Source organism: Chenopodium quinoa, unplaced genomic scaffold (genome assembly GCF_001683475.1).
Source record: "Chenopodium quinoa cultivar QQ74 unplaced genomic scaffold, ASM168347v1, whole genome shotgun sequence".
In the NCBI taxonomy this organism is placed as follows: Eukaryota; Viridiplantae; Streptophyta; class Magnoliopsida; order Caryophyllales; family Amaranthaceae; genus Chenopodium; species Chenopodium quinoa.
The window spans coordinates 8,957,328-9,023,061 of record NW_018743292.1 but is presented as its reverse complement, the minus strand read 5'-3'; the positions used below and the strand labels follow the sequence as shown (position 1 = coordinate 9,023,061).

Here is a 65,734-nt window from a genome sequence, read left to right as displayed (position 1 = left end):
ACTCTTTAAAGTAGAGACCAGGGTTGACTCTACTACAGGGGTACGAGAGCAAGTACCCCTGCACTGCGTCCCGAGCTACAAATGGCTCTATGACGAGTACTTCCTGGCCGCTTGTGGCCTCAGCAGTCAGTGCTCTAGAGGTAGCCGACCTGTCGAATACGTACTTTTGTGGAAATTATTTATGAGCTTTCCTAACTTTCGCATTCATTTATGCAGCGGAAGCCATGAGCAAAATCACCGCCTCCAAAACAGCGGCTACTAAGTTTGCAAGCATCCATCATGCAGCAACACTCACCAGCTTAATCTCCCATCAAGGAGACGCCCTTAGTGAGTTCCCAGCTTTCGCCTCTCCCTTTTTGCTAAAAGGTTGGGTTTATACACATTAACCATTTTTTTTAGACGGGCACACTAAGAACTTCCTCCTCCCAACAGCCGGACTCCAAAGCCCGGAAGACGACTGTTGCGAGTTCGCCTGGTTCTTCCAGGAAACCAGCGGCTGTAGACAAGCAGCCAGCCACTCCATCCAGCAGGCCGCTTAGAAGTATGAGAGTGCTCTTCTAGACTTTGACCTACTTTTCTTTCGCATTGTTTAAAATTTCTGTTCACTCTTGGTACAGCCGGCCCTCAAGAACCGGACGTGGTCGCAGTGGCCAAGTCCATGATAAAAGTCGTCCCTCCAGCAGAGAGAGACGCAGTCAGGGGTGTCGGCACCCTTGACCTAGATGGAATTGAAGGGCTCCTTGCTGAGGTATACGTAGCGTATTTTTGTTGTTTAATTCCAGGACGCCTGCTTTTCATTTGAAATCTGACGCCTGTTTTCTTTTATTCAGTCCCTGCTTCGAGTAAACGGCCTTCGCAAACCCATTGGTGCGAATAACAAAGAGGTAAAGGCTGCTAAAGCCATGGCCGCCTCTGACTGTGATAAGGCAATGTTTCAAATTGCCCAAAATGAAATTTTGACAACTGATATTCTTTATTATCAGGCGCAGGCCACTTCTGCTATTAGGACTCAGTTGGAGGCGGCCCAGAAGAGAAATAATGAGTTGGAGGCGACCATCCAGAACCTCAAAGTCGAGCTGAGGCCTATTCGTCAAAAGATGTCCTCATACGACACCTTGGAGAAATCCTTGGAACGTGTCAAGGAACGCCTGGTAACCCAGGAGAAGAGCCTCACTGAAGAGCTCACGGCCAAAGCTGAGCAAGAGAAGAAGGATTTGGTTCGAGAAATGATGGAGGACTTGGCCCATATCCAGCGCATGACCTAGAGTCGCCTCTTTCCAAATGCCGACTTTGCTTCTTGGGAAAAACAATTTCGCCAATGCTCTGAAACGTATAACCAAGAAGTCCTAGCGGCTGCTAAGAATGAGGCGCTAGAGGAGGAGCGGAGGAGCCGATAGTGGCCTTGGTGCCGATTGGGGCAGATGCATCTAAAAAGAGTGCAGCCGATGCCGAGTCAAGCAAGAAGAATGCTGATCAGGCGGCTGTTGTTGTTGAAGATTTGCCCCCATTTTAAAGCTTATGTCTTCTTTTTTCTTCGGCCTACGTGCCGTTTGTTTCTGTTTCTTTTTACCCGGCCAAGGGGTCGGGGTCTGAATATTTTGCCGGTCTTTATGGCCGGCTTATTTTTGTATCTTTACCCGGCCAAGGGGCCAGGGTCTTGAATATTTATGCCGGTCTTTATGGCCGGCTGTTAATAGAATTTCTGCGACCATGTTTTTAGGTCGCCCTAGCTGCCAAATTTCGAATTGTGCTCTTATTTTTGTTAAGTGTCGAAACTCTGATATTCACTTGCATGCCATACCGACTGTTTTGTATGGCCGATAGTTGTAGACAGGTACAATGTAGGAGCTGCCTATGCCCCTGGACGACTAATTGTCTATTTCCCGACTAGGCGATCAGTCGACCATTTATCCAACTGGTCTCTAACGTAACTTGATGACTGGTTCCCCTTTAGGCAGGCGGTTCCATCATGTTTTCTGAAATCTGCTAAGTAGGAGAGTGATAATTCGCTTGCCATGGTTATTGTTTAAGTAGTAGAGGCACTAAGCGGCATGGGCCGGCTAGTCCCCTATGTGATAACTTAGTAAGAATTGGCGATATATGAAAACCTTTTTCAATTTCAAACCAAGTTTAAGGAGTAGCTATAAGTAAACGTGAACATCACTTAGTTGTCGCCACTATTGTTTGAGTAGTAGAGGTACCAGGCGGCGAAAGCCGATTGGACCCCTGTATTCGCCAATGTTTGTTGGCTATTAACTCAAAGGGTACCGGCTGTACTTATCCCAAGTAGTACAGTCGGTTATTTGACGCGGATGCTAACTGCAAACACTTGTTGGACCGGTGAGAGTTATCCTTGTCTCAGAAACGGCTACGTGGTTGTCTTAGTAGACAATCGTATAGGTGCTGTGTAATTAATTTATAGAACAATGTTCCACCCAAAAGGGAGCTGCTCTCTCCAACGAATTTCATCCGGAAGGATGCCGCCGGACGCCTACTATGATATTGGGACAGGTCGGATTGGTTTTTAAAGTTAGATCAGCTGGCCTAGCGCCTGGACTGATCATTTCGGCCATAAGCCTTAGATAGTTCTTGGTGAACTATGTATGGGAGAGTAGCCGGTTGTTTAGAACAAGCGGCATGCCCCTCTTAATAAAACTCATAAATATAAAGCTTGGAGGGTAGTCGACTGTTTTATCAGTAGACATGCCCCCTCTTAGTACAAAACAAATGAAGTGAAATAGCGAACTTTTATTAGGCAGCTCTTGGCTATTTACATTATTCAAAAATAATACTTTTTGAGATTATCTACATTCCAGGTTCGAGGCAAGGGTTGGCCGTCTAGTGTTTCCAGACGGTAGGTGTCGTCCCGGTCTTCTTCATAGATTCGGTAGGGTCCTTCCCAGTTAGGAGTTAATTTGCCGGACTCATTAGCCCTACCGACTGATTCCATCTTCCTTAGTACAAAGTCCCCCACTTTGAGTGGACGCCTGTGTACTTTTTTGTTATAAGATCTGGTCATTCTCAGGCGGTAAATTTCATGGCGCAAGGCTGCATTGCCCCTCCTTTCTGGAAGTGAGTCCAAAGCCAGGCGCATGGACTCCCAGTTCGCCTCTTCGTCGTATAACATTACTCGAAGAGTCGGCTCGTAGTGTTCAATTGGGAGAACAGCTTCCGCACCATAGGTTAGGAGAAATGGAGTCTCTCCCGTTGACCCTTTTTCAGTCGTCCTAATGGTCCAGAGAACATGTGGTAGTTCATCTGCCCACAGGCGTCTCAAATTGGGGACCATTGTCAAAAACCATAGACATGGGCACCCCAAACCGAGTGATGGTGTTCTTCTAGATGAATGAAATCACATCCTTCGTTTTGATTCCTTTGACAGCCTCTGCCTCTACTCATTTAGTAAAGTAGTCGACTGCAACAAGTATGTACTTTCTGCCGCCTGTAGCAGGTGTATAGGGACCCAGAATATCCATGCCCCACTTAGCAAACGGTAGTGGGCTATGGATAGCAGTGAGATTAGTAGCCGGACGGTGAATTAGCTTGCCAAACTTTTGACACTTGTCACATTTTTTCACCATCTCCATTGCATCTGCTTCTAAAGTAGGCCAAAAGTAACCCTGTCGCCTTGCCTGTTGGGCAAGCGACCTGCCGCCTATATGGGAAGCGCAGTAACCAGAGTGAAGATCTTCTAGGATCTCTCGTCCTTTTTCTGGAGTAACACACTTCAAGAAGGGTTGGAGGTACCCTCTCTAGTGAAGTTCTCCCTTTATCATTTCAAAACTGGACGCTCGTTTTTTCAGTGTGGCCGCCTGGTGATGGTCATCCGGCAAAATGCCGTCTGTTAGATAGGCCCTGATTGGATCCATCCAGGTGGAACTTCTATCTAAAATTCCAATAGGGTCTTCCTCAATGCTTCTTTTCTCCATAACCTCCCAGAAAACGGTTCGTGGAGTATCACAGGAGGCCGAGGATGCTAACTTTGAAAGAGCATCCGCCTGGTTGTTTTCAGATCTTGGTACTTGAGTCAGATGAAAATCTTCAAGGGATCCGACTGCTTGTCGTACAGCCTGTAAATACTTGATCATTGCCGGATGGGTTGCTTTGTATTCGCCATTGTACTGACTCACTATCAATTGTGAATTAGAACAGGCGTCTATTTTTCTTGCTCTAGCCGCCTAGCACATGCGGATTCCGGCTAGTAAAGCTTCATATTCTGCCTCGTTGTTCGAGGCTTGAAAATTGAAACGTAGAGCATACTCATACCTGTCGCCCTCTGGCGACTGACATATGACGCCTGCTCCGCAACCATTTGAGGTGGAGCTCCCGTTCACATATACCTTCCAGACTTGGTCTGAAACTTGAGAATCAGGGGGCCGAGTCATTTCTACAATAAAGTCAGCAAAGGTTTGCCCCTTTACTGCTTTTCTGGGCTCGAATGTGACTTCGAGACTCTGAATTTCTACTGCCCATTTGATCATCCAGCCTGACAACTCCATGGTTGTCAGTGGCCGCTTGATCGATTGATCTGTATACACAACGACTGCATGTGCCAAGAAATAGGGCTTCAATTTTTTGACGGCCATGAAGAGAGCGAGGCCGAACTTTTCCACTAAAGGATATCTCAACTCTGCATTTTTCAGCACGTGGCTGACAAAGTAGACCGGGAGCTGGCAACCGTATCTTTCAGCAAGGAGAACAACGCTTAGAGCATGGTCAGAAACGGCCAGGTACATGTAAAGCACCTCTTTGGGCAAAGGACTGACCAGCCTCGGCAAGGAATGTAAGTGAACTTTCAATTTTTAGAAAGCCGCCTCAGCATCCGACCCCCATTCAAACCTTGCCTTCTTTTTTATAGCCTGGAAAAAGTAAAGGCACTTGTCGCCTGATCGGCCGAGAAACCTTCCCAAAGCCGCCAGACAACCTGTTAGCTTCTGAACCTCTCTAACGGTGCGAGGCGACTGTATGTCGATGATCGCCTGCACTTTCTCAGGGTTCGCCTCTATTCCTCTCTGATTGATGAGAAATCCGAGAAATTTACCAGACTCAACCCCAAATACACATTTCTTGGGATTGAGCATGACATGGTGCCGCCTGAGTGTGGTGAATGTTTCTCGGAGGTCCGACAGATGGTCTATCTGAAGCTTGGACTTAACAATCATATCATCAATGTATGCCTCGACGTTCCTCCCAAGCTGGTCAAAGAAGACAATATTGATCATTCTTTGGAAGGTGGCCGGGGCATTCTTCAGACCAAACGGCATGACCGTGTAGCAATATAGTCCCTGATCAGTGACGAAGGCCGTCTTCTCCTGATCTTTCTTCCACAAAGGAATTTGATGGAAGCCAGAGTAGGCGTCCATAAAGCTCATCAAAGCATGGCCGGCTGTTGAGTCGACCAGACTGTCAATTTTTGGCAAAGGGTAACTGTCCTTGGGGCACGCCTTGTTTAGGTCCGTGTAGTCCACACACATTCGCCAGGTACCATTTTGCTTTTTAACAAGCACAACATTTGCAACCTAGTCTGGGAAGTAACATTGCCTAATGAACCCTGCGTCAAACAACTTTTTAACTTCGGCGGTTGCCGCCTGACTCCTCTCTTCGCCATGGTTCCGCTTCTTCTGCCTTACCGGCTTCTTTTTCGGGTCCACGGCCAGTTTATGTACCGCCAGGTCAGGACTGATACCTGGCATCTCATGAACTTCGAATGCAAAGATGTCTTTGTATTCTTTCAAAAGTTGGTGAAAATCTTCACCCAGAACTCTAAGAGCAGTCGTCCCAACCTTGATTGTTCGGTCAGGACGCGAGTCGTCCAGAACCAGGTCCGTATGCTCACCATCCGGCTGAGGGCGGAATTCGTCTGACCGCTCCTCTGCCAGTGATTGTTATCTTTTTTCTTTTCTTGCGGCCCCCATCTGGGCAACCTTTCTTTTCTTGCCGCCTGCTTCTTGAGTAGGCGTATCCTCCTTGACAACGTCAATATCTGCTTTTTCACCACTTGACCCAGTGGCCACCACAGTGGGTTTGATATCCGAGAGGTAGCACTCCCGGGCCATCTTCTGATCTCCCCTCAGGGAGCCGACTGTTCCATCATCCTTCTCAAATTTGAGCAACATAAGAGATGGGATAATGACAGCTTTTGAATTATTTAGGGTAGGTCGTCCCAGAATCATGTTGTAGGCCAAGAGTTCCTCAACTACCAGGAACCGGACCACCATGTGACGACCCTCCCCTTTCTCACCCAGGCGGAGGGGTAAATCCACTCGGCTTACAGGGTAGACGACTCCTCCGTCAAACCCTACTAGAGGGTGGGATACCGGATGTATGCAATCGGTCTTGTATTTGAGCTTTGACAGACACTTGCTACTGATAAGGTCGGAGGAACTACCGGTATCTATGAGGATTCGGCCAACTCTTTGGTTGCCCCTTTGCATTCAATAACAATGGGGTCATCATACGCCCCCTTAACCCCTCCTAGATCTTCTTCCGTGATGACAATTTCTGGGATGAATTTTTGGAGGGCCGTTCTTGGTGAACGGAATTGACATCTAGCCGCCTGATATTGTCTTTGTTGCCCCTGATAGTGGGGCTGCCTCCTGAGAAGCCGCCTGCAATGGTGTAGACGACCGCATCATCTGTATCAAAACTATCGGCCTGTTGATTCTTTTGGCCGACTGCTTATTCTTTGAGGAAGTATTCCCCTTAGACTTTTTGACATAGGAGTCAAGGTCGCCTTATTCTGCCAAGCGGTCTAGGTAGCGCATGAGACTGATGCATTCGTTGGTTTCATGACCAACGTCTTCATGATAATGGCAGAATTTATCTTGGTTCCGATTGCTCGTAGAACCCCTCATGGGGGCCGGCTTCTCGATTGAGATCCGGCCCTTGATTTCTTTGAGGATAGCTTGGCTATCCTTGCTGAACACATACTTAGGAGAGTATGGTTTGAACTCTTTCTTCTTTTTCTAGGCCGGCTGTTTAGAGGAATCGGCCGCCCAGACCTCTTTTCTCTTTCTTTCATCTTTATTGGCCGACTGCTTGGGTCGGCCTTCTTTTTTGTCAGGCCTCCTTCCGTCCGACTGCTTTCCAGTACTACAGAGATCAGTCGCCTGTATATAGGCTTCTGCTTTAACCAAAGATTCTTGAAGAGTCGCAATCCTCTTTCGAACCAGGTCAAACTTGAAGGTCGACCCGTCCTTGAGACCTCTGAAAAAGTCAGTATATGCCACCTCATCCGGTAGCCCTTGAATCTGTATCCTCATCAAGTTGAACCGCCTGATGTAAGAACGGAGCCCCTCCTTCTCGCCCTGCTGAATCGTTCCTAAATCAAGAGTCGTCTTCTTTGTAGGTATGTTCATGGAAAAGTTGGAGGTGAAGAAGTAAGCAAGCGTCCTGAATTTGTTCACACAACCAGTCGGCAGGTTGCCGAACCATTGCTGTGCGATTCCTTTGAGAGTCGCTGGAGAATACTTGCACCAAGTGGGATCATCCAACCCTTAGAGATACATTAGGTTGGTGAACGCCATCAAATGGTCTTCAGGATTAGTAGTGCCGTCATAGGCGCCTACTAGCACATTTTTAACTTTGGCCGGCTGAGCGGCTTCAGTAATTTTATTGGAGAAAGCAGACGGTTGTTCTCCAAGTCTTAGCAACCGTAGCTGCCAGTCCAAAGGCTAGACATTTTTTGCCGCCTGTCCTCCAAACAGAGGTGGCTGCAGAAAATATTGTTGTTGCGGTACAAATGGTAAGTTTGGTACCGCCTGGTCGTTATGAAATTCAGACCGATGGGAGGTGCCGCCTGTCTGACTCTCATGATTGGACTGAGTATACCTCATAGAGGGGTTGCGCAGACTATCTTGAAAATCAGAAGTGGAGGCCGACTCTGACAGTCGGTCGCTCTTCTTCTGCTCTAGCAATAGCCGAGCGTCTGAGTATGTTTTCTTTGACCCCTCCGCCTGTATATGACGAACGGGCTTCCTCTTCCCTGGTGTGGGAAAACGGTATTTTGTGAAATCAAGTACAGGCGGCTCCCACTTCCTAGAGTTAGGATGAGGGGTCGCCTCTCGTCCTTGAACAGGCTTCCTTCTTCCTGAATGGGAAGGTTTTTTAGCCGACTGCTCCTTGGACAGAGCAGGCGTCTTTTTGTTGATCAGTTCTTGGATCTCCCCCTTGAAGCCCCTCATGAAGGTCATAAGTTCGCTTCTGGTAATGGGAGCAGACCCTTCAGCCGCCTGCTGCTGATCAGGCGGTGCGTCGACTGGATTACTGAGTCCAGTTTGGTGATCTACCCGTTCTCTCCTTTCGGTGTGACGGGTACGCCGGGCCCTTAGGGTCCCGTCTGAGGCTGTGTGCGCTTCAACTTCAACCTCATCTTCGGTATCATGATCTGAGTGAACTTGAGGGTCGTCCAGGGGACGCCTCTCTTCTGGAGTCGGTACAGACGTTGATGCCATCTCAAAAGTACCCTCCCCACAGACGGCGCCAAAATGTTTCGGGGTTTTTTGATGTCCTGCAGGAGAGTTACAATTCCGAGACTAGAACTGGACGCCTGTACCTGCAAAACAAACGGAGACTCCGGGTGATTGGAGTTTCGCCTCCAACGGTCAAGTTAGTACTTGTTTAGGGAGTAATTAATGCGGAAAAAGGTAGATGTGTTTCTCTAGGTGAGAGTATTTAATGTGCGTAATCCCCCTAGATGAGGATTAATGAACATATTTATATGCCTTGGGATGCGTGCCAAATCCTAGGTTTAGGTTAAACCTAAGGCTGACTGGGCTTTTTCCAAGGATTGGGCCTAGGTGGCCGGATATCCCATGTGTCATGGGGAGGACACGTGTCGTGTCGTAATTGGTCCATGGTGGACAGATCACTGCTTGACACGTGGCAGGCTCCTATTGGCCCATGTGAAGGACACATGGCGGAACCTAATTGGTCCACTTGTCAGATGGTGATTGGTGGGAAAAATCCCCTAATCAATAGTGTTAAAACAATTATATCTCTACCTCATTAAAAAAATATGAAAATACTTTTATAAATAGTGTTAGGACAATTATATCCCTACCTTATTAAAAGTATGAGAATACTCTTGTAAATAGTGTTAAGACAATTATATCCCTACCTTATTAAAAAGTATGAAAATATTTTTATAAATAGGTTTTTCAATAAAAACAACTTGAAGATACTTGAGGACTGCCTCAAATAACTCAAAGTTCTGATCCGAATGAACCCCATATATTCCTAGCCAATCTGCGGCTCAGTTAACCTCCTTATAGCAATGATTAATTGTAATATTCCATTCCTTTTGTGTAATAAGAGCCTTACATTTTCAGATGAGATGCATTCAAGGGGGGTTGGTTGGAGTTGTCTCAACTAACACACAAACAACCAGTGCACCTAGGAATTCACCTTGTGATGTCCTCCATCCCAAGCCACGCAACACGGCACATAATTCAGCTTTATTACAGATGCGCCTCTGTGGCCACTTATTTCAGGATCTCCTCACCTCCTTTATCAGCTCCATCAGTATTCAATCTCACCGGCTTTAAGCTCAATGTTTGGCCCTAGTAAAAAATACAAGATGAGATCACATGATCAGAAGCTCCACTATCCAGTATCCGTTTAGAGCGTAAAGTAGAAAGCAAGCACTATGTACCTGCAAGCATAGAACTAGCTGCCAAACCATGTCTATTTGTATCAGGTTGATCTGCTGGCAGCTGCTGCTTCATTAGGTCTAGCAAATGCATATATTGATCAACTGTGGATTCGGCACTTATCATATCAGTATCTGCATTATATTGATGTCACTATGTCAGTAGATTGTTCATTCAAGTCAGCTACTACAGCAACTCTTCTCCCTTTGTTCTTGTCAGATGGATATCCATGGAGTTTCCAGCACTTTTCTATTGTGTGATTTTTCATATTACAATGCTTTTTTGACACAAATTCCTATCGTAAGTGAAATTACTCTGAGTGCTATTATTATAGTCTCCAATAGACTTCGATGCAGAATTATTATAGAGAGCCTTGTAGCTTTCTTGCATGTTGCCACTTCCTTCTAGCCATGAAAGCAATATTCTTAGCTAAATCCTCTCCTCTAATGTTATTGACTACTGAGTTCTTGATGCTTCTCTTCTTGCAGCAGTGTTGGGATTCATCATTTGATATATTTGGCAAGGGATTCCTCATTAGGATCGGGCTCTTAGTATGAGCATATATATCATCCACTTTCATAAAAAATGTATCAACCTCTAATTCTGCTGTGATTTCAACAATTGTTGAGTCAGATTACAATTGCAACCTGTAGTAACACAAGAAGGAAAAGGATCCAAACCATCAAGTTGATCCCAAAGAAGCTTGATCCTAGTATAGAACTCTGAAATTCCTTCATCACTGTTCTGCAGAATCTCAGTTATTTGTTGCAAATAATTGAGGTCCTTGCTGTCTTCAATTGAAGGTGGAAAAGACAGCAAAAACCATGGACATTTTCAATAAGTAGCCGAATCTGACACTTAGACATGTACCCCTGTCGAACATGGGTACGTGTGTCTGACTAACACAACGAAATTACCAGATCATTGTACCTATTCCATATTCTGAAATTTGCAGAATTTGGTGCTGGTTGAGCCAAATTGCCATCGATAAAAACACAATTTGTTTCTTGTTGATAGAGCTATCACCATTAATTGTTTTAAGTCACTGTAAGCTGAACCATTTAAGACCTTATTCACCAATTTTAGTGAAGTAACATCATAATTGTGCAGTTAATACACAGAATTTGTTATGTGAAGAATCTAAATCTGTTTGATCATTTCTAGGAGCCATGTTTGAACGAATTTATTTGACTAGAAAATATATGAACCAATTTTTTTTAACGAGAAATCTATTGCAATTTTCAAATAATTGTATGTTTGATCTATGAAAAATTAACTAGCCTGCTTTAATACCACATTGAAGTTTATCAATGGATAGAATTCTGTGTTTTCATGGAGAAACATAGAGAAAAGAAGAAGATAAAATTGACAAGAAAAATGAGAGAGATTTTATTATCATTGAATGAATTATTATGAACTTCAACTTGTTTGAACGAATATCCCAAAAACATGCTTATCATCATATACATCAGAATCAAAACTCACAATCTTTTGGATGAGGCAGAAGCTTTATTTCTACAACCAGAATCGGCAACATGCCTTGATTTCCACTGGAAGGTCCTTAACTGAATCAAAATCCATATCATCATCCCCCGAATCAGATACAGATCCTGGTTGATTTAAAGGCTGCTAAATACTGGAATTTCATCATCACCTTCAGCATCGGAATAGCCTTCATATTCCTGGTTCCGATTTCTATTTTGATTATCTACTTGATAGTTATCAATGTCATCGTCAAAATCATCAAAGCCAATACAATGTTTTGCTTGCACGGGCATTGGAGGCTCTTGGGGTTATGATGATGAATCCAAATTGGTTGTCCCGACTCCAGAGGCCAACTCAAGTTACCAATTTCTTGCGGATTGTCCAGATGATGATCTTCATTCATTTCATGAGCATCTTCTTGCTCAAATGCTGCAACATTTACCCCATCTGATTCATCAACATCAAAATCAAAGTTCCAGGTTGTTCCTTTTTTAGAGCTTTTTCCAGTCTTGTAACTGGTCTCTGCTGCCTGTTTTGCATCTGATTCCCCATGTATTCATCAGGTGGTCGCTTATGCTCGCAGTTGAAACAAGTCATATTTCTTCTGTAGTTCAGAAAGTTGCATCTACCAACAGATAGTTGTATTTTAAACAATAGTGTTAGGGAACTAATAAACATACATTCAAAGGGATTCAGCCTGAAACTCGATCTATACCCAATCCAAAATGACCGAACCCAAAATGACTCGTACTAAAACCATATTAAGTTTATACAAATCAGATGTTGTACCAGAAAGTAGTTTATAATAACTCTACAACTTATGGGTATGTAATATTGTAAGATTGTAACTCAGATAATTTCTTATTACGACAACATTGTGAATCTATGCCCATATTTTGGGATTGCTTCCTCTTAAATCTAATCCTGTTTATCTTCCATGAGAGTCCGGTGTATCTAAGCAATAGTTTCATTTTGATATATAAGAGATCGATTGGACTCTACTCAATTGATGTATTCTGTAATTTTAGTTTTTTACACTCCATTTTAATTAGTACTCAATATATAGGTGAAATGATATTCGAGGTCAAACATTATCAAAAAATCAATATAAAAGTATATACAATACCCTTTTTTAAGAATATTTCCTTCTAATACTAAATACGCCACCATCGGTACAGGTTTTTCCAGTGACGCACGCCACCCAAGTTTTACACAACGACATTTGCAATTCGTGTACCCGAATCAAAGGTTGGAATTGCTGAACTGTTCAAATCTCAAAAGGGTAGGGTTGTGTTTTGTGTTTAGGATGTCAAAGAATGAATAATCAATGATGATTTTTGGTTAGTATATATATATATATATATATATATATATATATATATATATACATATATATATATACACACACACGAGATAGGAGGAAATTATCAAAGGAAATAAAACACACAAAACCGCCTCACACCACTCATCAAAATCCGCGCTCGTAGGCTCGAACCCGCGCCCGCAGGAAAACCCGCGGGTCTGTCCCGTGGCCTCTTATGGCAGCTCACCGAAACTGCTCGCCCGCAGGAAATCCCGCGCCCAAAACCCGCGCCCGCAGTTTGCGCCCTTGCGACCACGAGACAGAGCTTTACAACTCACTCATAACAAGGGTCGGGTAACAGCTATGACATGTAGCACCTACTCGCCTATTTGGCCACGAGCCTAATAGTCCAGATGCATTATTAGAATTTCCAACAATCCCCCACCAATGCATACGGACCAACAACATGAAATCTGAACAATAAATGAAAGTCTTAGTACTAAAATGCTAGTATCCGGAGATTTGAACTAACACATTAGTGCACAAGGTTTTCAACACTTCCCTAGTGAGATCCTAAGATTTGAACTCTTAGCAGTGAGGAAGGGACCTTGTAAACACATACCTTGACTTTAGAGCTTAAGCAATTTCGCAAATCTTAGCTATACTTGGGATCTCATGAGTATTTCAGAAGGATCACGCCCAATCTTCCCTAGAAGAGCGCCACTCTTCGTACCCATGTAGGTGTTCTCAACATTTCCCAGCAAATCCAAGAACTATTCATGCAGACATGTGAAACTCACATGCACCTTTCAAATCAAAGGATCATTCATGCAATGGAACTAAACATTAAGAACATTTAAGTTCAACCTCTATCATTCAATAGTGCAGCAACTAGCCGTAGCTTCACGAGCTTTCGGGCAAGATGCACTCACTACAAGAAATAGGCCGATTTTCGACGGACACATATTTCCGTTGGAAACATCGGAAATTCCGACGGAATTTTTTTCCGTCGAAAATTCGTAAATCCGTCGGAAATTTTTCCGTCGAAAATCCGTAAATCCGTCGGAAATTTCCGACGGAAAAAAATTCCGTAGGAATATATGGTGTTTCCGACGGAATATTTCGTCGGAAACTTAACTTTCCGGCGGTTTTAAAATCCGTCGAAAATACCATATATTCCGACGGATTAAAAATCCGTCGGAAAATTCCGACAGAATATTCCGTCAAAATCTAATAAAAAAAAAAATGGGAAACCCTAATCACACATACATACACCGCCTCTTTCTTTCCCTTTTCTCCTTCTCTTTCTCTCTCCTCTCCTATTCTCTTCTCCTTCCTCTCTTCTCTTTCCTCTGTCCTCCTCTCTTCTCTTTCCTCTTCTCCCTCCTCGTCTCTTCTCTGTCCTTCTCCCTCCTCGTCCTCCTTCTCCCTCCCCTGTCTATTCTCTGTCCTCTCCTTCTCACCCAAACCGTACCGACACCAACAACAACAACTCCTTCTCCCTCCTCGTCCCCTCGTTTTCCTTCTCACCCAAGAACCACCACCACCGACACCACCAACAACAACTGGATCTCCCTCCTCGTCCTCCTTCTCACCCAAAACCACTAATACCGACACTAACAACAACAAATTTGCCAAAACAAAGGTTTTCAAGTCAAATTCGACCATGAAAACTCTAGATCTAGAGTTTTCATGGATTAATTTGACCTTGTAAACCCAATTTCGCGGTTGTGTGGTCGAATTAAGGTATTTTTTTTCTGATTTTATTTTGTTATTTAATCATTTTTTTAAAAATATATACAGTTGTGGTGGGTGGTGTGGCTACTGGAGATTGGTGTTGGTGGTTCTGGGTTGTGTTTTGGTGGGTTTAGGTGATAGATGGTGGGTCGCGTCGTCGGTGATTTAAGGTGGGTGGGTTCGAATTAATTGGGTTTAGATAATGGGTCGTGGGTTCGAATTAGGTGGGTTAATTGGGTTGTTTAGGGTGGGCTCGAATGTTGGTTAAGGTGGTGGGTCTGGTGGGTGGGTTCGGGTTAGGGTTTGGTGGGATAAGGTGTTGGGTGGATTCGGGTTGGGTGGACTCGGGTTAGGTGGATTAAGGTGGTGGGTTAGGGTAAGGTAGGTTTGGTGTGTGGGTTCAGGTAAGGTGGTGCTGGTGGGTGGTGTGGGTGCTGGTGGGTGGTGTGGGCTGGTTTGGTGGGTGGTGTGGGTGCTGGTGGGTGGTGTGCGTCTAGTGAGGTGGGAGGTGGGAGGTGGGTGGGTCTGGTGAGGTGGGGAGGTGGGCGGGTCTGGTGAGGTGGGTTAAGGTGGGGAAGTGGTGGCTGGATAGGGTGGTTGGGGTGGTGCCGGGGTTTTTTTTTATTGGTTTTTATGCTGTTTCCGTTCCGTCAGAATTTTCCGGTGGATTTGAATTCCGTTGGAAATTTCCGACGGACTTTCCGGTACCGGAAAACCTCTTCCGGAGAAAAAATTCCGTCGGAAGACACTATTCCGACGGAAATGGCCGTTTTTTCTACAAAGGGTGTTCCGACAACACGTTCCGACGGAATTTCCGTCGGAACAGTGTTTTCCGACGGAATTTAGGGTGTTTCGGACGGAATTTTTCCGTCGGAAATAACCTGTTTTCTAGTAGTGACTCAACTCTTCGGTATCTCTATCGGTCCCTACTCGAGTAGTATCTGGGCTAATAGTTCCAGATCACTCAAGATCACTATTACTCCCTACTTTTGAGCCATTGGGCTAGAGACATTAAGAGCAATGCTCAGCCTTTCCTTCGATGCCATTATCAATCCTATTCTATGAGTATCCAGGTTAGTGATTCTAGGTTCAGTTAAGAATCACTTTAGAGCCCTACTCAAATATTATCTGGACAAATGACATTCAAAGCCACACTCAGCCCATGTCTAAATCACCTGGTTAACAACCGCTCAAAAGAGTTAGATTCAACATACACCAACAATGTAAAACAACAATGAGTCAACCAAAATTAGGCTCCAAACTCAATCAGAACAAAAGTTTAAAGTTAAAAGCACATCGGTGCATCCATGTAAGCTGTCTCACCTGACCACCCAAACTAGGCTATGGACACATTAAGAGCACTAAAACTCAACCTGTTAATTTCAAGCAGCATGTCTAGCAAGGTATCTAATAACCATAAAAATTAGAGGGTACCGAACCAGATACCTCAACAGCGTAGACTCATTATCCAATATTCATCGCCGGAATGAAACACCACATGAGATTTTAAACACATTCCCTTTGACAATCAAGCACTTACTTGTGCTTTACCCTTTTGTAAGGAACTGCTTGATTCTTCCTGCTTTTACATACTCTAACCAGAGTTCCATTTCAACAAGACTTGTCTTACTTTGTCACTACCTTTGTAGTTCCTGACAACACACACAAATTAAGACACTTGTGAAAAATAATGTAGAGAACATGAGGATCAACTTACCCCCACAATGGACAAACTTCCGGAGTTCATTTTGCAATAACTCATATTCTTGACACTTATGATCCCTACCAATGATCCTTGCTTCCTACCGGATAGCGTATCACACCTTTGCTTTGCAAATAACTCAAAACAAAGTACAACCCATCAATGTGTAAAAACATACACTGATAGGGCAATCATAATTACTTGTTGTTTACTTGACCTTTGTCCCCTGCATTGCTCTAACTCCAACAACGATTGGACAATGCTATCTAGACAAATTAAGTGAACCAACAAAATTCTTTCTGCAAAGCTACATCATGTCAAGAATAATATGTTAAATCATTTAACATGCAAATCATTAGCATATTGAATTAAAATTCAAAGCTAAACCACAACTCATAACTCTGTTTATTAACATGATCAACTTATTCACCATATTAGACTCTCTACATAGTGAGAATGAGCTCAATTCATACCTTAGCTAATTCAATGATTTTACCATCCAGAATCACACTTTTCACTTTTCACTACTAGAAAACAGGCCATTTCAGACGGAAAAATTCCGTCGGAAAACCCGTTTTCGACGGAATTTCCGTCGGAATCGGTTGTCGGAAAACCTTTTGTAGGAAAAATGACCTTTTCTGACGGAATTTCCGTCGAAAACGGGTTTTCCGACAGAATTGTGTTGGAAAAGAAATTCCGGCACCGGAAAAGTCAATAAAAAAAACAAAAAAAAAAAGCCCCTGCCACCCAGATCCACCCACGAAACCCCCACAACCCAAATTCACTTACGAAACCCCCACAACCCAGATCCACCCACGAAACCCCTTAACCCACAACTACCCACAACCCACCACCACTACAACCCACCACCGAAACCTCTAACCAACAATGAGCCACAACCCACTACCACCGAAATCCCTAACCCACAACGACCCACAACCCACCACCACCGAAAACCCCCAACCCACACCACGAACACCACCAGCCCAAACCTTCGTCCACCAAAAAATAAATCGAAACCAGTAGAAAAAAAAAAGTAAATCGAAACCAATAGATCTAATCGAAACCAAAAAAAAAATCTAAACAGGGGAAAAAATCGAATTACAGTAAAATAAAATTAAATAAATATACAATTATCTCATAAATTTATAACCTAATATTACAATTACTTCAAAAATTACATATAATCAGAAATTAATCAAAAAATAAAACTAGATCTACAATATAACCTAATTTAAAACAAGATCTACAATACTTGTGCGGTTGTCACGCGTAGCCAGTGTTGTTGTGGTCACCGTTGTTGTTGCACGGTGGGTGTGGTGTTGTGGTCAGTCATGTTGGTTGTTGGTGATGGCGGTGGTGTTGGTTGTTGTTGGTCGAAAGAGGGGAAAGAAGAGGAGAGAAGAAAGAGGCGGACAGAGAAGGAGAAGAAAATAGGGAAAGAGAAAGAAGGAGAAGAAAACAGAGGAAAGAAAAGAGGAAGAGGCGACCAGGAGGAGAGAGGAAGAGAAGGAAAACAGAAGAGGCGTAGAGGAAGAGAAGGAGAAGGAGAGAGGAAGAGAAGGAGGAGGAGAGAGAAAGAGAACTGATGAAATGAAGGGGGAGGGGCGGTTGTTTAGGGTTTGGGTTTGTTTTTTTTTTTTTTATATATAATTATATTCCGACGGATTTTATTTCCGTCGGAAATTTAAATTTCCTATGGAATATTCCGTCGGAAAGCCCATATATTCCAACGGATTTATATTCCGACGGATTTCCTACGGATTGTTAAATTTCGTCGGAAATTTCCGACGGAATAAAAAGCCGTTGGAATTTCCGATTTTTTCGACGGAAATACGTGTCCGTCGAAAACAGTCGGTCGGAAATCGACCTATTTCTAGTAGTGTTTGATGTCAAGCATGGGGAAAACCGGTCACACCTAGACTTTCAACAAGAAAAGTTAAATGCTAGTCCTCTAGCAATTATACACAATTCAAGTTCAAAGATAAGCCAAACAAATTAAACCACAAGAATTAACAACAATAAGTCTATATCCCCCTTTTCAAACTAAGGGAAAACAACACAAGCTTATCACGTATTTCATGCTTAATTTTTTATTTATTTATTTATTTATTTATTTTATTTATTTTTTTCTCTAGATTAGGGAAATAACTCAACACACGTACTATCAAAGAACAGAACAAATAACATCCCTGATTAGCAAGGAAAAATAGCAATGCCACTAATCATACATGATTAATTAAACAAGGCACACAAAAAATAGCAGAAGAAAGATACTTGCAGGCAACTCATAAAATCAACTAGCAAATAGTAATAGATAAAAGGAATCACTCGTGGAAATCTTCTTCCTCAAAACCACTCACTAACATGAGTACAACCAACTTACTAATTAGTCACAAAATCTAACTCAAATCACCCCCACATAGCTACACAAAACATCATAATAATTAAATTATGCATATTTGGAGCACATGTAATAGACATATTATATAAAGTTAGAATTTAGCCACAACAATAAATTTGAGAGGAAATTTTCCTGATGATTGGCACGAAATCGGTCACCGTTGTCATCCAGCGCGACCTCTCGATTGTCATAGTATGCCAGTTGCAAATAAACACGAACCATGACCAAACTTGTTGCTTGGAAAAACCCGAGAACTATCGCGAGCCTTGTTAATTAATCACTACCCGTAGCAATATCCTTCGACATGATGAGCATTACCTTTCTCAAATTTCCAAAACCTTTTGATCGAAGGTTCCTTGTTGTTAATAAACTAAATTTGGAAATAAATTCCTTGAACTTTCTGACACAATGTCCACCAAGATCACAACATAAAATCAAGTGGGCTGGTTTACCAAAGGTTAAACGACAAAGCTAGGGTTTAGAGGCGACACTTGTCATGAGTAAAAATATATGCGACCAATCATGAAGCAAATAGCTTCTGCCTCTACATGATATCAAATTTATCGAAACTCCTTGCTACAAATTTCCCCTTTTATTGATAGATATATTCGAACAGTGCAATACTCATTAATCAGGGTTCTTCTAGTTCGACAATTACACGCCGCTCAGGTCTCTTGTTTCTCAAGATTGTAAATTGTCCTTTATTCAGGAAATCAACAGTATATAAATTAATACTATTTCGCTTCTATATTGTTGGAAAAATACCTGTTGACTCCATGAATAATATTAGCAAAAATCAAGAACTTCCCTGGAACAAATTCAATCGCCATACTCGAATCAAAGACCTGTCCTCCTTCGATTGTGTCGTGGTTTGGAACTCATTGCCTTAGAAGCGAAATACGCCACCACCGGTACAGGTTTCCCAGTGACGCATGCCCCCCCAAGTTTTACCCAACGACCTTTGCAATTCGTGTACCCGAGTCAAAGGTTGGAATTGCTTGAGAACTGTTCATATCTCAAAAGAGTAGGGTTATATTTAGGGTTTCAAAGAATGAATAATCAATGATGATTTTTGGTTAGTATGTATATACATACACGAGATAGGAGGAAATTATCAAAGGAAATAAAACACACAAAACCGCCTCACACCACTCGTCAAAATCCGCGCCTGCAGGAAAACCCGCAGGTCTGTCCTGTGGCCTCTTACGGCAGCTCACCGAAACTGTCCGCCAGCAGGAAATCCCGCGCCCAAAACCTGCGCCCGCAGTCTATGCCCTTGCGACCACGAGACAGAGCTTTACAACTCACTCATAACAAGGGTCGGGTAACGGCTATGACATGTAGCACCTACTCGCCTGCTTGGCTACGAGCCTAATAGTCTGGATGCATTACTAGAATTTCCAACAATTAGTCCCTAATTCATCAGTGCCCCAACTTGTGAGCAAAATCATGATTATAATTAGTGACGAATTTAGCATATTTTATAAATGGGTTCAAAATATTAAAATTAACTTTGAATCAAATAAAATAAATTTATTGATATAAATCATTAAAAAAAAAATATTTAAATGTATTTGATAATTCCACTTTCGAGAGGTGGATGCTCTCCAAGTATGAGCTTTCGAGAGGTTCACTCTCTCCCAATAACAAACCTCACAATATTCAACATATCCTTATTCCGCCTAATGAGGCTTATTTATATAAAATACCTCCTAACAAACCTTTAGCTTATTTCCCAAGTTACTACTAATAGACTATGACTAATATGTCCTTCCCTAAATATTAATTTCTTGCAGAAACAACAATGTATTTTGCAATGAAAATAATTATAAGTACAACTTTGTTTTGTAAATAATTACTTAAGTGTATATATATATATATATATATATATATATATATATATATATATATATATATATATATATATATATATATATATTTTGTTCATATAATTAATGAAGTAACTCTAATAAATTTATATAATATATATACTGAATTTAAGCTTGTGTAATCCATCAGTATTATTGTTGAAATAAAATTAAATAAATAATATTAAAATTATTTATGCATTTAAAAATTACGTGAAATTCTTTATAAAATGACAAATTACGTATAACTACGTAAATATTATATTGCACATAGTTAACTCATATAATTATGTATATTGATACATTACTTAAAATTTACATATTATTAATTCAATGTTAAATAAATCATTATTTCTTTCTTTTATAAAATATTTTAAAACTAATTTTTAGTTAAAACAAGTGAGATTAATTGTCATTGCTTTGAACTTAGATGCGCCCCTGATTACAATGATCCAATATGGGTCACGTCAAGGATATTGATTTTTCTTGATCCGATACAATCATTTAGGATAATAAACCACCCATCGTACTTTGGGTGTGTTGCCAAAGGCATTTTTACAAGAGACTTAAGCACTCGTTTTTCATTTGCAATAATATAGTCGATGCGTTTCAGACGTATGACTGTTGCACCCTAAGAGTTAAAATAAAAAATAAATAAAAAATAAAAAGTATACATTATTTCCTTTAGAAAAACCATTAAATATAATAGGACTAAACAAAAAAAACTTGTAATACTTCTCGTCTTTTTTGTGGTTCTTGCTTTTTTCCCGTGTACTTGTAATCCTCCTCTAAACTCAACCCGGTCTTTTTAACCCAGTCTAAAGCTACTGGTAGCGAGGAATTCTCAGCATATAATAATAATTTAGGGAGAACTCGGGTTGATATATTGTCTACCAGTTCCTAAATACACAGTTTGATTCTAATTCCGTGTTTCTGATAGTATACGGTTTGCATCCATCAGATACGCACAGCATCACCCTATAGATAAATAGGAATTATTTACCTGAAATATTTCTTAACAAGAATAATTATATCATAATCGATTATCAAATATACTCACAGTTTTCTTATTTTTGGGAATATCAAATGAATGCGTCCAAGAGTGAGAGGTGATTAATTCACCATTCTCACTTCTCTAAAAACAAAAAGAATTCTCACTGTCAAATCATTATAATTAACCCTTATAACACTGATGTACTTCGTATGTAATATGTAATGTGTACTGATGTACTTTGTATTTCAGTTTGCATCATTAGTAGGCTTGACCCGCAAAAGGCCCCAACTTGTTTTGGGCCCAAAATTGTAATAAATTACAAGCTCTTAATAAGACTTGGTCTACATTTTTTATTATTGACCACTAATATTAATAGAGACAAGACATAATTATTTTATTAAAATAAAAAGTCATTATGTGTTATAATAAAGGTTAGTAAATATGAAAGTCATTGTGTTAGTAATTACTGTAACGATTATAATTATTTTAATGAAAGTCATAGTATATTGATCAATATAAATAATTAATATCACTATATTAAAATTAAGGTCAAAGGTTTTAATAAAGGTCACTATGTTAATATTAGGATCATTATAACAAGTTTTTTCCTTATAAAATTGATGTAGGTACAGATAAAGAGGATTGTTGTAGGTACATATAAAGAGAATTTAAGTTGATTTTTGTGATAAATGTGTGAAATATATCAAGAGGCATATTTGACTTTATTCCACTATGTTGAGGATAAAGTTGTCATTTACTAATAAAATTTTGCTACTAGAGTGTTCTCTGAGCTACTACTGCAGGTGGGAGAAGGGGCGGCGAAGCCACCATACCTGCCGCAGAATTTTTCCCTAAACGTTAGTATGACCCTACTTTACACACTTTGCAAGGTGTCGTTTTGTTTGGTCAGTTGGTTTGCAGCTACGAATGTTACTCTGTAATACTACCTTCATTTTTTTTAGTTGACACGTTTTGACTGTGTACACTATTCACATAACCTACTTTGACTTCATTTTTTGATTTAGTGTTAGATATATATACATAATCATGTGAAATCTTGTTAAACTCATCTCAATATCTATTTTCCAAATGTCAAAACTTCATAACTTTTGATAATATGTTGACAAACATGCCTAAATGAAATGCATCAACTAATAACCAGACCAATAAGATCTATTTTGCAATTAAAATTAACCCTTAACAACCCATATTGTGTATAACCAGACCAATAAGGTCCTTTTGATGACCAATTATGAATCTCTATTATCTAAAGGTTCATGAATTTGCTGGTTTTCATATTAAACTAGTCCTTAAAAAACATTTTGATCTGTGATTTAATATAATTGAATATGTAGTATCAACAGCACATTGCGAAAAATAGAAGCACTTCACACAAGGGAAATTTCGCATAGCATTGTGAGGACATTAAACCTACCATCTTAGATGACTGCTGCAACAAATACAATCACATTAGATATAAGAGTTTTCTTTTCTTCTTTCTTTAAAAGGGGGGAGAGGGGGAAGGCAAAGTGGCTGATATTTTGATTTTTTGATGTAACCAGATGGTAAGACAATGCAGCAGTGTGGGAATCGACATGAATTCTGGTTATAAAAAAAGGGTGAAATGGGAAAATTTCCAATCTCTTCAATTTACAAATTCTTTTTTTTTTTTTCTTTTTTTTTTCCTTGCCCTGTATCCTAAAAACAATGGGGCTCGAAAGAACATCGCCCACAAGAACAATCAGAGACTAATGCAACTAATGAAGCCATCTGTCACATGTGAAGGCACGGCAGAGTAACAGGGGTGTTTACATTATGGAAGAATTGCTCCAAAGTTTCTATGCCAAGAACATTTGAGCAGAACGCTAGCCAAGCAAGAATCTGAATACATCGCTCAATGTAATAATGCCTTCAACACGCTTGCTGCCAGCTTCCACAATCACAAGCCTTCTGACACCTGAGGACAAGGATCAATAGCAAAATGATCACTTGGCCAAAGTGAGCTTACATGAATGTGAAAATATATTTTGTAGTATTGGCATACCTGGATTCGCAAGCCGCTCCATGACCTTTTGTAGAGAGTCTGAGGACAAGCACATCTGACATCTTTGTCCATTGAATGCTCCTGATGGAGAAGTAGCGTCTTGTCCTAGTTGAAGTGCCTGCACAACAGCAAAATTAGGTGTGTAAGTAAAAAGCTCAGTCAAGTTATATTAAATATCAGATGAATCCTTTAGCGTTACCGGAAAGTGCTTTGTTCTCTTCATTGTTATCATTTGTGAAATTGGGTGGGGGAGGGAGGGGGGGGGGGTGGGGGGGTATATTAGGCACTATTGAACAAACATATGGAAACTAGGATAGAGAAAGTAACTTAAATACAGGGGGAGAGTTTACAGCAGGGATCTTGTTTAACAAATTACCTGATGAACACTCATTTCATCAAGATGAATTTGTGCATACGCCCTGTCTTTTGCTAAAGAAGTGATATCACTAAGAAAGAGATGAAAAATAATATCAGATGATCTAAATGCATACACAGAAGGATCAACCGTCTAAAATGAAAATAGAAACACAACAATACCTTCGAGAATATATATCCAGTAACGAGTCATTTTCATCAACTATAGGTACCGAACTCACATCCGCTGCAAAATTAGCACAAAACTAACATAAGATGGGTCATGCTGTGTAGAATTATGAGAGTTCTCAATAAAACTCGCTGTTAACTGGCACCCAAACAAAAACAAAATACTGACAAGAAGCATCAAAGACAAAATAACCTTGGACAAGCAAAGACAGTGCAGCCGCAAGAGAGGCATTTGGTTTCAGGGTAGCAAATGGCAGTTGACTTGATTCCCCAATCTTGGGAACCCAAGTACCCAAAGGAACTGAACAAATTGGTTGCTGAAGAATAGGCAAAGAACTGCTAGAGTGTTTAAAGTGTCTGCAAATACCTGGAAAAATAGAACGGAAAGCAGTGATTTATAATTTCAAGCTAAGATGCAGCAAGGAGTTGCAATGGTGGACTTGGGGATAGGAAGCTTACATTTTAGAATTCCAGACAAGGAAGCAAGATGTAGCAGCTGGGGGAAAGAACCATCTGGGGACGATGAGTGTATAATTGGAACTGTGGATACTTTGTTTTGCAAAATTTTCAAAGCCACATCTTTCAATGAATCATAAGGCCCAGCCTACACAGGTTTAAAATGTACAGATGTCAATCCAGCTAACCATATTGAACATCCCTAGACCACTCTATCCCAGCAATTTTTATAAGAAAAAGATCAGAAAGCAGAAAGACTGGAGCACGATTGAAATGTAAACGAGTAAACATTCATTATTCTTTTGAGCATCTAATAAAACATTGCAATTCCAATAAAAAGGACAGTAAAGATCAGTATTCAGATATGTATTATACATGAGAGAAAGGAAAAAGCTTCAGCTCCACGAAATATATGTAGTAAATGCTGAGTATCTCTAAATAAAACCTGGAAGCCAGTTCCAGTGACTAAGCTCAAAATCCATTTGAGCATCTTACAAATCACTTAATAGTTCAAGAAAAAGTTCCTTATTACCACAAATCCATTCACATTGCATAAAGAAGACAGGAAACCGGCTCAGACCAGAATTATAATGCATTTACTAGAGTACATCACTACTTGATATTTCAATAAGAAGTGCACTGTCAATACCAGATGTTAATCCTTTATGATGAATGAAACAAATTATAAGTATCACCAGCAACTGGAAAGAACTAAAAAGACCGTAAAATCTTGTAAGAGAATCACCAAACCTTCCCACTAACAGATCTTTAAGGCAGCAATTACAAAGAAGGCAAGCAGACCAAGACTCAAATTTTTAGAGATGAGAACCACCCGTTCCAACCCACAAAACACATCCTTCAAAAACTCTTAAGGTCTGAGAAGATTTCTACATGGAGTCCTTGGATATAGATTATTTACTGCATCTTAATTTGGAAACACTAGCTGCAAGCCATAAATGCTTCAAACAAAAGCTGTACATATAGGACAAATCATTGCACAGCGGCACCTTCATAAGCTAAAGGCGGAAGCACTTACATTTATAAGCTGTCTGGCATACAGCCTCCCACAACCCTCAATTTGTCTGTTGACACGAATTTTTCCATCTTTCCATGCCAATATCGTATGAGTCTCCAGCTCTTCTTCCGTCAAATTTGAGCCATGATTTCCAAGCTAAAAATTATACAATGTTAATAACAAGGAAAGTATTCAAAGAAACTAACCACACATAAGATCTTCTTTGGGAAGTAACAAAGAATATAATGGTTCAATATTCCATCGAGGACATTATCAGATAGGGCAGAAATTATCAAAGTACAATTAAAAAAATCAGCAATCGCAATGTTTAGAACACAGTAAAGTATATAAGGAAAGAAACACAAGAAAAGAGCACATCTTAGTTATACTACAGAGCTCCAGCCTCAAAGAAAAAAGAATATATAGGATGTCTGGCAAGATTTCGCAAACAGGCGAAATCAGTGCCATATATTTCCTTGAGCAGTGAAGGTTGAGGGAAAGGAATACATAACCAAGCTGAATGAGTATAGATCCAAAGCTATTAAGCTTATTATGACCCACGTCCAAAGTATTGTCTTTTGAATTGAGAAGTTTCTGAACAAAGTTGTGGTTATTCATGGCTAGAAGGCAAACTTGCATCACATGCCAGCATAGATTTTCTCACAAATTTAAAATTGTAGAAAATAATCAAATGAATGGTTTTAAGGATTAGCCTCTATCAAATGACTAAGATCACAAAGTTTCACAATGGCCTAGCTGTACTCAAATAAAGCAAAACAGATCACTCTCGCTGATCTAACCCATGACCAACATGAAGCCCACTGAGCAATATCGAATTCAAAACCTACAACTAATCCAGTTAAAATACTTACATTAACAAAAACAGCTTGACAAAATTTAGCAACATGGAAAAAAATTTACAAACTCAACATCACTGCATCATACTTAATTGAATTATCAAATAATGCGGGTAAGATTCAGCCAAATACTGTTCTCATGGGGCACCTACCAAAGAAAACAATAAAAAGATAGGCACATGCAGCAGGAGGTTATAAGAAATGAGTGATGCACCACATACCTCTCTCAAAATTAGAATGAAATCAATTGCACTAAGAACTCCAACAAAATGACCCTTGCCAAAATCCCATAAAGGAGCAACAGGGACTCCCTGAAAGTAGATTAAATCAGAATTAGACAAGTTGATCATAAGATCGGCAAGTAAAAAGTTGTCTAGGAAGATAGCACCAAGCTAAAACATACACCTAAAAAAGAGTAGTTGATGAACAAAGAAGACAAACAGCTATTAATACACAACATTACATAATAGCAAAATTCTCATCAATGCTCAAGAAGACAAGAATACAAGAGTGATCAGGGTAAAACAATGGAGAAGCGAGGAAGGTAAGTTCAATGTAAAATAACTGGAGATCTATGGGTAGAAGGGAAGGCAATATAAACCTTAATGTACCTAAAAGTGAAACTAAATAAAGGAGATCAAGAATGAAATGTTCCTTTCCACACAAGTCTAAGTGCATACTTTGATAATTCAATCTCACAAATAGTGAATATTCTCTCAAAATTGGAACAAAGGTTATCAAATAAAAAATTAAAATACTTCCAATGTCCCAAAAATGATGAATGAAAAATTAAAATACTTCCAATGTCCTAAAAATGATGTCTACTTAAAACAATACTCTGCACAAGTTTTGAGAAAGATATGCTTATTTGACTCTTTATTCTAAAACATATTATAGATAAGCATTCATGTCACTTTGACTTCTATGGAGTTGATTAAATCATTGGTGACTGACGTAACAAAAAAAATACATACATTAATATTATTAATTTTTTTTATAAGATTTAAGCACAGAACAAGAGGTTAACCCATAGTAATTTCTAGCAAGTTAGAAGTGAAAAAAAAAAAAAATGATATTTCCTTTTTCCCTACCCGAAGAGCTACAATTTAAGTAGAATTAATTTATACAACTCACTGACATATACTAACTTCAACAAGACCCTCCAACAGAGAAACCAGACACAAATATGCTAGCTTTGTACTAAAATAACAATGGCTCTAATCAAAATTAAGGGGCTGAAAGTATGATCTTGAAATTATGTAGAATTCATTTCTATAATTCACTGAAACACACTCACTTCAACAAGACCTTCCAAAAGAGAGACCAGACACAAAGATGCTAGCTTCTGTATCTGAGGGGCAGAATTCATGATCTAGATATAAAAAAAAAAAAAAGAAAAAAAAAAAAGAAAAGAAACGATGACCACCATTCTCACATAAGTGATGAGGTTGCTCAAGAGATCATGAGCCACCGATAAGATAGTTTTCTTTGGAAAATCTTCATACTCAAACAGAATACATATAGACATGTATGTGTATATTTATTTATTTTTTTTTTGAACGGGTTTGTGAATATTTATTTCACTACAGAAGATCACACAAGTCAAACTGCAGATCCCATGGTCAAATTTTGTCTAGACACACCAGTTGCATGCATCCCCAAAGCAGCAGCAGGCACACTTAATCAAGAGAAATCCAGCTTTTTTCTTGGTTACTTCAACTTTTCAATTGAACCCCAGGTATCAGTTTCAACGACACTCCAACTGCCACAGAGCAGGACAAAACGGTCATATGCCCTAAATGAAGATAAAATTGGCACTTTTTGGGATGGTGCAAAATCATAGATCAACTTCAGTATTGCCTTCAGCCCATAGACCCCATACTAAACAAGTTTATTGCCATGAAAGACATCATGATCAAAAAAAAGTTCCAGTTTACAATTCAATATTCATGCCCTAGATCAGTCATATGAAGATGAAACTTCAAAAATCAAGATTCAATATATACAGCATAGTCTGGCAATTAAAACATTGCACATGCTGTAGTCTGGGCATTGTTGTGGTCGTCTTCTCTAGCCATACCTGCATGCATGCCTCAGTCTTTATTGGCAATTTTTTCTATTATGCTTTTCGCGTACAGGATTGATTCATCTCAATTTATTTTTGATTACTTTGGGAAAAGGAGAGTGAGGCATCTGAACCAATCATAAGAAGTATTATTTTTTTCTTCTTCTTACTCCTATCGTTTTACTACATGCCTTCTTCTGCAATCTCATTTACACCTACCAACCTATCAATATTAAGAAGCTAGATAGCCCAATGTTATTTCTTCACGTCTTGGAATACTTATATGGGGAAATTCAATCAGTTCATCTAAATTATCTTTTTAATATTATTTTTGCCAAGAATGCCAGCTTTAATGAAAATTACCTGGTTGTTTCCCATGCATTAAAAAAAGTATATAATATAAATAACAATGTAATTATTTCACCAACAAAATAAAGAAAAAACATAGCACCCCAAAATTGTGACATAATTTAGAGACTGTTTGGTTGAGGGGGATTGGGAAAAGAAAAAAGAAGTAAAATCCCCCTTTACGTAACGTATGAGTGTTCGGTACTTAGGTTGCCTCTTTTTTTTAAATTCCATTTCACCCTTTTAATTTTTGGAGTTCTCCGGTTTATTATCTTTGTCATTACCCAGGCCCCCCAGGACCTATATACCCTGTAATACATCTTCATTACTCCTGCCTTTGACCACCCTAAACTACCAATCAACCCACACCATTCAACAACCACTACCACTGTCAACTGCCAACAACCACCAACCCCAGCGCTCTCACACCTCCAGCCGCCAACAACCACCACCCCTCAGCTGCAACAACCCATGAGTACCTATAACCCACTTCCGTCAGCCACCCCATGTTTGATCACATCACCAACACCATCATTCCACCAGTGAAAACTACCATCACAACCAACCCAACATGCCAATAATTAGCACCTTCCTAACTTTTCTCATCTTCAACATTCACAACATGCCAGCCCACCAGCCATTCACACCAAAGAGCAAAGTTTCAAACTGAAACTTTAGTCATTAACAACCACCAAAGAGCCAAAGTTCATACAGATTTATTCATAGTAATGGCAAACATGTCTCAACAGAGATAAAGGGGAAATTTCTGGTAGTTGTGATGTGGAAGGTGAGGGAGAACAGAGATGCAGGGAAAGAAAATTAAGGCTTCCACGAAAGCAGTAGTAAGAGATGAATGGTGGGAGGTTACGACACATAGATATTGTAGCAGAGGTAAGTTAGGAACCCATAGCTTGAAAAAAAAGTGAAGGTATAATGATTTTTAGGACTTGTTGCCGGTAGATGACTGCTGGAATAGCAGTGTAGTGAATATAGAAGATTTGATTAAAAAATATAATTTTTCCTTAATTCCCTATCTTGATTCCATTCCAATTCCCATGCATGAACTAAATAGCACTTTACAATGTTCCCAAAACATGACATAATGTACCCCTCAAGCTTATCATACATTCAAAACGTATAGTAAAATTCAAACATGTTATATTTTGGGCACATTTTGTATTATCTTTCAAGTAACTACAAGGGTATAGTGTGACTTGTGATAAGATTCAAAAGTAAACATAAAAATTCCCTTTTTTAGGCAATTTCTGGGACTTGAACATGTTGAAATGAAGATGCCAGGCATGAATTAGGGCTTATGATGGAAATCAGTCACAACAAGATAGAAATTGAGAATTAAATTTTTTTTTGAAGGTCAATCATGGAGGCATAGGTGTATGTATAAATTTCACCCAGAAAAGCTGCAAAAGGTAAAGCATTCGTCTTATCAGGAGCTCCTCATCTCTAATCTCTAAATTTATATAAAACTGGATATGACTTGAATGTTTATGTAATTCAAAATAAAAAAGAAGTATAAAAACAGCAAAGACACTGAAAGCCTTTCATTCAAAGACTTCCACGTATGACACAAGAGTGAGAAGATGCCTGAAATAGATTAAAAATTTCCTCCATAACATGACAAAAAGGATTTTCATTAAATTGGAGGTCCATAAAAGACAGACAGAATGGCTTATCAAAAATCAGAAAATGAAGCATCATTGCATCACTGCATCACAAACATGATTTTCAGGCAGTATAGCAATTAAAAAGGTTTTACTCTACCAAAAAAAAAAAAAAAAAAAAAAAAAAAAAAAAAAAAAAAAAAAAAAAACCCTAAAGCTCAAACTAACTTCATTATCAGTAACAAATTTACATTTGCTAAGTACACAGGTAGTAACCAAATATCCAAAATCTCAAATCACTGGGAATTCATTTTTTGCATATACTGGGATGCTGGAAGTATTGAAATCAAACTAATAGTTAGCAAAAAGCAAACATCCAACATGACAAATTTAAAGATACTCTTCCCGTAAAAAAGATTAGATCAATTAATTTAGAAATATACTATATCTTGAATATGATTTTCGTTAGGTGATATTTTAAATAAGACATTGTGCAAGACTTATTGGATAATACCTTCATAAATGTATACTGTAATATTTCAGGACTAAAGCTAGCAAGTAACATTATTAGTAGGAAAAAATTTCTTTATCATGTCCCATGGGAGGCCTTGCATGAGAGCTTGAAGAAGGATAGCCTAGTAAATTCTCATCAACATATTAACCCAAAACCTCGAGCATTTTCATGCCATGACAGGTAAGCAATTATTGCCAAGCATATTCTCCGCATACCTAATGCAAATAAACTAAATTGAACACAGATGGCTGAAAAGCTAGGCAGACAGATAGCCTCGGCCATGATGATTATACAAATTCTTGACTTATATTTAATTGCTTCACGCTCCCATGTTTGGAAAGGTAAAATAGCAAAAAGGCATAGAGAAACAGCAATACAATAAATTACTTTTTTTCTTGACCTTTATTCATTGAAAAAACACTGCTAGGTCATAGTTTTCCATTTTTGGAGGAATCACAAACAAATACAAAAGAAAGCATAATCTTAGCAAGCACATTAATATTAAAACGGCTATCGCAAACCTGTTCATAAAGGATATGAAAAGCTTGTTTAACCGGTAAAGTGACATCCAAGGCCACAACCTACAATTGCAACACAGACAAGTGTCAAAGACCGACCTCATCTAACAAAAGAATGCAAGTCTGGATAACGGAAAATGAGAAGATCAAAGAAGGAAAAATATCCAAACCTTGCCTGACTCTGGCAATAACTCATATGCTGTGTGTTGTGACAAAAACAGAGATATACGATGACGAGAAACCTGTACATCAGCATCTGAAACTTGCTCCCGCAACATTCCATCAGGTGTAGCCGCCTATTGCCATTCATGGGATAAAAGAGGAAACTAAGGCAAAACTCATTTGTTCAAGAACTCAAGAAATAAGTAGATGACAGGATATTGATTCTACTTAAAATACAAGCACATCAAACCAGCCTTATAATTTCATAAAATTGGTAAGTAAAATCCCACACAAATTGATTTTAAGGGGGTAACAAAATGTCATGTTTGTTAGGCACCTAGCTCCAACTCAGATATTAGAAAAATGAAAGAACTATATTCTTCATCAAACAAGATACCATGTACCAAAATTCTACTATCAAGTAATAGCATGGAATGCTACAAGTGTAAACCAATCCCAAAAATTATTAAATTATTTTACACAATACTTACCGGACGAACAAACATGTTCTCATCCACCTCCATGTTGGATCTATCGGGAGTATCAGCACTGAATACAGTAGGACCCATGTCAGAATCCCTCGCTAGAAGCACAGTGTTGACAACTCCATAAGTTCCACTAACAAAAGGCTGATGTTCATCATGACGCCATTCACCATCGACATTAAACTTGTACTGCATTTAAAAAAAAAAAAAAAAAAAAAAAAAAAAAAAATAGCTTCAAATAAACAGCAGGCCTCTCAATACATTCCAGACAGAAATCGAACTTTGGTTATGCAACTTAGACAGGCTGGCAAATCAATAAAATCATTGCCATGCAAACTACTACATTTTACATATTTTGAAAGATTTCGCATGATGTGTAGCAGGGTAGGTATGACAGACTACTCCAAACAACTAACCCGACAATTTATCACTTAAAGCTGTCAAGAAATTGCATAGATCCCGAGCACAAGAAAGTGATACACGGCAATACTCATTACCATGACTAAGAATGCGAGAAAATGAAGAAGACTACCAAAGCAATAACTACTCCCTCTGTCCGCAAATTATGTCCACAAATAATATTCTTGAAATTCTTTTTAGGATGTCCAACAAAAATCTTCTTGTTACTTAAATTGAAAATCTTTACTACTCAACCCATGTGACGTGGATCCCTCCACGAACCACTGTTCTCTAAATTATCACCCCACCCTACTAAATTTGTTAATATGCATGTCAAAACCTAACATGAAAATTATTTGTGGATGAAGAGAGTTGCAAGATTATGAAAAGCATACAATATTCAAATAACAAAGCTCAATTAACAGGGGAGAGGAAGGGTGAAGAACAAAGGAAAGTGATGTTGGATAAGTAAACCTAAACACCTAATGATCTATCTTCTCCATAAAAAAAAAATGGTAATAACAAAAAGGTTGAAAGGATAAGGGAAAGTACATTATTCGAACACCTTGCCCAATAAAACAGCATACAGTGTGCTAATATATGCCTTTAAAAAGATGTTCAGCGATTTTAAGTCTCCATCAAAATCACAGTAATGTGACAATTTTTAGCATTGTGTCTCTTCTGATATCAATGACAATTATATATAAGCAAGTGTTTTAATGACCTGAAGCCCCAAAACATATCCTACCTAGAGTACTTAATAAGCTTAACCACGCACCACAGCACCAGTATAGTTCTCCATGATGATGTGAAACTGGAGATAATCCAACCAATGGTGATTTGCCCAGAACTGTTCTAATTATTCCATCTATGTACCCCGTAACAAACAAAAATAAGGTAAAAAAAAGGCAACGAAATCTGCTATCACTCACCAAATTAAAGCCTTGAAAACAAAACCATAAAAGAGATATAGGAGCAACAAAATCATTAAAAAAAAAGGGGAAATCCGTCAACAAACCTAGGCTAAAAAGTTAATGGTTTCTTATAAGATGAACAACAGTAGGCCAGACTCCACTTCTCACTGCAATTAAAGTTTACAGCCTATTGCTATCTCAACGAAATAAAACTCCAAGTTGATATTTAGTTGAACAATTAAGTGACAAAAGCGACCATGAATTCATGTCCTATTGTGAATAAAATCTCCAAGCACGTGAATGAGATACGTTTATTCTTCTAAAGTTTAAAAGTAAGATCCTGAAATTCTAATTTGAACATATCAGCCACAAGATTTTAAGCTCCCTAAGATTTCTTCCATAATAACTAATCACTTGCAAAGGAAATAAACGGATATAATCATTTCACGGTGCTATACATTCGTGGCACTTCCGCAGCCCTAATTATTAATATGATTTCATCCGACTGCATACAGCAAATGGAACACCATCAAACACTGCCACTGAAATACCAATACCAAGCACGATAAATTGACCACAATCAAGTAATGACTTCAAGTAATAACTTCAACAACCATTTCGAAGCTAGTAAAAAGCACGAATATAACCTGATGATATCCCGGGGTTAAGTTCCAAACAACTTGAAATGCAGTAGGGCACCCCTCCATTGGTGACATGAGAATATGCTCCGACCACCTACATCAATACATAAAAACATCATATTAAAAACCCACTTATAATTCATCATCTAACACCGAAAATAAGGACGAAAGCCGAGCCCCTTACCCGGTGAACGAACCGGTGAGGTAAACCCTCCTTCCTCCATACGGCCATACGAAACGAAACGGAATTAAAATGTTTCCAGGAAGTCCAGTGTTACCATGATTACCAGAATCCGGATTGGATCCAAACATTGCCCCTCAACAACAAATTCTTAATCTAAACAACTTATAATATAATCTCAACACCACCAAATTACAGCAGCAACGACAACAGCAGCAGCAGCAAAATGATTTCCCTAAATTCGCAAAATTATCAACTAAACCTAACAACCAAATACAATGTCTTAATCTTCAACTCATTCGTCGGCCGATTCACCAAACTTCGACCCATGCCCCAATCTCAACTTCGATTATCCACCAATTTAAGCTACCTGAACAAATTAAATTATATTAAATCAAATTAGTATAATTTCATAGGATCAAGCTAAATAAGAACCCTAATTTGAAGTAGAAAATGCAGAAAAAATGACGAAAAATGAGAGAACATTCTCACCGATTGCGAAGAAAATTTACATCGAACAAATCAGAAAATCCCTAATTTGAGGAGAGAGAAAGAGAATAATGCGATACAACCACCAGATCGACGGTTGAAGATGGCGGAGACCACGGTGGTCGTACGGCGGAGATTTTACTATTTTTTGGGTTGATTTTTTTTTAATTTATTTCTAACATATAAAAAAAAGGGGAAATGAAAAAAGAAAATGGAGAGATAAAATAGCGGCCGGCGGCGAAAGAACCAACAGAAGGACGAGATGAAGAAAAACCCGAACTTCTGCTCCTCCCTCCAATCTTATGAATGAAATTTTTATTTATTTTTATTATTTTTTTATTTTGAGGAAAATAGATAAATAAATAAAATTTGAGTAAAATTTTTCATTTTTTTTTTTGTTGTTTCTACCACTCGTGTGTTTCTGTGTTTTGTGATTTGTGGTTTTTTTTACTCCCTTATCTAATTTCTTTTTTATTTTTTTAGGGGTGGTATTTTGATTTTTATTTTCTCTTGTGGGTTTGAAGAGAGATGATTCTTTGTATGTTTACATATGGAAGTGTCAATTTTGGCATAAAGTTTATAAAAATTGATAATAGAATCAATAAGGTATTACTTTGTTGTTTCACAAGAAGACAACCGTGCAGGTCAATCAGATCCTATCATATAGAATAAACAAGGTATTATATGTATATTCATGAATTATAATTCTCAACTCGTTTTTGCCCTAGGGGGGTCACGAACAAAATGTATTCAAAAGCCAATACTCAAATTCAATGCATATTTAATAAATCTTCACATTGACTTCAACCCTCTCACAAAAAAAAAAAAAAAAAAAAAAAAAAAAAAAAATTATACCAAATGCATTGATCACAATGTCAGAACTACCAAATAAGTCGAACACAACTCCTAAATTAGACGGATGATTTGCCCTTGAGGACAACTAATAGCTTCAAATAATTAACAAGTCCAAACAACGTTGGAGTTTACTCAACATAACTAGATTCGAAAACACATTCACTTGGCCTAATGCAAAGCATAACATACACCGAGCTACCGACTACACTAATACATTCCTTGGGCGGCTCTGATATATATTCTCCTCTACAGCTACAGATAGTGCATAAGCCACCATGGCTTCACAACCATATTGTTACACATTGAGTTTGAGGGGGGATCTTAGAATGTAAGTCATTTCTAGATCATGGTTGGTTATCAAGTGGTACAAGAGAGTTGATGTTTAAGAATTGGTTTGCTACATTGGTTCAAACTGGAAATGTTTCACCCATTTCTAGTTTGAGGGGGAATGTTAGATATTGAGGATATGATGTAATTGTCTGCTGGTATATGGTATAATCATCAAAGGATGCAATTCCAGCAAGCACAAACAAGTGGTGTCGTCGTGGTGATCTTGTTTGTGCCAGCTGGAATTGCATCTTTGATGTAGGAGGTCTCAACCTAACAATGAAAGCTACATTTGTTCAAACTGGAAATGTTTCCCATTTCCAATTTGAGGGGGAGTAGTGTTGGAGTTTATGATTTGGTCAAACATATTCTGACTTTGTTTGTTAGTTGCTTCCTTCACTCAAATTAAGTTTGTTAATCATGTAATTAGTTTGGAGAGTATAAAAAGGATGTATACTTTAAGTTCATTTTTAACACACAACATAATAAAAATACACATTTACTCCTTCTTCCTCATCTCTCTCTACTGACCAAAACTCAAGCTCTATTTTAATGGCTTCCTTCTCTCTCTTCTCTTTTCTTCCTCCTTAAACTCTCAATTTAACCCATACCTTCAGGGAGGCCTCCCTAAAATTTGTCCTCATATGCCAAGTAAGAGCCAAATTAGGCTAAATCAATTCTAACAACGACAACTGCGGTGCTTTAGATTTGACGTTGAGTGTTACTAAATTCTCTCTAATGTGGTAAATCACTCTCACCAAGAGCGACTGGTTGCTCCACTTGTATCTCAAAACTACCCCAAACTGACAATGTGACAACAACAGACCCATACAACGTAGATCGTACCATTGCAACACATATAATGTCTCTCATTTAACACCTTTCACTCCTTCAGAACTATCTGTGAACCCTTACAAACATACAACGCTCCACCTTCACCTCTGAAATCAAACCCCTTGATGTCTAAAAGACTTAGTGAAGTCGAATTCTTCATCATGAGTGGAACATGCCTCACATTGTTCAACATACAAATTTAAATCATGTGTTCGTATTCTGATGAAACCTATACCAATCGTATGTATTGTAAATTTCATTATTGGCCTACCATTCCTTATAATCTATAGACCACTCGCGATAACGCATATGATAAGTAGTCCTCAAATCAATAACCCACACATCATAGTGATGCGTATGTTGATTAGCAACTAGGGTAATATATCCTCTTCTGAATTGGTGTCTTCTTTAGCTATAATGACAAATTCAGATATATTATGTCGTCTCATCTTCTTGGGATAATTTAACGTCTCTTCTCTTTACAATAATTACAGACATCATTCGGCTTTATAGAAGAAGATTTTGAATTTCTTCCTTCCCGGAATTCCCTTGTCCATTTCCTTAACTGGCTACTAATCCAACAACGTAACCTGATTATCTGTATTTGTACCTGTACCAGACATCTTATGGCGTAATTCTGTAGCATGAAGAGCAAATCTAACCTCTTCTAGTGACACTATATCTTAACCAATACTAAAACATTGCACAAAATTCTGATATGACAATAAATATAAAGTTCTCAACCTAATATGAATTATAGTTATATAAATATTCCAAAAATACTATAAGTAATAGCAACTTGAGACTTATACAACTTAAAAAATTAATGCAACAATATAAACAAATAACAAACTCTGATTTTACATTTATTGTATAAGTGATGCAATTTTTATTTTGTTTTTGGAAAAAGTTGATATTAGTAATACAACTTTTGAAATTTTTTCTGAATATAATCTCGCTTGTGAGTTAACTTAAAACAAGCTAATATTCAAATATATCTTCTCAAAATGGTAAGTCTGATCACAATGTCAGACCTACCAAATGTATCGAACCAAACAAATTTGTTTGCCAACATAGAAGTATAAGTGTAATACTTTAAAAAACGGTCGCATTTGAAAAGTGTAACACTTAAAAAAAACGTATGGAGTAACTATTTTCTCTCCTCAAGTATACTCTTTTCAAACTAAATTTAACAAAATTCATTCTTAAATTTATCAAAAAAAATAAAATAAATGAAGCCGATATCTCATATCTCTAACACCCTCCCTAACACGAACGTTACAATTGGAAATTCTTCACTTTGTTGAAGCCGAGATACACTAATTTGGTGATGTCACCTTCAACTTTTTTTTTTTCAACGAGAGAACGTCATCTTTTTCGAACACATCAGTCATCAATCAAGCAGGAACGTCATTCTTTTCGAACCTGCAAATATAACATTACAACGAGAACGTCTCTTCTTCTCGAACTCGTCGTATTTTGGTTTTTCCTAAGCAAAATCGAACTCCAATCAATATTGGTTTTTTTGGAGCAATCCACACTCAAATCTCTTATTAGTTTTATTTTAGAGCAAAACCAAACTCATATCCAAAGGAGAAAAATCATGATCGAATCAAATCACAAATCCTGTCTCACGGCACAAGGAGAACCAACAAATAACCCTGTGTCACGGCTCAAGGAGAACCAATATATCTTGTCTCACTAGACAAGAGAGCCGATTTTTTTCTTTTTTTATTCTTTTTATTTTTTTTAATTCATAGGTTCAAGCTTAGACCCTTAATCACCTCGTCGACTACACAAACTCACAAAAAAATCTCCTTCCATGATTAATTTGAGCAAGCAGCACAAACCACAAGCAACTTATCTTAGTCTCGATAGAACAAAAGTCATGTGTGATCATCAAGTGATCAAATGCACTAAACAAGATCCATAAATATTTGGGAAAAAAAATTCTATAGTTTTGGCTAAAGGTTCATCCCACCGGTGGGTAGGGGTTTTGTGAACACTCCAAGATTTAACTCTCTCTTGATACCATGACAAATTTGGGTGAAAGTGATAATAGAATGACTTGTTTATTATTGATCAATAGGTAGAATATTTATACAAAACCTACACTCATAAGATAGGAAACAATCTTCCTAAAAGATATACTAACATAACCATAAATCCTAAAAATATATTCTCTAAATAATATCTTAACATCAATAATGAAAGGAATGGTGTCCTTCCAACAAGTGTATTATTCTGATAGAGGGTTTAGAATTATTACAGAGCTAATTCTTCAGTAAGGTCAAGTGATCGGAATGCCTAGGTGGAGGCCGCTTCCGGTCAGTAATATTAAGGTATAATTAATATTACAGCTTAATCTTAACTGAACCCTTCGGGTCGAACCCAATCGAACTACCGATCCGAGACGACGAATTAATCCGAAAGGATTTAATGAGTCGATAGAGTTTTACGAATACAGACGTCGGATATCGAGCCTAGGGCGTCGAGGCCGAGCGTCGCAAAATCACAAGCGACAAGTACGAGTGTAGCCGTAGCATCACAATGGTCTAACCATGTGGATGCTAGGCTAGTTCGAGCTAGCATGCACCTAGCATGGCTAGGCGCAAGCCTAAGCACACTAGGTGTGCTAGGCGCACCATCGCTGGCACTAGGTGCTGGCGTGCGTGCGTGCCTAGCATGGCAGCACCATCGCTAGCACCAAGTACTAGCATGGGTGCTTGCCTCGCATCAGAGCACGCTAAGCGTGTGCGAGTGCCTAGGCACCATTGCAGGCCACACACACCAAGCGCAGCCATCGCAATGCTGGGCCTATGCGTATGTGCGTGTGCTTGTGCCTAGGCCTATCGAACCATCGCAGCACGCAGCCTAGGCACCATCGCATGCCTAGCACCACGCACAGCACCATCGCAATGCCAAGGGCTTGCGTGCGTGCGTGTGCATGTGCACCATCGCCCAGCACGCATGCTAGGGCCTTGCATGCTTAGGCACGCTGGCTGGGTTGGCTGTGCGTAGGGTGCGAGTGGCTATGCGTAGAGCGTGTGCGAGGGCTGCTAGTGCGTGCGAGGGATTGCGTGGGAGTGCTAGGGGCCAGTGCCAGCATTGCGTGTACCAGCGCCCAGCACTAGCACGCAGCACCAGCGCCAAGCATCGCCCAGCACCAGCACACACTGCCTGGCTGGGGATGCTACGCAGCTGGGCAGTGCTAGCAGCCAGCTCTGCCAGCCCAGCAGCCTTGTGCCGGTTTGTTCATGATTGTGGGGACTAATCAAGGGCCTTGGTGGGAAAGGCAAATGGTCCCCCCACCTAACCTTGGTCATCACTCATTAGCATGTGATTGTGCCACTTGTCGCAATGTGATTAACTTAATTATTTATTTAATTTGGAATTAAATAAATTATTGATTTTACCAACTCTCCCACATTGGTGGGAGATTGGAAATCAAGCACCCAATTCCCTATAAATACCTTGCTAAGGTATTAGGAATGGAATAACCTTGAGTGGAATTAAAAGGCAACTCTTGATTTGAGTAAACCTTGATTCGTAAAACTCATAGTTTTATTTGTCCGGGTCTCGACTAACCTTCGAAACTTAGGACGCTCGGGTCGGGTTCGAGGGTACGATCCCGATGGAGACCTCGTATTTTTGGGGTTCAAGTAAGAGCTCATAGTTGAGCGAAGCACGCGTCAAAGGTATAATCTTTTATCCTTAATTATGTTTTAATTATGTTTTGCTTGTTAATTGCATTTATTATGGGGGCGGGTCTTGGTGGGTTTCTTTCCGCGTAGTGAGGGTCACTACGAAACCCAACAAATAATCCTAGATATATTATTCTTCTAATTATATCTAAGGAAAATATATCACACATATATTTTATGATACTCCGTATCTCGTATCTCTAACAGGTTACGACGAGCACAAAAGCCACTTGTCAGCCAACATTCTATTTTTTTTTTTTTTTTTTTTTTTTTTGAAACAAGCCTCTAACTTAATCATGGATTAAAGGGCTAAAACAAATTAAACAAGGATGATTAAATTCACTTAACTAATGATCGAATATGTTATAACTACTTTAATTAGACTTAGGTTTTGTTTATTCACTTTATTTTTGTCGAACTAAAATTATTTTAAGATGTTCTCTATTATATTTTTCCGTTGAATGAAGTTATTGATTTTTACTGAACTAACTTATTTTTACAAAACTGAAATTATTATTACTAAACTGAAATTATTTTTGCTGAATTGAAATTATTTTTACTGAATATTATTTATTTAAGGTGAAATGAACAGGGCCTTATATGGGCACACACTATATTGACTCTAAAAAAGTTTGCCTAAAATCTCTATAATTGTTAATAGGGTACCATGTTGATATTCCTAGAATCGAAACTTGAATCTGTTGCACCAGGTTCCTCAAAATGGGAACCAAAACCTGTTGAACAGGTTTCTAAAAAATGTGAATCGGAACCGGAACTTACCTTTTATTATACTTCATAATTTTTTTGCAAAATTATTTCAAAAAAATTTGGATGGTCACAACTTTAGAACTGTTAAACTCGCACATACAACAAACCAAAAAGGTTGTTTAGCAAATTTAATATATATATTTATAACTGTTATTTACATTTTTATTTTTAAGAAATTGGACTTGAATTGATGTATAATTTCAATTCAAATAGTACTTTTATCAGATTACAAAGTACCTTAAAAAAAACTAAACTGATACCTATTGCAATAGGTTGTTCAGCCGTTTAGGTTCTCAATTTTACAACCTGGATTCGGATTTTGATGTCGAGGACCCTCGTTTTTCACTCACGCCTAACATTAATCAACTACTGTTATTTTCCAATTTATACCTATATTTATATATTTACTAGATGAAAGCCCGTGCGATGCGATTTTTCATACATATATCTCAAGAAAAGATATTTTTCTATATATTCTAACATTTTTTTTTAATTTTTAATTTATAATTATTTGATATATTTTACAATTTAATAATTTCAGACAAAAAACAAAAACAAATAATAATTTAATTAAAATGATATTGCCAATTACAAAAGTATAATTTTTTTAATGTAATTTATAATGCGACTTAATTTATTGTTGTTTTATATTTTATTCATTGCTATTAGTTATAAAAAAAAAATTATAAATATGATATTTCATTGATTACATATCAGGATAAAATCTTTAATGTGAAAAGATAATAATTTTTTATTTTTAAAATAATTTAAATCCTAAATCATTATTCGTTGCTATTTACACATGAAATTAAACTCTCAAATCTATATATCATTTTGTATATTTCTTGTGATCTCTACCAAATTATCTGTCTTTTCAAATTTTTAGACATAAAATGTTTAAAGAAGGTAAAGTTTTTTTATTGCGTTATAAGTTTTAAATTTTTTTTTATGAAACAAACATCTTATTAATCAGGTATTTAGATAAAACCGTTAATTTCATAAGATAATTTTTATTTTTTTTAATAATATAAATCCTAATATCCCACGGTTTTTTATACATAAAATCTCATAAAAATAATTTTTGTAATTAGATCATACTCATAATATTTTTGATTACTTTGCTATTGTTTGTTAAGGATAATTTTTTTTTTTAATTTTATGTAATTTATTCCCCAAATAAATATTTTGATAAGAACATTAAAAATAATAGTTAGTAGATGTAATATTTCGATGTAAAAAATTTTTTATTAAAAAAAAAATTCGATAGGATCACCAAATTTGTTCACACCCATATCTCTTCCATCTAATAAAAGTGGATAAATAGAACATGTTAGCAAAAATAAAATTTATATAAAATTAATCTTTATAGTCTTACAAAATAAATTAAAATATTTACTAGAAAGTGAATAATTGTTGTGAAATTAATCTAAAAATTGCAATTATACAAAATTAAATCTATGCATTGGAATTTTTTCATCGTCCCCAATCGCCCAAACAATAGTATTTTGGAAAATTGAATCATTATTTTGTTGTCGCTGACAATGCGTGTGATATTGCTTCTTATTTGTAACGACTGAAAAGTATCTAATGGAGTAAACTTTTCCTTCAATCAATTTTGAACAAAATTGTAGAATAAAGTTGACTTTAATTGAGCCATGAACGTAATCACCCTGTAATTAAAAATAAAAAAATTAAGTTAATTTTATGACTTAATTAAGCTACCTAAATCACAAAAAATTTGTTTTAATCATAAAATTAATTGATAAAAACTAAAAGGTTCATTAAAAGGTTTAATAAATGTAAACGATTTACAAAGATATAATACCTCCTCATCCAATAGGATCATTAGGCGAGAAACTCGTACTTTGATATTCCAAAGATTTTTGCTCGAATATAATTCTCTGATTAAATGAGATTTGCATGTAAAAACAAAATTCAGTAAACAAAACATAAACATATAATCATTAAGTATCCCAAATAAACACAATTTAAGAAATAATCACAAATATACATTTAAACATGGGTTTTAAAAATTAGGCTAAGAATTACCCAGCCATTGATGACCTAATAAAACTGACACAAAATTAATGACACAAAATTTGCTTGGTTTGGTTTTGTATTGATACGAAATTTTGTGGGTGTCATATGATGCGTCAATTTATAATGGTAAAAATCACAAATTTTAGTTTAATTATAATTAAGGAATATTTTTATTTCTTATCATAAACACTATCAAAATTTATCTTATAATAGTAGGTATATAAATCCTATATCTAAAGATGATTATTTTAAAAGATAATTTTTAGTTTTTTAAATAAATTAAATCCTAATAAATCAATATTCGTTATTTTTACTTACTTGGCAAAATTCTTAAATCTCATTCGTCACTTATGTTTAGGTGGCAAACAAATTTTTTAATTCCAAAATAAAATAGAAATCTAATTTTTAATTGGTCGAAAATATACATTTGCTTATGTGGCGCGCCGAATGCTCTTGAAAAATACCTACTTTATTTATATATATTAGATTACTTATACTTCGTATACATCTAACTCTATATCGATCTATAACATATATATACAAAGTCATAAAACAACGAAATTTCAATTTTACTACAAGTATCGTTTCTTTTACGACGACAACTAAGTGATGATATAACAAAACATAATGTCACATAAACAAAGTTTAGATAGGTTTTAAAGAATACTAGGGTTGCTAACACACGCAATGTGCGTTTTATAATTAGTCATTTTCGGAGAGCACTTTTAGTTATTGATATATAATGAGGGAAAATATGTAAACAAATATTTTAAAGGGTATAAATGTCCGCACTCTATTATTAAAAGTTTTTAAAAATGCAATTAACGTTAATGAGGGCAAATAAATATTAAGAAAATTTAAAGGGTATAAGTATCCAAACATCATATAACTAATATATAAAGCTAAACTTTTAGCCAGATTACGAGAAAACGACACTTGGCATTCTAACTTTTTGCCAAGTATCGTGCCACGTAGATGACAATTAATTATTAATATAACACGCAGGATTTATTTGAATATATTTTTTGAAGAATAGGATAAAAAAGTTGGATAAATTCAGTAGGATAAAAGTTATTTTAGTGTTTTATTTCAATTAAATTTGGAGGATTTAGTAGGATAAAAAGTTTTTTTTAGAGTTTTATTTTCAATAAAACTTTTTGTTTAGAATTCTATTTTCAATAAAAATATCAATTTTTCTATACAAATGATGGATCCCGAAAGGTATAAAAGGAAAAAATAAAACACCAAAGAGTATTATGAAAATTAAATCAATGTACGCCAAAGTTTGAAGTCTTTGGTCAATCGTACATAAGTATTTTAAATTCATATCAATCTCCCATCTAGCTACCATATGGGCAGTCGTATTACCCGCCCGTCACACATGAGTATAATAAAAAATAAAAAGACATTAAAATCACAACCCATCCTAAAATTATCATCCAATAAAATGAAAATAGGTGTAAATCCAAACTAATTTCTTCGAACTGCTTTGACCATGCTACTTTGAGACACTTTCAAGAACTACATTAGATAGTTATAAAAAAAAAATGAAAAAAAAGAACACTACATTAGATAGCATAAGCTCATTCCCAAAGCTACCCACAACTTAACTTTACGAGCGGTGGTAATATATTCTTTGTTTCATAAATATGATTATCAAGTGATCATTAATATATGAGTAGCAAATTCGAATAACACAGATATTTTTCTCATATGTACAGTGTATAATTTATATAATGATATTGCAATCTTACAAAAATCAATAGTATCTTAATCAAAATATCCAAAATCAAAAGAGCAATTATATGTCTTTTTTTTTCACAAATATGTTTTAAAATTTAGCATATAGATAAAAATAAAAAATAAATAAAAATAATAAAAAAAGAAATTTATCTTAATATTTAATAAATTACCCGGACATCGCACGAGCACAAAACTAGTTATTCATAAATCTAAACTATTAAATCACACAAGGACAAACTTAAAGGCTATAAAATGGGGCATATAGGTAACAAACATTTTAAGGATATAATTATCCTCACACTATTCATAAAGTGCATTATCATACTTTTTAAAAGGTAAGGAAGGAAAAATGCTACTCCGTATTAGAATTTTATTGTAAAAATTAACATAAATAATCCCAGCTATTGACCACCTTCTCATTTTAATCCCAACAACACTTTAACTCAAGATAATCCTAACTATTAACTTACCTTCCTCACATTAGTCTCCATATTTGGATAACCTATTAAACAGGTTAAAAGCATGATGTGTTACTTTAGATTGGTTTGCTTTTAAAATAATAATACAAAAAAAAAAAACCCTTCTTCCCTAACCTCTCTCCCTTCCCTATATTCCTGCCCTCCATAGCCTCCATACTCTACAAAACTGCCTCCACCCCCCACAAAATTGTTCATCTCCTTGAATTAACAGCAAAATACAACCCCTCAAAAACTTAAAAAATTAAGAAAAAAGGCAAGTTGTGGAGTTGGGCATAGCAACGTCACGGTGTAGTTGCCATTAAAGGTTAGCTGGAGAAAATGGGTCGGACCTTTTTTAGTCTTCTTTTTGGTCAAATTAGGCTAGGAAATGAACAAAAATCATATACTTTTGCTTTAATTATCACATTTCAGGAGTTGTTAAATCCTAATCTAATCCTTAAATTCAAATCATCATTACAGAAAAATCAAAAATTCCGTCAATTGCACTATCACAACTTAATTGGTAGAATAAATCTACCATTTTCTAGTTTAAATTCAGCAAATTTTCAATTTTTGAGAAGCAGAGGAGAAAGAGGGGATTAAATTGCATATGAAATCACATTGCAAACTTCGTTGCTTTTTATCTTCAAGAAGTTAGATGGAATTTGGAATGGTATTGTTTTGATAGTAATTGTGCAATACCGCAGATGTTTCCCTTTAAGTTTAGAAGTGAACATCCAAAGCAATTAACTATGAAGTACGGAGTAGTATGCAAGAGAAGGGGTTGATTGGGCCGCTATTGGAGTGGAATGGCAGTGCTAAGGTTATGGAAATGGTGGAGGGAGAAAGAAAGGGTGAAATGTACAGAAAAGGAAGAGGATTAAAAATATTAACCGATATCATAGGTAACCGGTAAGAGAGACTATTTTAAGAAGGGGCACCCAATAGTTAGGATTATTTTAGATTAAATGATAGTTGAAATTAATTTAAGAAGGACATTAATAGTTTGGATTATTTTTGTTAATTTTTCCAATCTTAATTTTATCCTCAATAAACTTATAATATTTCATTTATATCAATAATTATAACTTTTCTTTGTAAAAGAAATAGTAATTATAACTTTTCAATAAATATTGAAGGGTTAACTTTAATTCACATTTTAGTTAATACTACTATATACTACTACAAAGACTAATGTTATTATATAAAATTGCTAGATTAATTTTCAATATGGACTATAATTAACAAGTTGAAAATAATTTTACAAATAGATGATTGAAGAAATCAATGGTCAAAAGAGTATAATTACAAACTTAAAAGTTAAAATTGTACAACTAATATATATATATATATATATATATATATATATATATATATATATATATATATATATATATATATATATATATATATATATATATATATAGGGGAGGGATCCGGTAAGAACCCCTCCTTATATAAGAACCCTAGTTATATAAGAACCAATCTCAACCGTAGGATTAAGTAATTTTGGACGGTTAATATTAAAACAAGTATCCTTCCTCAAACACCTAACCCACCGTCCAAAATTTTCTCTCTCCTCAAACTTTCAAACCTATTGTCTTTCTCTCTCCTCAAATCCCAATTTCGAACACAAATTCCTGCAATTTTTTGTTCAAATTTTACATAAACAACCTAAATTGCTCAAATTAGGTACGTTCTTTTTTCGATTTTGTTCAAATTTTCAAGAAAAACGCATGATATTCAAGTAGATTTTTCGATTTTGTTTTTGCGATTTTATTTTTTGCGATTTTTATGATTTGATTTTTGCGATGTGATTTATGCGATTTTAAGGTTTGATTCATGAATTCCGCATGAGACAAGTCGATTTTGCATTTTTCTGATTTGATTTTCATTTATTTTCGGCAATTTAGGGTTCAAAATTCGGCGATTTAAGAGTTCAAACTACAGTGATTTTAAGGCTGGAAATATTAGGTAATTTCAGTGTTACTCTTGATTAGTATTGTTTGATTTTTTTTCGTCATTTTACCATTTTTTGTGCGATTTGTTTGTGGTTTTGTTGGGCGATTTTTGAGCCATTTTTTAAATTGCTGTTGGTTCTTTGTTGGTGCTGAAATCATGTGCTCTTAACTTCAGTCAGTAAGCTAGTTGACATCTAGGAGTTAGGATGATGGATGGTGGAAATTATGATTTTTGGTAATGTTATGATGGGATTTTTGATTGGTAAAAGTGAGCAACTGAGCACATTGGTTGATGATTATTACTGGGTTTTTTTTAACGCAATTGAGTAAATTGTGATGATTAGCTGAATAGGTATAGAAAGTGGGCTGATGAGTTACAAAAAAAATTGTAAGGAGGGTCTGGGGTTATTTTGGGGTTTGTACTTGGTTGATATAGGGGCAGGTTTCTTGGATGTTATTTCTCCATTATCGTCCTACATCTTCGGTGTTGAAGCACGTTTTTGTTTAATGCAATGGTTTTGTTGTCTTATGTGTGGTGCTGGTTTGATGGTTTTTAAGTTTTTATTGGTTTCTAGTCAATCAGATTGGGGAAAATAGAAAAAAAAAATGTCAAGATGGAGGCTTTGGGATGAAATTTGACTTAATTCTGGCAGTAGAGGAGGGATGTAAGGGTGTTTAGCTTTTGACCTTTCTGTGGTCTTAAGGTCTGTTTTATGAGATGGATTCTTCAGGTTGAATAAATAGGTTGAGTGAATACCTAAATGCAAGTGAGCTTTGCTATTTGAAGGGCACATTTTTGTAATTAAGTGCAGTGTAATAGTTGTACTTTGTAAACTATATGTTAAATTGGTTCAAATGTTCCTAAACGATGAGTCTACTTATATGGTTCCCTAATCGGAGAGGAAAAAGGAAATACATTTGCTGTCCTAGTGCTCATATGATTTCAGCAGTCTGTTTGGGTTTCTCTAATGTTGGAACTACAATAGTACAATGTACGGATTATTAATTATTCTAGGAAAACTCCCATTATACTAGTAATATAGCATTATCTTTCTTACCATATTAGGCATATTCCTTGTATGTTTCAAATCTTGCAAAAAAACATTTGTTTAACACATGCCAAAATATTATCACTTTGTAAATATACTTCCAAGTTTGTAGTTCGTAGTTAAATTAAACTTTATAACATAGGTGTAGAATATACGAACAACTTTAGAACATAGGAAAAATTTGGAACATAGTAAAATTTAGAACATAGGAAATTAGAACATTGGGAAAAAAAAATTAGATCATAGGAAAAAAAATTGGAAATTTAGAATATTGGGGAAAAAAATAAGAGCATAGAAAATAAGTTTAGAACATATACTAAAAATTTAGAACATAGGGTGAAAAAATTTAGAACATAAGGTGAAAAAATTTAGAACATAGATAGAAAAAATTTAGAACGCAAGGAAAAAAAATTAGAAAATTGGTAGAAAAACTTTTGAACATAGGATAAAATTTAGAGCACACGGAAAATATTTAGAGCATACGGAAAAAATTTAGAACATAGGAAATAAATTTAGAACATAGACAAAAAAATTTGAATATAGGATATATATTTAGAATATGGACAGAAAACTTTAGAACATAAACAATAAAATGTATAACATAGGAAAATAGTTTAGAACATACATATATTTAGAGCTTAGATTGAAAAATTTAGAGCTTAAGCAATAAATTTTAGAACATATGCAAATAATATTTAGAACATATGATAAAACCTATTAGCTCAATTGGAAGAGCACTATGCAAATGCATAGAGGATGTAGGTTCAACTCCTACATAGGTTATCTTTATAAATAACTAAAAAACTTCAAATGTTTTTTTTTTGAAACAAAAAAAAATCCAATAAAACTAATTAAATTAGTACTAAGTTATATGAGCAGAAAATAAGTAGACTAAATTTAGAACATAGGAAAAAAAAAACTTTAGAACATAAGTAGACTAAATTTAGAACATAGGAAAAAAAAAAAAAAACTTTAGAACATAATTAGACTAAATTTAGAACATAGGTAAAAGAATATTTAGAATATAGGAAAAAAAAAACTTTAGAACATAGGTAGTAAAAATTTAGAACATAGGAAAAAAAAAATTTAGAACATAAGTAGACTGAATTTAGAACATAGGCAAAAGGTAAAAGAATATTTAGAACAAGGAAAAAAAAAGTTTAGAACATAGGTAGAAAAAATTTAGAACATAGGAAACAAAACTTTAGAACATAAGTAGACTAAATTTAGAACATAGGAAAAAAAATTTGAACATAAATATACTAAATTTAGAACATAGGAGTAGGCAAAAAAAATTAGAATATAAAAGAAGAATTACAGAAATGGCATTACTAAAGGATCATTTTAGATGGTTGGATCAAAACTAATAAACGGCTGAGATTGGTTCTTATATAAGATTGGGTTCTTATATAGAGGAGTGTTCTTACATGAGCCTTCCTATATATATATATATATATATATATATATATATATATATATATATATATATATATATATATATATATATATATATATATATATATATATATATATTTTTTTTTTTTTTTTTTTTCTCCAGTGGTGTTAAATGTAATGACACCACAATGTGGGTTGTAACCTATCTAAACTCACCTATGTAGGGTTTTTTTTAGCACAAAAAATTGAAAGTAGAGATGATTTCTATTCCAAATATTATTTAATAATTACACTCCATGGGGGGGAGGGGGCAATTTGGAATTTGTGTAGTTTATCCTAGAGCCTTTGACAAATAGTTTTGCCCCAGAAAACTGAACTAAAAACCCTCTTTTCCTCTAATAATTTCTCTCTACAAGATTTAAGAAACATATATATGTTATTTCAAGAACACCAACCAAATAAGATATGTGCATCTAAGTCTACCAAAAAGAACTTAAGAAAAAAGAAGAAAGAAATCCCTTTTATGTACTTGTATCAATATATGGGAAAAATGGCTATGGAAAAGAAAAAAAAAATCACTCCAGGGGTACTCATCTTCTATTATTCAAAATTGCCGCCATTAATCAATTCAGCACCAAGTGATCAAACCTGCAACAGAACATCCATCAGCAGAGTAATAATGTTATTTAAGATGATACCCTAACACAACATTTCTAAATCAAATAAAGGAATTCGTAAATTTTGCAGTAAAAGGCAAATTCCCTAAACAATCAAACTGGGTTATGAGCACTATTGACATATCATCCCATAAAAAGTGTTTTAGGGAAAATTTTTACCTGCTGGTTCTCACAACCGAGTGCTGGTAGCAAGGCAGCATGAATACCCCAAAAGAGAAATGTTAACTGCTTTCCTTGAGTAAATAATTTTTTACTGTATATGTACAAAAAACGAACATCCCCCATGCTCCTCAACTGATGATGTAGAACAAAAGGTTTAATAATAAGAAAAATATAACAATAAGATGATTAAAAAAAAAAAAATAGGGCACCACAATCTGCTGTTAATTTGAAAATGCTCTACATACCTTGGTTGTTTCCGGGGATATGCAATTAATCTCAGTCAAATAATCCTTTCACAATTACCCATTTTATCTTCTATACATGTTTTGGTTTAGATCCTATATATGCTTTGAAGCAAACTGAGTGACTTTACATCATACACCTGTCAGAGAAGATAACTCATAAGCCCATTTGACAAACTAATCACTTGCTCTCAAGTCTCGATGCATTTAAGGAAAGAAAACACGTACCAAAAAAAAGGTATTTGGGATCTGAAATATATATGCACCAGAAATAGCTCCCCTTAGAAAAACTCAGCTTCACTGCTCTGATGAATGGAACTGCGAGTTCAAGTTCATCATTAAGACTTGATAGACTCCATTGCTTGGCGCACCAGATGTAAAAGACCATCTACATCATGGAAGCTGAAATCCAGAACACTTTTAATAGAATTTATGCCATGTTCATTCCCTGACTGTGAAAAGATTGGCTTTGCGGCTGCAAAAGCACTTTGTGACCTTCTGGATGCATCCATTGCAAGATTTACATCATGCGTCTGCAATCAAGCAAGAGCCTATTAGACTCTAGATAAAGTTGAGCAATTGAATGAAACATACGTAAATTCTTAGGACAATCACGATTTTGTTGGGCAGACCTCAAGATCATAATATCAGGATCCACTATCAATTCCTGTATTCTGGTTATAATATAGTACCAAACCCAACAATTTAACCTCCCATAGGTGGAGAAGAGACAAGAGGGGTGGGGAAGAATTCCATGATCATAACAGCAATAAACAAAAACTGTATATATACACACTGATCAACTTCTCCCCCACTTTCGAAAAGACCCCCAATTTTCCCCTTAGTTCAGAAAATACCTCCGTTCTATTCATATTTTAGCATAAAAGCATATTATATAGGGGAAAGCTGAGGATGGTAGTTCATATGGAAATGAATATTATACGGAATGTACACTATGCACAGTTTGCAGGCAGTGGCTGTCTCAGATATGGCACACATACAAAGTCAAGCAGCCGCATGAAGTTTGGCCTGTTTCCAGCAGAGACAACATGACTTCGATGATCCATTGCAGAATGTCCATCCTTGACTGTATCTATGGCAGCTTGATTTAAATTGTCAATATCAGAAGCAGATGATGATGGAGACTCCACTGTGAATAAACGAGAGATACTTAACATTAGCAAGCTGAACAAAATCCAAGAGAAATGTAGATACTATCCCACTAAGAGTAGGAAGACCCGCAAAATATATATATATATAAAATATAAAAAATTAATCATCAGCAGCCAGCAGTCTACAGCAAGCACAGGCCAAAGAATTTAGAATCTACCAGTCTCATTACCCTGAGGAGCAGCTCTTACAGCCATTTGCAGCTCCAGACGATCCCTGCTCGCAGCAAGATCATTACTATATACCACTCTCATATAAGCTACCTCCATACATTTGTAGGCCAAAGCAGCAGAGGCCATGTCATTGCATCGTTCGTATTCAAGGGCACAATATCTGCAAATCACAATGAATAAAACTACTTATCAGAAACATCCAAAATCAGGCAGATGTGACTACTTGTACGAAAATTTGCTGATCTATGATTCCCAGTTAAGAACAAATACTAGTACATGTATTATTGCCACATAGTCACAAGACTCACAACCAAACATAACATAGTGCATCAAAGAGAGTTAAGTAGACAACTAAAACAAATTAAAGGGAGTCTTTTTCAGCCACTTGAACATCGACAGCAAATGCAATGTAGCCTAAAGTATCATATACAAAAAAAAAAGAGTGAATATGAACTAGATCAAGTACAAACATCCAATTAATCCCTCAGGGTCCGAACAGTCTATGCAGCAAGAGAGAGATGCAGCTTGCTTTGTCATGCTCAAATCAATTGAATCTCAAACTATGATAAGAAAAAGGGAGCAATGGAAATTCACACAAAAGTAAACATACTCGCATAATCTTGCAGTACTGGTATACACATCATTTGGTGACATCTCCCCACTTCTACTTTGATTGTTGCCAGGTTCTAACAAAGATGCTCCATGAAGAAACTTTAGTGCTGCCTGAAAGAAGATGCCAGTACTTTCTAGACCTGACCCAGCAACCTTAAGCAAACCGACCAATAGTGAGAAAAATTGTTAACTAATGTAGGTTTTAGATTTAAACAACCATACATAGTGGGAATAGACAACACACCTTCATACGATTAGCAGAATGTTTAAGATCAGTTGCCTCTCTCAACGCAGATTTAGCAGCCCGATGGAAGTTATCTTTGTTTCTAGAACTTGAAGCCTCAACGTCATTGGGCACTTGCCCAGTATGATGTGTTTGTCTCAAACTACCACGACCAGCCGCAACCTGCCTGAAGGGAATTCCATTAACATCTTCATCTCTCCCACCATTAGATCCACTACCTCCAATTTCAGGTACACTATGCAAATTATATGATACTTCCTTTTCCCTATCAATCTTGGAAATATGTGACTTTCCTTTCACAGAATTAGTTCCATCAAAATGCAACTTATTTGGGGATTTTATTATCTGACTTTCAGCAACCAAATTCTGTTGTGAAGTCGATGTTCCCTCATATGTGATGTCCGCTTTACCACCTCTATCCTTGTAATCTTCGATTTTAGGTTGGGTATCTATTGCATGGGAATATCTCCCAGATGAAACTTTCTTACCAAATTGATCCTCATCAACTGCATCAGACAAGACACCAGAATTCCTAGAGAGGTTAGATCTTCTATCTCTATACCCGTCAATATGAGGTGCAAACTCATTGGCAGCACTTTCTGCTCCAGCTTTCAGCCGCTGATCGCTATATAACAAAGATTTCTTACTTGTCCCTTTATCAGGATTAGTCCGAGAAACCTTTTTTGGAGAGGATGAAATTGACCCAACCGGAGAAGATTTCACTTCACGCACTTTTGATTTAACTTTGCGAGAAATCTTTGAAGAGCTAGAGGTGGTTGCATTGTCTGATAAACCTAAATCAAGAGCCATTTCAGAAGATGTTCTACCTGCTGGAGTCTTTCGAGAAACCCTGTCCATATGATAATGCTCTGAAGGAATGCCATCCGACATACCTCCCTTGCGTCGCCCACTATCACCAGAACCACCAAGATTAGATTTAGCATCAAGAGTCGGAGTCCTCTGTTTTCCCTTGTCTGCACTACTCTCCATTGCCTGAAAGTTTGAAAATTTTGACTTCTTCTCTTTCCTGTGTGCATCCCAATTACTCACTAAGTGTTCTCCATTGCCTGAAAGCTCTACTGAAGGATTAACACGTTGCTGTTTGTCCTTCAATTTTCTCTTTGTCCCAGACACATTATATATCTCATTATCCTTGGAAGTTACATCATTTTGGGCCCTGTCTTTAGCTTTCACAGGATAATCTTTTGAGCTGCCCTTCACAAAATCCTGTGGAACACTAGGAAACTCTTCCATAGGTTGCTGATGCACTCTCTTGATTTTCTTAGAAGCTCCATATGCCTCAACATCTGCTACCCTCTTCTTAACAATATTTGATGTCTTGCCATCACCTGTGGATGTACATTAAATATTTAAATAAAGCTGCATATGCGCAAGAAATATCACATCTGAGAACCAAGCAGAAACCCTCTTAACAATTGCATATCTACAAAACGGAAGGAGGAAAGGCGCAAAAACAAATCTAGCAAACCACATTTAAGTTTGTTTCCGTAGTAAGGAATTAAAAGGGTTGTTCATATACCCACACTCCCACAGCAACAAAACAGAGCACAATTCATTTCAAATACACGCGACATAAAATTCATTAAAAAAAATAGGAACACATTGAGATTCAACTGTGAGAAAATCTTTCATAATCTAGCAATTTAGCTTTCTAACTCACTGGTTGTCAAATAGTAGTTGGGCCAACAGCGACCTGCTAAACATCTAGGCGTTTTTTTTCACATTTAGTAAGTAAGAAAATAAAATTGATACACTGATTGGCGTTTGGTAATAACAATCAGTCCACAATCTAACAAGTTCTACAGTGTTCAGCATACATATCCTGTTGTATACGTACTCTTTATTAAGTTTGTGTGTGTGTGTTTTTTTTTGGTTGGGGGGGGGGGGGGTTGTGTGTGTGCGCGCACGCAACATTAACATGAACATTGAAATTCCAACAAATATTAATAAGGAAAAATTGTCAAAAATAATACAAATTTTGAGCGGTCCGCCAAAAACAAGTCAATCTTTTGATTATTTCTAAATATTACAAACTTTGGGGGATGTCCGCTTTAAACAAGTTATGACCTGTTGGTGACTTGTTTAACATGTTATATGGGACACGTGTCATCGTTTTATTGGTATGACAATTTTATTTTTTTTTACATCTTTTTTAAATTATTTAATGTTTTTAATTATTAAAAGATTTAAATAATATTAATTATTATTATAAAAAAAACCACCCATTATTATAAAAACTCCTTTTTGTTTTTTTGAAAGCATTATTATATATAATTATTATTTATTTATTTATTTATTTAAAATGAAAAAAACCTTTACAAAAAAAAAAAAAAACCACCCACCACCACAGCCCAGCCACCACCCCCTCCCCACCGTCCGTCGCCGCCCAGACTTCCTTCATCTCCCTTGCGCCGGCCGGCCGGCCGACCCTACCCCTTCCCTTGCCCCGATTCGACCCCTCTCCCCTTCCCTTGCCCCGATTCGACCCCCCTCCCCTTCCCCCTTACCAGAATGTCGAACCCCCTTCCCTTCCTCCATCGTAAGCCGACGCGACCCAAACCTGATATCCCATAGTCCAAACCATCCCCAATTCGTTAGGGGTTTAGGTTTCGGGTTTGGGTTGGGGGTTTTGGGTTCCGGTGAGGGGGGATGAGGGGGGAAAGGGGTTGTGTGGGGTAGCAGGGAAGGGAAAGGGAAGAGTGGAGCTCGTCGGCCGGCTAGCGCGTGGTTTGGTGGCGGTGGTTTGGTGGCTGTTGGAGGGGTCGGAAAGGTGGTGGTGGTTGGGTTTTTTTTTTAAAATAATGATTATAATAATAATAGGAGTTAATTAATTATTTTCTTTTTAACACATAATTAATTAATTATTTAGTTAGGATTTATTTAATATTTAATTAAGAGTTAAATAAGAAATTAACCATGCTTATAGTTTTGATTAGAAGTAAATTATATTGTTAAACAATTTTATTAAAAAAAAAAAAAAAAAGTTAACCGGTTATATAAGTTGTAGGTAAATTATCTTGTTTAAGTGGACACCCCTCAAAGTTTGTATTATTTAGAAATAATCAAAAGATTGATTTGTTTTTGACGGACCGCTCAAATTTTGTATTATTTTTGACAATTTTTCCTATTAACAATCCACAGACAAAAGTAGCAGACGAGCACCGATTAGGAACGATGCTGCGGCACTTGATTAGTGGCAAGTAATACGATCTTTAAAGAGTAGAGAAGAGACAATTTTAAAGAAAAGCAACGAAGAAGTCTCCTCCAACTGAAAATACATACAAAATCTCAGATGTATTCATTAAAGAAGATAATCAGTAAAATGAGTCGTCAGTGGTTCTCTAAAACATGGTTTCCACACAAGGCATTTCTACTTCACATTAATTTGGGCATTCAGTAAGGCTTTAAGGCGAAGACACAATAGGCCATTGTTCTTCCATCTGCCAACAGCTAGGACTAACAACTGAGTTTAAATAAGAATGATTAGATGCTTACCACTCTTCTGAACAGAATCCAACTCCCAAGGAAGTTTTTTAAGATTCTTCATATTCCTTATTTCACCGGAGCGCTGCTGATCCTTCTTGACAGGATGATGCAAGTCTTGAGCACCACTTCGTCGTGCTGCCTCTATTTCTGTTTTCACCAAATTCTTCTTTTTGCCTCCACTGGGCAAAACATCAAAACTAGGAGCTTGACTGGCAAGAACAATATTTGGGGCACTGGCTATTACAGACGCATTTGCATCTAGATAAGGTGGCTGATTATTCTGAATCATAGAAGCAGGATCCAGGGGTATATACGATGCATACAGAGCATTAGTTGTCTCATCCTCAGTGAAACTGCACTTGTTCATCCCAGGCCTAGAAAACAGTAATATGCCATGTGAAGATCAGCCAGAGATACATGAGGGGAATATTAAGCTTAAAGATGACTAGTCAATGTAAGAAAATTTTAACACTTTAAATTTTAAAAATGTATGTACTCTTATAATGTCTTCAGAACTAAACTGTTAAGTCTAACCAACAGTAGAGGCAAGAGCAAGCACTGGAGGGGAGATAGCGTCCTGTAAGTTTCATCTATCAACTAGAACTTTCTTTGGTTCCTCCAAATTGCAACACTTTGACTTTTGCACTATTCACAAACTAGCTTTAACTCTAAGTAATATATAGGAAACAATTGTCATGAAAGATGTTGCATTCATCTCAATGTATTAAAATTATAAATTACACTAATACTATATAATTAAAGATATTAATGGTCAAAGTTGACCTGTGGCAAATGTGTCGGTCAAACTAATACAATCTCAAAGAAACGGAGAAGTATATCTCTATCCCCATACCACATGAAAAGACGTCTAAAAGCATTTTAAAGTTCATCATTGAAGCAGTAACAGTAATTTTATCATAGGAATGGAAGCGACCTGAATACAACATATTTAAGATGAAAACTTACAGCCAAGTAAGCATGCTACAAGTCCATTTCATATTTTCGAAGGAACCTGCGCTCATGCCTAAAGGAAGAAGCCGCCACTTATGACACTTGTCACATTCAACCCAATCTTCCAATGTCATCACTGGAGGATTCTCTACTGGCGGCACATCCCCAACAGAAACCTTTTCTGTCATGTAGTTAACACCATGGAGATCTCCCAAATTAGGTCCACCAATAGCAGCAGAACTAGTTTTATTACTGCTAGACTTGTCCTTCAGCTTTGTTGTGGGAGCTTGTGGCCCTTGTTCTGAAATTTCCATCACTAATTCCTTTGAGTTCAGCTCTTTTCCTTTTTTCCTTCGATTTGCCTTATCAACAACCTCAGTATTATTTCTCGTATCCTTACATAAATCAGTGCCACCCTTTTTACTTTTAGAAGGAATGTTGTTTTTAAAAATGACTGCCTCATTTTTTGATGCTGAAGAGCTAATAATTGAGCTTCTTGGTGCCTCAGTGGCAGAGACCCCACCAATCTGTCCATCCTGTAATTTTTTCTTGACCACAGAAGACGGATTTTCCTTTTCACTAAGCAATACTTGCTCTGTCGGCAAGTGAGTCATTTCCCTGAAACGTGACTTTTGCTTCAAAGATTCAACCGCATTATCGTATTTCATCTCCTGAGAAACATCACTGTACTTACCATTTCCTTCATCTTTCATAGAAAGAAAACATACCTCCACAATTCCATTTTCCTTGCTATACACACCAGCCTCAATAGAGCATACTGAATTTGGAACTTCGTCTTTTACTTTGTCCAATGCCATGCTCTGTTGTTTTAGAAACTTATTCACCTCATTCTCTCTTCGAGCTTCACTCCTCTTTTCTGTAATAGATTCAGCTTTCGAAATCAATATGACATTTTTGTCCTTGGGTTGTGCTAAATCAAGCACTTCCTCTTTCACTTTATCCTTCAAAATGTAATTTTGTTTGGAGAACTTCTTCACCTCATCATCTCTCCATCCAACTTCATCCCTCTTCTCTGTAATGGATTCATTCCTCTGAACAAAATTTAGATTTTTTTCCTTCTTCATCTCCCCTCTTAAGGTAATAGCATTCACATCATCCTCCATCACTTCATTCATTTGTGCTGAATCAGGTTCCTCTTTTGCCTTAGGCCTAGCTACACGGAACGGTTTCATTGGGTTGCCAATGTCCTCACCCAAACACCCAACTTCAGTTCTCTTATTGAACACAGTAGAACGCTTTGAGCTGATGCTCTTGCTCATCAAAGAATCACGTTCATTCTCTTCAGAATAAGCAGCAACTGCATTAATGGAGGCATAGAAGGCAACCTCCTTGTCTGTTGATGCTCCATTATCATCCCTTCTAGTAGCATTCAAGGTACCAAAATTTGCAGGATATTCACAACTCTCCATCAATTCTACAGGTTTCAGACTAGAAATTTTTTGCTTTGATTTCTTCTCCTCACTTGCTCCCTTGTGCTTTGATTTCTTGACCTTACTTGTGTCCTTCACCTTTGCTTTTCTCTCCTTCCTTGCTTCTTTCTTTCCCTTTGAGATCATGCTTTCATGAGAAACATTGGCAGGATCTACTTCCCCAGTCCCTAGTGAACCAGTATTAAGATTGCTCTCAATACCCCTTAAACTAACAAGGTTATCAGGAAGAGGTGAAAGCATGTCTTTCTCCGGGATAGGTAAAGTCGTCATAATCTGATCCAGAGGAACAATAATAGCTTAGCATGAGCAAAAAAAATAACCCAGTAATTTACACATACAGCATAAAAGTGCATTTAAGCAGACCTGGAGAATGAAGGAAGGAGATTCCAAATTCATTTCTTGCAAGCCAGTTGATATCCTATCATTCTCTGAGGGGCTACCCTCAGGAGAGGAAGAAGGGGACATATCAAGACCTAGGCCACTGTAGATAGCAGATTTGTCCAGAGATGAAAGAGTCTCAGATGCCATCTTGACTCGAAACTTCAGGGAGGTATTTTTGGAAACATCCTTCAACGGTTTTTTTGTTTGGTTGTTAGAAGCGACCTCTCCAGAACTTTGAAATTTGGATTGATTGTTCATCAAGGAAGTTCCTGATTCAGACATTGCTTCCTCAGTCTGGTCACCTGAGGAAGGTATAGATCTTATTGGCAGTGAATTCTTAGAAGTAGTTGTTGGGTTATGATGGAAATGCTGCACCACAAGGAAATATGGAAAAAGTTTATAATGAAAGCTAGAATAATAAATGCAAATATAGCATACTGTTCCACACAAATTCACCTCTGATGATATATCTTGGGGAGACTTAGAATTAACATGGTTCTGGCTTCTCTGATTAGGCAAAATAGGAGGGGAACGCTGTTGCATTGGCAAGAATGATCCATAGCCCCCAAATCTTGCACCTATCAAGTTATACAATTGCTATAGAATTACTTGAAAATGTGGACTAGCACAAAGAAAATAATTCCATGGCGTGAAATCTCACCCAGGTTCTCTGCTGAGACCCCACCCATAAACTCCTTCTGGTGATGTCCCAAGATATCTTCAAGCTTCCTGTCCTGCAGATATCCAAGACCACAATATCAAGAATAACTTTCACCTAAATGGTATGGGCCATAGAAAAAGGCAGTTAACAAGCAAGTCACACAATAAAAAAGAAAACATCATGCCAGCTCACAAAGAAACCCGGCAATATAGAACTTAAAATCCGACAAAAAAAAAAAAAAAAAAAAAAAAATCTACCAATATTTCAAACACTAGGTCAAAGGAACCATCCTGATGCAAATCCATGGCAGCACACAAGGTTTTGTACAAAATAAATAAAATTCACATATACATTATTGCAGCTCCTCACATAAATCATTAACAATTATTATCCTAAAATATATTCCAAACTTCAAGTTGTTTTGACTGGAAAATTTCATGAAGAAACACAGCCTATACAAACTTCATTGGATAGACAAATCATAAAAGGTTTTCTTGCTAGACCTTGCTCATTTTATCTTTACAAAAATGGTATGTATTTTAGCTGATTATCTCTATTAATTGGAACAAGATTACCAGCAATTGCCGTTAATAACTAGATCTATGGTGAACGAAGAATATGGCAGATTGCAAGAAGAGGCCCCTTTTCATTTAAAATATTTCAAAGAACCTTGAACGATAAAGAACCCAAAGTGCATCTCTCGCATTGGATTGATAAAAACAGCTAATCGGCCAGCTAATTCAGTGTATACGCTAGCTAAACTCAGTAGGTCAGAGCTGGGCCATTGGTTGTGTTTATAGAATCACATGATATTACAAAAAGGCTCTGTAAAGACCAAGAGCATATGTAGTAAACAATCTGGTCCAACGAAAATAGGCGTAAAATTAAGCGTTTCTCAGAGATTTGATGATAAAACCAATCCTAAGAGCAACCTTAATGTTTACAATTGTATCCTCTTTGACACTTGTTCCAATATGATAAAGCGTGAATGAGAATTTTCAACAGGTGCTGACCATTGATTTAAATTAATAAACTACTATTTCCTGACCATAGAATTCTTCAGTGAGCCTTTGTCTCCACTTCTCCAATGTTCCAGAGATCTAACACCTCAAAGTCACATTTGATTACAGCAGTGATAATTATTATAAGAGTAGGGCATCTCACCCCCTTAGATATTCTGACAGGAGGGGGTAGGGGGTGGGGTGGGGGAGGGGGTTGGAATGCTAAAAATAATACAATAGCACTACGTAAGTATGTATCAGGTTCACTTCTTTTAATGGTATTTTATAACCCACTTTCTCATTAATTCTTAAGGAATGATACAAGGTACTAAAAAGGAAGAAAAGGATATGCGTGGACTGCATAAAGTCTATAAGATTTGAATATGAATACACGTAGATAGAAGACAAGAACAAGGTAGGATGCCGTGGTGATCAACACCGTAAAAAAGCTATTCTCACTTTACAAAACCCAAAGTTTCCAATTATACACTACACTGTGATATAACCTTTTTCATTCATTATTAAGGAAAGGAATGATAAGAGTTAATGTATTCTATGGATATGATTGTACTGCACAAAGCTAAGATGAGAATATGTATATGGGAAGCAAAAAAAAAAAAATAGAAAGGTAGGATGCTGTGGTGATCAAAGCCGTAAACGAACTTCTTGTTTAACAATAACTAAAGTTCTCATTTATACAATACACTTTGATAAACCCAGGGTGTCAACTGAAGGTTGCCTTCACTCTATGCCAATAAACACGTGAGAAACATTTACAACAAGCATATGAATGTTGATCAAGAACAAGTGGAAGATTATTAACACGTTAAAGGGCTGGAGCAACTAAATTCAATAAAGAAGCAGAACCAACATGTTTCTCTCTGAAATATTCAAGTTAGCTAAACAAAAACAAAGGAAGGCACATCAAGAATTTAATTTGGATGATAAATGTAACTGATACAGTAGTTCAATTTATACTTCATCACTGATCTAAATTTCACACTCTCGACATCTAAAGTTCAACTTAAACATCAAACTTGACACGTGAGTTACTTACATGCAAAAGCACCCTCAAAATCATCCTCAGTGATACGAATAATCCCCTTATTCTAGGACAATATCAGAAACCCAATGTAGGTTTCAATCAAAATGCTATGATTAAAATTCCCGGGAAAAAAAAAAAGTGTAAATAAAAAAGAGAGAATTCAAGTGCAAAAAGAAATGACAATGGCGCTTCAATCATATACAATGACAATAACTTACCACCCAAACCACATTACCAATTGAACACGTCCCCTAACCCAAACTACAAAGAGAAGAGAAATGTTGAGTTCATTTACTAAAACTGATTGACGCTGCTAAATCAATGTAATATCAACTATGATCATGCAGTCAGACCGGCTATTTTCACATGCCAACCAAAACCACATTACCAATTGAGCACGTCCCCCAACCCAAATTTCAGAGGGAGGAGAAATGATGAGTCCAATTACTAAAACTAATTGACGCGACTAGATCAATGTAATATAAAAAATGATCATGCAGCCAGACCGGCTATTTTCATATAATTTGTCATCTACGTCTCCAAGCTCCATAAATAAAACACAAAACAATATTGTTCCAACTTCCAGGCATTGGATGAACACGAGACAGGATAATTACAGTCATCAAGATGAATTCCATAAACACCATGTTTCGAATTGTTGATGGAGGAGGCCAAGAAATATAAAAACCTTAAGTTTCAAATCACCCGTTAACATCACTAGAATGATCATATCGAAAATGTCTCAACTTAACGTCTTAACCTAACCTAACCTACTAATCAGGTATTCTATACAACAGACCTACAAAGTTGAAATCGGATTGAAGAAAAACAAAGAATAATTAACAAATTTTAAGCAGAAAAATTTAGCAATAAGTGTAGGCTTACAATGTAAGAGAAATCTTTGTCAGGATCAATGTTTTCATCATCATCATAATCATCTTGAAACAAATAAGCTTCTCCTTCTTCAAGCTCAATGTCTCTCATCTTCACAAACCCCTCCTCAAGAACAGACAAAAACAGGAGAGAGAAAGAAAGAACACCCAACTCAACCTAATAACACCTAAAATACCATCTAAATTCAAGCAGCTAAAATTAATTTCAAAACTTCAAAAAAAAATATTAAATAAAAAAAAAAACCCTAAAATTAAATTCCCCAGAAAAAAGAGAATTGCTTTATTGTTCTCAATCAATCCAAAGAGATTTCAGAAACCCACTTCGGAAATCCAAAACCCAGAAAAACCCATGAAGCAAATCCCTCAGAACTACCATTATAAGCCACAATTCCTTCTTCTACCTAGTAAACAAAAAAATAAGAAAAAAAACCCTAAAAATGTAACCAAAAAGAACAATTAATCAATCAATCAATTCCGAATATATCAAGAAAGCCCAGAAAAGTTAATCAAACTCCTCCAAACCCCAGAAATTTATTGACCCAAAATCATCAATCAAATATATTTCTAATGAAATTTATTAGGAAAAATGAAAATTAAGTGTTTATTCTTAACAAATGCGGCTTTAATTTTTGATTTTTTTTTGTTTTTTTTTTTGTTTTCTGTGTTTGTTCTTCTTCTTTCTCCCTCTAAACTTTCTCTCTCCTCTTTCTCTGTCTAGGCTTTTCTGAGTGGTGTTTCAACAGAGCAACAGGAAAAACACAGAAAAAAAAAATTAAAAACTAAAAAACCAACATTTATAATTATTAAATAAAAAATAATTAAAAATTAAGGTATGTTTTTTCTGGGTGGGTAAAAATAAAAAATTATTCCAGAGACCGACGTAAGCCAAAGATAAAGAGAGGGGAGAGAACTTAATTTGTTAGGAGAATAAATGAAAGGGTAATTTGGTCATTTCATATAGAGTACGTGGACCTACTTAACTATCGACGCCTTAGCCGTTTTGTTGAGGTGTTGTTTCTGTAATATGGAGTGACGAAAATACCCTTGTTGGTGTAGAAGATAAGTGTCAAAATTGATTGTCCTTTGAATGTGATGTATCTCTTTCATTTTGTTTGCTCCTCTTTTGTGTTGATGACTAACCCATTGACATATTGTCCTACTTTGGTACTTGTAGTCTCTCTCTCTGTTGGTTTTTTTTTTTTTTTTTTTTTTTTGGATTTACCATGTTTACTTTAGGTAGGTGGGTTTTATACGTGGTTAGAAAAAAAAAAAAAAAAAAGGAGAAAATTTTGTTGTTTTTTTAGTTGGAGAAAATTTTGTTGTTTTTTTTTAGTTTGAGAAAATTTAGCATAGTTAAGCAGTTACAAGCTAATCTCGCTTTCAAGAATGTAGAAGGATCATCAGTAAGCAAATAGATGAGAGGTAAATGAGATCGATAATGATGTATAACATGTATTCGATAGACCATGTCTAATGTCATGCTTAAACGACAATATAACCCTAACCTATACCTAGTAACCTCCGACCATGTCAAAATCCAAATATTGTTTTTCCCTATATTTTTCGTCTCATTCGACAAGATTCATGGTAGTAAACAGATATTAGACTAACGAGTAGTTGTCAATTGATAGTGGGTAGAGATTTAAGGTAATAATTGATAGTATAAACGTTTGGTAAAAGTAGCGATTGAAATATTAAAATACGATCAAGTTAATTTTTTACGAGAAAAATATCTTAATTTATAAATGTCTTGTGCATAACCCGAGTACAATAAAGATAATTTTTTAATATTAAGTTGTCTCTTTTATATGTATGGGAACCACAATTGACATCTTCATAATTTTACATTGGTTTATGGAATGAAATAAACATGTGGTATTTCCATTATTACGCCAATAGTACATATTGGTAGAGTTTTGTTAAATTTAATAAGTGATTTACTTCATATGTGTATTATTTTTACACTACAATAGTTTGATACATAAAATAAGCATACATTGTCATCTTTATTAACTACTCGTAGCACATATCTTTAAAATAAAGATAAAAATTAGCACATAAATATTTTTTGTATTGTGACATGTAGCAATATCATGGTTGAGAAAAATTTGCAATTATTACTTTCTTTTTTGGCATGAGAAAGGTAATCTCATAAAATAAAAATAAATTATCTAGGCTTTATTCTCTCGACATGCTAAAATCAATAACTTACTACTTTTCGTATCTTGTTGGAGTTAATCCAATTTTTTTTTGTATATTAGGGTGGCTAACGCGCGCTGTAGCTAGCCTTGCATGTTCGGTAAGCTCTTTTGGTTTGAATTTAGTTGTTGGCAACATTAATGAGAAAAAATATATAAGCAAATATTTTTAGGGTATAAAACGTCCTCGTACTATTCTTAAGAGTTAAAAAAAAAAAAAAAAAAAGACAATTAGCATTATTGCAGACAAATAACTAAATAAACATTTTATAAGATATAGTTGTCCAAACATTATTCATAAAAGTTATCTTAAACTTTTTAAAAAGTAGAGATAAACGGTTTCAATGAAAGTTCTTGGTAAATAATTACTAGAAGGCTAAGCTATAATATTGTGTAAATGACCAATATGGGAGTATGAATAATTTATTACAAGTATTAGTTTGAGAAAACTTAGTAATGAGTAGTAAAATTTAATTAGCTTTGATAATATATAGAGAGTAATTTTGAATTTTCCTTCAACTATCACAAATCTCTTTCACTAAAAATCCAAAGATTGACATTTAGGCACATTGAAAATTCTACCCTTCAAAGACGGTGAGTCACTTAGGAGCTAGGACACCAGAAGGTCCAGTCCAGCACCACCCTCCCTTGTCCAATGGAGCAACACCAAAATTAGTCCAACATAATAGATTAATAACAAACTAGGCCGATATACTTGGGACTTTGTTTTTTGGATAGTAGATTTTTCTTTTTTTTTTTTTAAGAACTAGTAGATTAGTAAATTTCGTAGTCCATAGTACATACAAATTCAAGTTACCCAAAAATATTCAAAAGTAACA

The 65,734-nt window shown here is 36.6% G+C and overlaps 2 protein-coding genes across 3 annotated transcripts; both read right to left on the bottom strand.

Annotated features, from left to right (window-relative positions):
- Positions 1–22,725: 22,725 nt before the first annotated feature.
- On the bottom strand, positions 22,726–34,736 carry LOC110736895 (sucrose nonfermenting 4-like protein). The gene is made up of 14 exons (XM_021917235.1): positions 34,397–34,736; positions 33,908–34,274; positions 33,730–33,817; positions 31,776–31,958; positions 31,293–31,418; positions 31,126–31,185; positions 26,280–26,369; positions 25,223–25,357; positions 24,190–24,334; positions 23,924–24,097; positions 23,725–23,788; positions 23,564–23,633; positions 23,188–23,305; positions 22,726–23,100 (listed from the first exon to the last, which is right to left on the bottom strand). The coding sequence occupies exons 2-14, from the start codon at positions 34,033–34,035 to the stop codon at positions 23,009–23,011; spliced, it is 1,473 nt and encodes a 490-aa protein (XP_021772927.1). The 5' UTR covers positions 34,036–34,274; positions 34,397–34,736; the 3' UTR covers positions 22,726–23,008.
- Positions 34,737–49,753: 15,017 nt separating this feature from the next.
- On the bottom strand, positions 49,754–63,481 carry LOC110736894. Of its 2 annotated transcripts, none has more exons than XM_021917233.1 (14): positions 62,690–63,481; positions 59,759–59,831; positions 59,554–59,675; positions 59,080–59,466; positions 57,281–58,989; positions 56,324–56,688; positions 52,808–54,156; positions 52,562–52,716; positions 51,939–52,111; positions 51,610–51,758; positions 50,837–51,141; positions 50,612–50,748; positions 50,364–50,498; positions 49,754–50,175 (listed from the first exon to the last, which is right to left on the bottom strand). In XM_021917233.1, the coding sequence occupies exons 1-11, from the start codon at positions 62,786–62,788 to the stop codon at positions 50,947–50,949; spliced, it is 4,776 nt and encodes a 1,591-aa protein (XP_021772925.1). In that variant the 5' UTR covers positions 62,789–63,481; the 3' UTR covers positions 49,754–50,175; positions 50,364–50,498; positions 50,612–50,748; positions 50,837–50,946. The 2 variants fall into 2 exon arrangements, with proteins under 2 accessions (XP_021772925.1, XP_021772926.1); XM_021917234.1 differs by having other exon boundaries at positions 51,951–52,111.
- Between the last annotated feature and the right edge of the window lie 2,253 nt (positions 63,482–65,734).

Coding starts and splice junctions, on each gene's coding strand:
- LOC110736894 (XM_021917233.1), bottom strand. CDS start 62,788: ATGAGAGACATTGAGCTTGAAGAAGGAGAAGCTTATTTGTTTCAAGAT. Junction 52,112..52,561: donor AGTACTGCAAGATTATGCGA/GTATGTTTACTT, acceptor TGTGATTTGCAG/ATATTGTGCCCTTGAATACG. Junction 51,759..51,938: donor TCCTCAGGGTAATGAGACTG/GTAGATTCTAAA, acceptor GTTTATTCACAG/TGGAGTCTCCATCATCATCT.
- LOC110736895 (XM_021917235.1), bottom strand. CDS start 34,035: ATGTTTGGATCCAATCCGGATTCTGGTAATCATGGTAACACTGGACTT. Junction 26,370..31,125: donor TTCATATCCTTTATGAACAG/GTTTGCGATAGC, acceptor ATCTACTTTCAG/GGAGTCCCTGTTGCTCCTTT. Junction 23,789..23,923: donor ACTGTCTTTGCTTGTCCAAG/GTTATTTTGTCT, acceptor CTAATTTTGCAG/CGGATGTGAGTTCGGTACCT.